This window comes from Cheilinus undulatus, linkage group 23, assembly GCF_018320785.1.
Source record: "Cheilinus undulatus linkage group 23, ASM1832078v1, whole genome shotgun sequence".
In the NCBI taxonomy this organism is placed as follows: domain Eukaryota; kingdom Metazoa; phylum Chordata; class Actinopteri; order Labriformes; family Labridae; genus Cheilinus; species Cheilinus undulatus.
Window position 1 is genome coordinate 7,896,637 of NC_054887.1, and position 55,880 is coordinate 7,952,516.

General features: G+C 40.1%; 2 protein-coding genes across 6 annotated transcripts; one reads left to right on the top strand and one right to left on the bottom strand.

Annotated features, from left to right (window-relative positions):
• Positions 1 to 15,858: 15,858 nt before the first annotated feature.
• pus7l (pseudouridine synthase 7 like) lies at positions 15,859 to 24,760 on the bottom strand. 2 transcript variants are annotated; one of them, XM_041780426.1, is made up of 10 exons: positions 24,606 to 24,760; positions 23,601 to 24,426; positions 20,664 to 20,823; positions 19,917 to 20,136; positions 18,345 to 18,443; positions 18,173 to 18,257; positions 17,683 to 17,848; positions 17,398 to 17,524; positions 16,497 to 16,550; positions 15,859 to 16,417 (listed from the first exon to the last, which is right to left on the bottom strand). In XM_041780426.1, the coding sequence occupies exons 2-10, from the start codon at positions 24,394 to 24,396 to the stop codon at positions 16,052 to 16,054; spliced, it is 2,073 nt and encodes a 690-aa protein (XP_041636360.1). In that variant the 5' UTR covers positions 24,397 to 24,426; positions 24,606 to 24,760; the 3' UTR covers positions 15,859 to 16,051. The 2 variants fall into 2 exon arrangements, with proteins under 2 accessions (XP_041636360.1, XP_041636359.1); XM_041780425.1 differs by having other exon boundaries at positions 24,588 to 24,760.
• Positions 24,761 to 28,877: 4,117 nt separating this feature from the next.
• On the top strand, positions 28,878 to 52,701 carry LOC121505232 (plexin-C1-like). Of its 4 annotated transcripts, XR_005991547.1 has the most exons (18): positions 28,878 to 29,988; positions 36,623 to 36,745; positions 38,408 to 38,542; positions 39,316 to 39,416; positions 39,495 to 39,612; positions 39,685 to 39,844; positions 40,008 to 40,110; positions 40,757 to 40,832; positions 41,187 to 41,228; positions 41,878 to 42,011; positions 43,639 to 43,815; positions 45,904 to 46,006; positions 46,298 to 46,477; positions 48,129 to 48,296; positions 48,633 to 48,726; positions 51,386 to 51,480; positions 51,984 to 52,064; positions 52,430 to 52,533. XR_005991547.1 is itself a non-coding variant. In XM_041780355.1 (17 exons), exons 1-17 carry the CDS (start codon positions 28,966 to 28,968, stop codon positions 52,571 to 52,573), a joined length of 2,976 nt encoding a protein of 991 aa, XP_041636289.1. In that variant the 5' UTR covers positions 28,878 to 28,965; the 3' UTR covers positions 52,574 to 52,701. The 4 variants fall into 4 exon arrangements, 3 of the variants coding, with proteins under 3 accessions (XP_041636289.1, XP_041636290.1, XP_041636291.1); XM_041780355.1 differs by lacking the exon at positions 51,984 to 52,064 and having other exon boundaries at positions 52,430 to 52,701; XM_041780356.1 differs by lacking the exon at positions 51,984 to 52,064 and having other exon boundaries at positions 39,495 to 39,600; positions 52,430 to 52,701.
• The last annotated feature ends 3,179 nt before the right edge of the window (positions 52,702 to 55,880 follow it).

The following is a 55,880-nucleotide window of genomic DNA, read 5'->3' on the forward strand; positions in this document are numbered from 1 at the left end:
AGCATTATTTGAGGAGAACAAGACTGTAGTTGTGTTTCATCAGGAAGCAATGGCTGCCGCCAATGTAGAGATTAGTTCGGATGTAGCAACAGCGGCAGTTTTATCAGAACATTTCTTCATTAACCCTCTAAGCTATTTTTAACCATTTTCTCTTGCCTGGACTTTCTGTCTTAGGAAATTTGTAAAACATCAACCCTGTGGTCTGCAGTCAAACTATAAACATCCTTTTTTCAGGAATACCTGGGCTTTAAGAATGTGTGTGTTGCTGTTGCGTAGCATGAATTTTAAAAACAGTATGAGTCCATAATATACACCATAATCAATAATGACTTATCCTTTTCTGCAGAAACTTGTTCTACCATTTCTTTGGCTCTATTTTTGCCCTTATTCAAAGCAGTTCCTGTCTGCAGAGACACAGAAGGACACATCACAGCCTCTCTGTGTCTTATTCTCTCCATTGTAAACTGTCCAGGCTCTCTCTTCCAGTTTCAAAGTGTTTCCACATGCCCTCTAGGGCAAAGACATGATGACGGAACAGCCTGCCTTTAGTTGTCACAGCTTGTCACAATTCATTGTGGGAAATCAATGTGGGGCATTTGCTAAAACTAGCGGCAGAGACGATCGACAAATGGATTGGAAAACAAATAAAAAGACGATCAGCGTCAGAGTTGCTGGTGTGTTTAATCCTTAAATGCCACAAAAGTCACCCAAGTTCCAGGCTTGCTGGAAAAGCCTCCATAAGGGCTATGTACAGTCAACTGAAAGTGATATTATTAGAAAGTGGAAGAGTTTAGGAACAACAGCAACTCAGCCACAAAGGGGAAGACCATGTAAATTATCAGAGAGAGGTCAAGGACTGCTAAGTGCACAAAAGTCACCAACGCTAAAGAGTTCTGGCACTACTGTCAGCACAAAACCTATGAGGTGGGAGCTTCATTGGGTGGGTTTCATGGCCAAGCATGCAAGCTTCACATCACTAAGTCTGATACCAAGCATCTGATGGAGTGGTGTAAAGAACACAGACACTGGACTGTGGAGTGGCGAATCATGCTTCTCTGTTTGATGGATGCTAGGGTAACATTATCTGCCTGACTGCATCATGCCAACTGAGGAGGGATAATGGAGAGGTTTTTCAAGGTTTGGGCTAGGCCCCTTATCTCCAGTGAAGCCCAGTTTTAATGCTTCAGCATACCAAGACATTTTGGACAATGCTATGCTTTCAACTGTGTGGCAACAATTTGGAGAAGGCCCGTTTCTATTTCTACATGGCTGTGCCCCCAGTGCACAAAGCAGAGACTATAAAGAAATGGCTTGATGAGCTTGGTGTAGAAGATCTTGACTGGCCTGCACAGAGCCCTGACCTCAACTCCATTGGGCACCTTTGGGATGAACTGGAACAGAGATCGTGAGCCAGGCCTTACGTCATAAATGCTCTACAGAATGAATGGGTGCAAGTTCCCAAGGAAACACTCCAAAATCTTGTGGAAAGTCTTCCAAGAAGAGTGAAGTCTTTTGAAGCTGCAAAGGGAGGGCTAACTCCATATTAAAGTACATGTATTTAAATGCAGTGGTGCAACATCTGTATACTTTTGTCCAAATAGTGCAGCTTGCTTGGCCCTATCTAAGGCTGAAACAAAGCCCTTAAGCTTGATGATTATCCTTTATGTTAAATGTTTAATTCATAACCCAGGGCAGCCTCCTACTCCCATAAAACCTTTCTTTTGACCTTTCTACCAATGCAGCTAACGATCCTCTGGCTCTAGATTTATATTAAACATGCAGGCACATGGTTTCAATCTCCTTACTAAGAGTGCTGATAAGTATTTTCCCAAATCTAAGTCAACCGCTTTAAGCTTTTGTGGCAGCCTAGATATGGAGCTGAAAGTAAAATAAAGTTGTTAAAAGAAGAAAAGAGAAGTAAAACAGATCTGAAAACTTGAGTGAAATGTAAGGGAGTGTGCATACACAGAGGAGATGTATGCTCCATAGGCCTGATGCCTGACTGTTTGTGTATACACAGAGGGAGAATAATGGTATTCAGTATGTGCCATGTCCACTTTTAGCCCACTATAATGCTTACATCTCTGATAAATGGTGCTTTTACTTTCCACTCCGTATTATCTAATGGTCTAAGCATGGCTGCATGTGAGATACTGTGTAGATAATCTGGTGTGTGGAGATATCAGCCGGCCGTATGTAAACAATATCTGCCATTCCTTAGTGGAACAAGAAGCAGAGTGGGAGTAGTGGTGGGCTTGGAGGGAAGAACTGGGAGAATATGAAGGGGGGCAGGGGGGTTCTTAGGTGGATTGGGGAAGGATATTTAAGAGCATCAGGAAATAACGATGGTCCCTCAGCGCTCCTCAATAACCTCTTCCAGGACAGGAAGCTGCTCCATCAATCACCATGAGGACAGCTCGCTCTCTCTCCTCCTCGGGCACTGAACCCAACAGACGCACCGGCGCAGCTGCTCCAAAGAGGACCGCCTCCCATTTACATTCCTATCTGTCTATGAACACACAGATATATTCTGCAAATATACACACACACAGCTGGGGTTTAGGCAACAAGGTAATTACAGGACGGTCCAAAGGAAAGAGACCTCCAATTGATGTAGAGAGAGATGGTTGATGGAAAAGAAAGGGGACGAGACGCTACACTTTCAGGAGGTTCTCTCAAAGTCTCATACTTTAATGAAAGCACCTTTATGAGCTAAAACCAGGCAGCAGCCATGTCAGCAATACCTGCATGTCTAGTCTTCAATGAAGCTAACTACAATCAGAATTCTGCTGTAAGAATAAATGTATCCAGACTTTAACTTGAGGTGATTTTTGTGAATATGCTGCTCTAAAACCTCTCTGCTCTACACATAGTGCATTTCCAGGTGTGTCAGCTGCCTACAGCATTAGATACTCATGTAACCCCATACCATCAGAGATGCAGGCTTAATAACTTTGTGCACTGATAACAAGCTGGGGTGGTCCGTCTCCTCTTTAGTCTGCATGACACAGCATCTGTGGTTTCCGAAAAGAATTTCAAGTTTTCATTAATCTGATCACAGAACAGTTGTCCGTTTTGACTCAGTCCATCTTAAATGAGCTTCAGCCCAGAGAGGACGGCTGCATTTCTGGATCCTCTTCACATATGGCTTCTTCTTTGAAGGATACAGCTTTAACTTGCATTTATGGATGGCATGGTGAACTGTGTTGAGAGGCACTGATTTCTGGACCTAAGCTCATGCAGTGACCCCCCAGTATAGAATCATGCCTGTTTTTAATGCAATGCTGCCGGAAGGCCTGAAAACCACCAGCATCCCCTGTTGATCTTCAGGTTTGTCCGCTGGGCACAGGGGTTTAAAAATGTGTGTCAAGTTATTTCTGGGTCTGATGTTGAAATTTTTATCTGTGCCACTTTTTAATCTCTTTTAATCTGACCATTTTTTGACACTTTCATTTGTCACTTTTCATCATTTTTGGCACTTTTTACCCATTTAGCCTCTTTTGACTTATTTTGCTACATTTTAACAGCTTTTCACCACATTTACCGACCAATTTGCAACTTTTTAACACCTTTACACTACTTTTTCTGCCTGTTATTTCTACCTTTGATCCATTTTGCATCTTTAAAACCCAATTTTTGCCTCTTTTTACCAATCTTTACACATTTTATCCCTGTTACTCCCCATACTGCCCTTTTTGGAATGTTTTAACCCCTTCGCACCACTTTTTCTGTCTGTTTTTGCTACTTTTGATTTTGCCTTTGTTAACCCATTTTCACCATTTAAACCCATTTTGCCTTTTTTAACCAATTTTTGCTCGTTTATCTTGTTTCACCACTTTTTCTACAAACTGCCTCTTTTAACCTACTTTGCAGCTTTCTGCCTATTGTTGCCTTTGACAACCCATTTTGCAACCATAAACCCCATTTTTCACCTCTACTGATGCCTGTGCGTTCCACTCTTTCTTTTTACACCAATTTTTGCCACTTTAAACCCAGTGTTGCCACTTTTCACCATTTTTTCTGCCTCTTATTTGGACAATTTTACAACTTTGTGACATATTTTTCCTCTTTTAATCCATTTGTGTCATTTTTAAACCCATTTTTTTCTGTTATAAGAAAATTGGTTCACATTATGAAGATAGCTATATACTGCAGCATTTGTTGCTTTGATAAGAGTGGTTGTTATGCAGGTAAAATAAAGGAAATATGGTTATCACATCTTAACTTTACAACAGATCATGATTATTAGCAACCTCATGCACTCAACATATCACAAGTAGTAGGGAGTGCTCAAATGTTGCCCATCTTTTTGGTTGTGATATGTTAAGCACTAATGAAGATACTAGCCAAATGTGCCAGTATTACAGAGTTGTATGTGGTTGAGATTGCACCATGGCTCCCTCTCTCTCTCCTTGTCTCAACGTGTGAAGAGAAGCCATTAAAAATAATGAGCTTTCCTCCACTTCCCTGTGCTCTGCGGCTACTCAAAGATTCCTCCACTCTGACATAAGAGTCTCACTGTACTCTGTCAGAGGTTTAACAGTTTGATTTTCTTCACTTTTACAGTGTGTGAAACATTCCCATTTGTGGTGAATTACCAATTACAGGCTCATGTGCAGGCAGTTTAACTGGTGGTGTGCCTGAGTGTGTTACAAGTCTGGTTGTTGGGTGGGGTTACAAACAGGGCAGGAAATGGAGCTTTGCCACTGACAGGGCACTTTTACTGTATTTTCTTATTCATTATATTTCACAATAAAAGCTGTGTTGGATCTCAGCTTTTTTATTTCAGAAATAGAATAGACATGCTTTTGGCTTAAAATCACAAGGGACATTTTAATTCCATGATTACAGAAATGAAAAATAATGATGTCCTGAAGTTTTATTGGCTCAAGAATATGACATAAACTTTTAATTTTGATTTTAACACATAAAATAATGCTTTTGGTATTTCCAGGGAAGACTGGCAAAGCCTGTTATTCACACAGTTAAAGTTGGTACTTTGAAGTGCAATTACAGCTTTCTGCACTGCTCCAAACACCTGCTGATTTTAAGTTTCAATGCAGGTCTAAAAAAGTTGGGACATTGTGAAAAATGTGAATGAAAATACAATCCAGTGATTTGTAGATCCCTTTCGACCTAAAATCAATCAAGTACATCACAAAAACACAATATTTGATGTTCAGACTTTATGAGATGTACACTCATTTTGAATTAGATGCCCTCTACAATTCCAAAAAAGTTGGGACAAGAGCATGTCTTCCACTATGTTACATCACCTTTTCCTGACTGACGACACTAAATGTTGAAGTATTATAAGTGGATTTGCTTGAGGTACATCTTGATTCGTATTTTGCACTTAATGATGCACCATACATTTTCAAATGGAGACAGGTCTGGCCTGTTTGCAGACCAGTCCAGCACCCTCACTTTTTCACTGTAAAGCTATGCCATTGTAACTCAAGATGTGGCTTGGCATCATCTCTGAAATAAGCAGGCATGTCCCTGATAAAGACGTTATCTGGATGGAAGCAGATGTTGCTCTGAAACCTGTACTTACTTATCAGTATTGATGTTGTCCTCACAGATGTGTAAGTCCCCCCCACACCATCACCATCAACAACTGTTGTCTGAGTTTTTCTCCAGTCAAAGCTTTATGGGAGAGTGGCAGAAAGAAAGCAACTGTTGAAGAAAACTCATTAAATCATAAATAGAGTTCTCCCAAAGGCATGTGAGAGTCTCCATGGTCAAGTGAAAGAAAGTTCTTTGGTCTGATGAGATCAAAATGGCGCTTTTTGACCATCAGACAAGACACCAAACGCTGAACATCACCACAAACACACCATCCCCACTGTGAAGCACGGTGGCAGCAGCATCATGCTGTGGGGATGCTTCTCAGCAGCTGGGCCTGAGGGTAGAATGCATTCAGCAAAATATAAACAATCCTGGAGGACAATGGTATTCATTTTGCAAGAGAACTACAGCTAGGGAGAAGGGCTTGAGCAGTTTTGCAAAGAAGAATGGAGTAAAATATCAGTGTCCAGATGTGCAAGCCTGGTTTGAGATTTATCCACACAGACTCAGTGTTGTGATTGCAGCCAAAGGCGCATCTACTAAATACTGACTTGAAGGAGGTGAATATTCATGAAGTCACTTATTTTACCTTGCATGTTTTTATTCAACTGACATTAACTACCGCCAGGCACAGTGGGGGTCCCTGATCTCTGTCATTGTTATTTATTTTGGGGGTTGTAGGCTGAAAAACGTGGAAATCCCTGGTATATAAAAGTCTCATTCAACTTTCAAACACTCACTTCATCCTCTAGATAACACTGCTCTACATATGTGGCTCCCATAGCACAGCAGCATTACTTTACCCATTAATCAATCTCATTTGACACAGTATTGTTTACTTTATTTTTCCGCTCGTCGATAGCTCAGCTGTAGTTATTAGGTCAGTGGATCTGCCACATGCATGCCTCTCACATGTGGGACATGCACTCGGACGCACTAACTGGGTGATAGAGCAGCCTCCAGGCAGCCCAGAGAGGACTGCTGGTTTTAGTTTTGAATGGCTCTGTTCAGGTCACCTGAATGAAAGGTGAAAGATCAAGTCCTGGAGAGGGATCACATGTCCATGTGTACTTTTCTGTTATAATTAGGTCAAACATGAGTTTCATTTCATGTAAGCTTTCTAAATCAGACATAAAAATGTTAAAAATGTTAAAAGCAGTATCCCTGGTTTACAAGCTAATATGTGATACAAGGAGACTGTGCATTTTATGGGGGTGCTGAACTTTGGCACCATGAATCCAAAAACCTTTGCAATGTATCTGCAAAATAAAAAGGGCAGGAGCTCTTCAGAAACACTAGAAACCCCAAATACTAAACCGGGATAATTGCACACTGCAAAAAGTCTCACCCATGTCCTGGATCGTTTCTGGTCAACAGTTTTGCCTCTCCTTCATCCACTATGTTGTGAGTACACACACCGTCCCGTCTGGACTGTACTCAGTCGTCGCTCCTGCAGAAACCCGGCTCACGGCTGCCCACAGAAAACAAGCTCCTTTTTGCTTTCCCTCTCACAGGCACAGACATGCCTCCAAATGCACACGTGCATGTACGTTTTCAAGAAATCCCCACATGCACAGTCCAGTATCAGAGTCTGCTTTAGGAAAAACACAGAGACAGCCAAGCTGTCAGTCAACTGTCTGGAGGACAGAGAGGTCAAAGGTGGCCGAAATGTTTATATGTCTAATCATGAAGCAGGATCAGCGTGTTGTTTGAACTGCTAACATTACCATACGCTCCAAAGAGGCTGAACAAACCAAGACGTATCAGTGTACGAGGGAGAAAAGCATGATTATTAGTTGATCAGTCTGAGGCAGGACCACACTCTGTGCTCCTCTTATTTCATTATTTTATATTTCCTGTCACTTATTCCTGCCTCCATCTTCCTCCTCAGCTGCTTTAAAGAGACTCAAACAGTAACTACAGACATGTAGTCCAAATATCCTTACTTCATCTAAGGCGAATAAAAGAATGTATTCAGCGTTGTTGGATGCCAGCTTACATACAGCTCGACAAATAATAAAGTGTATTTGGGCCAGGACCTTATACAGAGCAGACACAAAATTTACAACAATAAAAAGGATGATAATAAAGGATCAGAGACAAACTGTGACTTTACAGTAGTGCATATATCCCACAACATACAGTATTGTGCAAAAATTTTAGGCATGTTAAGGCCAAAAGTTGAGGCCGAAGTTAGGAGTAGGTGTGGCGAGTAAGCTGCAAAAGAGCACCACTAAGCAGGAAAGATGATTGGCATAATCTAGGCCATGCTCTGGATGTCTTTGCATATTACCAGGTGCATGGGAAAATAATCTGTTGGAATAATAACAAAGTCCACACCTTTGGGGCGGAGTCAGCGGTGGATGTGGCAAGTCACTGTGGCCTAGCGTACAGTCCGATTGCCAAACGGTAGTAGGGTTGCCACGAGCCCCCAGTTGTGCTGTAGATGTCCCAAGTGCCCAAAAACCTGCAGCTGTCTCCGGGCAAATTACCAGGAGTGAAAAGGCCCAGTCGAAAGAGATGCCGTTGAGCTTGACCTTGACTGTCCTCTGACGTATGCACATGACTGTTCATTTTTACCATGCATTAAACAAGACCAAACAAAAGATAACATTCTGGGGAGGTGTGAGAAGACCTCCAGAGAATATGATATGTTACTTACAATTAATACTTGTTGCCAAAATGTTAAAAGGAAACAGTCTGAGGAGGTGTTTTGAGATCAAGATTGAAGTCTGATCTACCAATCCCAGACACCAACAGCAATCATTGTCTATCATCATCTCATGGATGCTGTTTACTTCTAGGAATGAAGGTATTTACTTTTAGTTCTTTTGAAACCAGTGGTTAATGTAGACAACTTCCAGGCAAGATTTTCTTTTCTGTATGGCATCTTTGTCTACATTATAACAGTTAGATGGAAACTTCTCCTCAGTGCAAAGCCAAGCAGGCTTTCATGTGTTTTGCACTGAGGACATTCTTCTGTCTAGCCACTCTGCCACTAAACCCACATCAGTGGAGGGCTGCAGTGATGTTTGTCCTTCTGGAGCTATGTCCCATCTCTACACAGGATCTCTGGAGCTCAGTCAGACTGACCATCAGGTTCTTGGTAGGCTCTCCTCCTAGGGCCCTTCTCCCCTGGTGGCACAGTTTGGCCAGATGACCAGCTCTTGGAAGAGTCCTGGTTCTTTCTATATGAGAATTCTAGAGGCCACTGAGCTCTTGGGAATCTTCAGTGCAGCAGTATTTTTCAAGCTTTCCCTATATCTGTGCCTTGCAGCAATCCTGTCTCTGAGCTCTGCAGGCAGTTCCTCTGGCTTGGCTTTTGCTCTGATGTGCATTGTCAGCTGTGAGGCCTTCTATAAAGAGCCTTTCCATATCATGTCCAGTCGGTTTAATTTACCACAGAGACTCCAATCAATGTGTAGAAACATCTCAGAAGTCTCCTAGCAAACAGCTACGTGTTCACCTGTCAGTCAACTCAGCCATGTCCCCCAAATGTGCAAATCCCTGCCATTTGGTCAACTTTGATCAACACTTAAATATTATGTAAATCACCCCAAACTGCTGTGACTTTAGCAGAATCTACATGTTCATGTACATTCTTGTTGCCTGAGTAACAAGCTGATTGTAAAATTCTACTTTGCAACCTTAAAAGGAGAGAAAAAATGGCACCTGGCCAGAAAAAAACTCTGTACTGCTCTCCTGTTTCATGCTAAATGTCTTTCATAACCTCCGTTTTCTTCCTCCATCTCTCTGCATGGATGGTAAACATCTTTCATAACCTCTGACTCTCCTGTCCTTCTCCAGCCTCTTCTGTGCTTGCCTCAGCCCACTGAGATGTGTAAAAAAGTTGTCATCTGTGACGCTGAAGTGGGTCAACATTTATCTACTGACGATGAAACAGGATTGAGCCGATGATGGACAGGTCACTGCATATGTAGAGGAAGTCCTGTTCTGGTAGAACGAGAGTGATTATACTGGTCAGTGCTCTTTACACTGGGAGCTCCCTGACTCTTAGGCCTTTGAGCTCTGTGCAATAATGTGGAGTATACCAGTAAAGCATATTTAAGAGATTTTGTGCATTTGTAGGCAGGGAGACCCTGGACTCCTGCACTGCACTGCATGCACAAAAATCCTTTAGTGATTTACATTTTTGCATAAGGAGGTCGTTTATGGTCAGAGGAAATGTTGGTGTTCAGTTTAATTTGGTTGAAATGTTTGAGAGAAGTATTGATTTAATGTTTTTGGTCATTTTGAGGCTAAAGTTTGTGTTTCAGTAAAATTAAACCATCATACAGTCATGGTCTTTAGATTTACAACAAAATGATTAAATTATATCAAAACAGCATTTTTGCAGGACATTTGAGAGGGACCTGCATCGGAGGACCTCCACTTCACACTGGAAGTCGGACGAGCGCCACCATATCTCATCTTCTAATACTGGAAGTCACTTGAACTGAACGGTGTCTTTGTTGTTTTCTCCGTGAATCGCCGCCATATTAATATAGACAAGTTCATCATATAAGGAAATATAAGTAGATGAAAAATATGTGACTTTTCAGACTAACAAGCACAGCGATTAAACAACATTAATTTTACCAAATCGATTTATGATCCAAATTCAAGTATTGCTTTGCACAGACATAATAATCTATGGGAGTTTAGCTGGCTGGCGATGGCGTCGCCGCCATGTTGCCAGATGCAAGCCCACTACGTCATTCAAAACAGTAGACAAGGACTGTCCTCGTTTTCAGAATAAAAAAGCTAAAACGACGAGATTACATGTATTTTAATGATTCATTCAATAAATGATCCAAATAAAAATAATAACTGACAGTAAAGTATAAGTATAAATAAATAAGTCATAAATCTTTTTCGTGCAGACGGTCCATTTTGGCAGGAATGGTCCAGCACAATAAACGCTGAACTGGAAGTACTTTGTACACATGTGAAAAAGGCCTTGCTGTGCAAGTTATCTGAATAAAAAGGTCAAACGATCAGATTAATATATGAACATGTAGGTATAGATTCAAAATAAAAATATCTATACATATATGAAACTGTATTATATATGAAATTATTTTTGTTTTAAATCATGGAGTACATCTTTTCATTTAACTGAGAAAATACAAGAAAGCAGATTCTGCCTTTATGTTTCACTTTCAGTTATTATTTTAACATGGATCATTTATTATAAATGATTCATTGAAATCCATGCAATCTCGTCTTTTGGGCTTTTTATTCCGAAAACGTGCACAGTCCTTGTCTACTGTATTGCAATTATGGCAGAAAAGTTTCGCGTGGATGCTGCTAAAGTGTAAGTTTCATCAGAACTTGACAACAATTTTTTGTTAAAAGAAGAACTTGTACTCACTTGTACCACGATGGCCTATCAAGCATGGAGATCCTCTGGTGTTGTTTGCACAGAGCTTAACAAATGTATTAGACCACCAGTCATATTTGTCTCAGAGACCATCCAGCATCATGAAGTGCTTTAATGCGGACTCTTTCATTTTCAGTGAGCGCGCCACGTTTTACCATTTTGAACAGGAATGAGGAATTTCAAACTGAATTCACCCAAATTTGAGCCGGCTCACTGGGCTTCTCTGAGAAATCAGAAATTAATCAAGCATAACATTCAAGCACTAAAACTCATTTTTCTCTTCAGGAATGCAAGTAAATAACTATAATTTGACATATTAATCAAGAAATATTAATGTGCTTTACTATTTTTTCAGTTTTTTGTAAATCAGTACATTTGAAAATTCATGGATAATAATTATTATATTTTAGCATTAAAATTATCATTTGGGTTAAAGAGCTTCTACATATTGGTGTATTAACCATTGCAGAAACATAAAAAATGATTTTGGTAATTACCAATGCTGTTAATTTAGGGCAGCTGTGGCATAAACCTTACTTTGGTTAGGGTTAGGGTGGTCTAATAAACTTGTTAAGCACAGTACTTCACCATCAGATCTCCAAGGGATCAGTCTGGGGGGTTCATTCAACCAGAAAATGGAGGAGGAGGTCCTTGTGGAGCTGGTGAGTGGCTAGCCCGTTATTTGGCACAGCTGCCTGTTGTACTGTCACAGGGATAAAAAGGAGCTTGCTTGGAGGAGAGTGAGTGAGGAGTGGTAAGTTTGTCGGTCATTATGGCACCTTCCTCAGTTTTGGGCTGCCCACAGCAGATACAAAGCAGCAGTTCTCTCAGTGTAGTCAAACTCAGCCATGGTGGCAACTGACTGAAATGCCTGATGTGGGAGAAGGAAGCCCCTCCCCTCTCCTGTCTTGTAGGCACTCGGATACACATGATTTGGCGGGTGGGTGGTGCAAGTTATTCACATGAATTTTAAAAGAAATAAGAGAGTAAACAGTCATCTCTGAATCTGCAGAGTTTTCCCTGGCATTAAACACTTTTGCACCATGAGTGAAGTTACCCACTCAGTTAGGGACATACCTCCTGTGAGGAGGTACACTGATATGGCAGTGCTGGTGTACAGAACATGATGAAAAATTACTTTCTGATTCAGTGTGCACCTTTTATTCACTGCCACTTGAAGTCACAAAAGCTAGACTACACTGGGTGATACGAATGTTTGAAATTAAAATACACAAGTGATGCACAAGTAAAGTCAAGGTGCTATAGCTTGAAATGGCTAAGTACTACTACTGAACAAATATTGTTTTTAGTGAGTATAACTTTAGTATCTTAAACTCAAGTGCGAGTGCACAACACTAAGAAAGCTTTTGCAAATGCAACACACAATATCTAGTTTACTTTACTGAGGTCAAAAATAATTTTACTCATTTTTAAGGCGATCACTTTGCATGATTTCTTAAAGTAATGTTTACTAATTGGGTTTTACAGTGTACATTCAACTTTGTCCCCGCTTACTGGACTAGAACAAATCTGAACTGCACGGGTACTAGATGATGCTATCACTGCTATCAGTTCGTAATTGTTTACATCAGATTAAAGAGCATGGTGGCAGCCAGACAGTAGTCATGAAGAATAACAACAGCGCTATTTAGTCACCCACAGCTGCTCTACAGTTTAGACTGACAGTTTGTCCAGGTTTGTGGGTCTGAACTGAAAAAACACTTGTAATAATTTAACCAGCTAATCTGTAGTTTCCAGTGGATTGTTTCCATGTAAACAAGGCCTTGAGTATGCTGCCTTTCTGACACCTTTGGGTGCAGTAGTTCTCACCCTACGCATGACTCCTGTTCTGTTCTGTTCTGAGCGTAAAAAAAACATAAAGAAGAATTTCTCTGTCAGGATTAAGTTTGACGCCTGAGGCAGGAAGCATTAAAACTGTCAACACAGAGTACAGGATTAAATCTGAATGCTACTGTGAGGATCTCACTCTTCTTTTGGACTGATCGAGTGTCATTTAGTAACAAAGCTCTTAAAGTGGTGGAGAAATTCATTACTGCTAATGTGTGTGTTTGGCAGAGAGTTCAGCTCACAGGTAGGTACTTCATCACAAAGCGCTGTGACAGGCTGCGTGTCAGAACCAACCTCCAACCAAAACACGCTTATAGACAGACAATTTTTCTTATTTCTTATCAGTACAGGTATCAAAAACAGCCCAGAGCTGTACATGTCTTCACTTATTTATGATAGAGGTTCAATATGCTGCTGTAGTTTGATTTCTCATTTAAATGTATAGGAGCTGGCAGCCCAATTTAAGATTTTTATGCTTCATTGTGTTAAGACATTGGGTCCCTGCTGCTGGATGTCTGTTTTCCTAAATGGGTAGATGGCATGAAGTGGAAGGTGGATTAAAATCTAGATTAGCATTGTGATATATTCATGAGGTTTTTGTCCATGGGTTGCAGCTGCTGCATGAAGGTCAATACCGTGCTACTATGTGGGTATGTGCTGGAAGATGTAGATTTCTAGAGTTAGTGTCCAACAGGATAAAAAAAACTCCTCCTTTTTTATTTTCTAATTATTATCTTTGAGAACATCGGTTGTCAGCTGGTTTAACCTAGGGAACAACCTCAATGAGAAGCCATGACCCAAATGCCCGATTTCTGATTTATTTCATGAAAAATGTCGCAGGTTCTACCTAAGATTAAACAAAACTGAACAAACACAAGACAAACGAATCATGTTTAAAAAGCAATCATCATGTATGCATGCATGCATGCAGAGATCTTTAGGAATTATCACGTAACAAACAGCTTTTTATACCAGAAAAAAATTAGATAAATATGTTGTAATCTTGAGAAAACAGCATTTATAAAATGAATGAATATATGTCTGCTTAGGGCTTCCATACATCATTGATTTTTCCCACATATTATTCAGCCTGACTTCCATAACCCACTTAAACCAGTTCTTCAACCCACTTTCAGTTCCAGTGGTTGAGACCAACTGTTTTAGGACTTCAAACTTCTAAACTGTAGTTCAAATTGTGTAGCTGAAACATTTATATGCAACTGGCTATTTTTTAAATCATTTTGACTGCTTTAATGAATTCATGTATTTTAAGATATTTAGTACATGAGCATATGTGCTTAAATTTTCTCTCTGTTTGTTTTTACCTGGTTGCAAAATAATTTTTTCCTGCAGATGAATAAAGTTGAAGAAGTTAATCTTAGAGTAGTTGCTGCTATATTACAGTTGTACTTTGTCTCCATCTAGTGGTGATTAGTGCACAGTGCAATATTCAAAAATGAGTGGCTGGGCAAAAGTATTCAGATGCCTGATCATTATACAAACAGGGACTGTAAAGGCATTGTATTCAAATTCCTGTACTTTAGTATGGAGTTGCCCCTCTTTTGCAAGCTTTCCACAAGATTTTGGAGTGTTTCTGTGGGAATCTGTGCCCATTCTTTCTGCAGAGCATTTATGAGGTCTGGCACTGATGCTGGATAAGGCCTGGCAACAATCTCCATTCCAGGTCATCTCAAAAGTGCATAATGGGGTTGAAGTCAAGGAGGAAGTTCTTCACAACGAACTCATCGAACCATGTCTTTACTTTCTTGCGTTGTGCGCTGGAGCTAAGTCATGTTAGAACAGAAAAGGGCCTTCCCTAAACTGTTGCCACAAAGTTGGAAGCATAGCAGTGTCCAAAATGTCTTGATATGCTGAAGCATTAAGATTGGCCTTTAATGGAGATAAGGGGCCCAAACCCATGCCTCATGCCATACTCCCTCCTCCACCAAACTTCACAGTTGGCACAGTGCAGTCAGGCAGGTAACGTTCTCCTGGCATCAGACTCAGCCATCTGACTGCCAAACAGCACTATGTGACACATATGTGACAGTGAACATTCAGAACTCTTCAGCTGTGGCAACTTTTATGCACCTTAGCAGTCATTGACCCAGCTCTAAATGCTTCCACTTTTGAATAATATCACTTCCTGTGGAAATATCCGGCAGCGATGAAATTTCCCAAACCAACTTATTGCAAAGGTGCATCGATCACAGTACCACGCTTGAAGTCACTGAGCTCTTCAGAATGACCCATGAAGTATCACAAATGTTTGCAAATGAAGACTGCATGTCTAGGTGCTTGATTTTACACACCTGTGGGAACTGGTCTGATTGAAACACCTGAATTCAATAATTAACAGGTGTGGTCAAATACATTTGAAAATTGTATTTTTAATGTTATTATGCAGCAAATTCAGAATGTGAAGTGACAATTAAAGTCTGTTAAACCAGACACCTTGAACACTATAATGTGCTGACAGTTTATCCAGCTCAAACAGAAGCATTTTAGAGGTGTACATTCAAATGTAAGACTGGTTCTGCTATTAAACTACACATTACTGATTTAGGAGTGTTGACCTGACAGAATTTTGATGACAATCCACAAAACTGGAGCACTGTAATTCAGAGACACCCATCAACAGTAAAAAAAAGGGAAAGCTTTCTGTGGTCCAGCAGAATGGCACGGGGGCTTTTCAGTTAGTAAAGCATGGTTGATCCTAAATTTAAACAATGCTAACCAAATTTTATTGCAACACTTGAATATTCACAATTACCTATTAAAGCAAGAAATCGAACATTTTAGTTATCATTGTCTGTTTCAATGTGTAAAAGTCTTTACTTCTTCTTAATTGATATAAGAATTAATTTATTCACTTTCTAACTGAAGCCCATTTCAGACCAGGCGTGTTGGCAGTGTCTGGGCTTGGTTTCTATTCTGGTTCACAGGTCTCAAACTGGTTCAAAAAATCATTGCTTAGGGTAGTCTGACGTATCCTGCTAGCTTGTCCCCCTTTCCACTTTTATGTATCATGAAAAGCAGAATACTGTTGGATGGAATCATTTTAATCAATCATAACAAAAATGTTATTTAGACTGTTTTACAATCAGATTTTTTTCACATTTATTACTTGTAAATTATCCTTATTTATCATACTTAAAAAAAACAGACCTACTGGTAATACATCATGGACATAGATTACAAAAGGAGTCTTTTCCACACAAAATAATTCAGTGAAATGTCCGCTGACCTTTAGGGATCACACTTCATGATCTCTCTGAGGCAGATAGTTGCATAACATGACGAGTCCAGGTCAAATTTTAAGGTCAGTGTGAGTGATTCCTCATTTCTTTCAACTATGGCGCCATTCAGCTCCCCATCCCTCCTACTGCTGCCTGAAGCTTCTCCTTCCTCTTTGCAGTCTGGTCCATTTAACTGGTAGCGGAGGTTGCGTGGAGTCGCCAGCAGGGGGCGGTAGCATCCAGGCAGGTTTAGCTTGAGACCGCTGACTCTGAAGCGACAGTCAGTGAGTCCGTCTCTGGCCAGTCTCTCCTGGTACCAGGTCCCCATGGAGTTTTCTGGATACTTGATGGTGTTACCTGGCATTGGAAGGAGCACCTGGTGGGAAAAACACAATGAAAAATTATAAAACCAGCAGAGTTTAAAGTGTTTCAAAGCTTTTCCATATAAGACCTACTTGTCCTAGTGTGTACACTCCATCCTGCTCTTCTTGATGTGTCACAACATGGATCTGGAAAACAAAAATAACAGTTTGAAAATGTGCTTAGGAAAAGCAGACTGGGTTAACCCACATATTTTAGCTCTACTTTGTCATTTTTTATGGTGAATACTTCAATATTAAGGCTTTTAAATTCTAAACTCCATCCATTTCCCTCCCCTTATTAGGGGCCGGGTCACAGTTGCTGCAGGCTAAGCAAGTCAGCCCAGACATCCCTCTCCTTAGTGACATTTTCCAACTCTTCCAGGGGGATTCCGATGTGCTCCCAGGCCAGGTGAAATATATAATCCCTCCAGAGAATTCTGGGTCTGCCCCAAGGTCTCCTTCCTATTAAATGCTTTTGGGAGACCTCCACAGGGAGGCATCCTAATCAGATGCCCAAACACCTCAACTGGCTCCTTTCAAAGCAAAGCAGCAGCGGCTCTACTTCGAGCTCCATCCCGATGCCCGAGATCCTCACCCTATCTCTAAGGCTGAGCCCAGACACCCTCCTGAGGAATCTCATTTTGATCACTTGAACCGGAGATCTCATTCTTTTGATCATTACCCAAAGCTCATGAACACAGGTGAGGGTTGGAACGAAGATCAACTGGTAAACTGAGATCCAGTCCTTTGCAATGATGTATTACAACCCCAGAAACCATTTTACAAATGCAGCTAAGTTGCAAACTACTGTAAAATGTGTTTTGCATCAGACAATTTTTAAGGCATCCTTTTTTTTTTATACTTATAACAGCTTGCTCTTCCAGTAGGTTTCCCATGGTTCCTTATTCATCCTGGTAAAAGGAACCAATTAAAATAAACCAAAAATGAAAGTTTCAACAGTTGTCTTCCTTCTTTGTTTTCTGGCCTCACTCACCTGAGGTGAACTGGTTTCTCCTGTGTCCTCTGGCTTTTTTCGTTCTTCTTGCTCCCAGACCAGATCTCCTCTCCTGACTCTGTGACCCAGAGTGGTCAGTCTGTGTGCCACCGCCTCGTTCCACACTCTTCAAGACACAAAAAGATGGCAAAACATATCTTTAACAAACAAACTGAATCATTTGATATAATAGAGCAACCTTAGCCTTCATTTGCTTAATTGCCAGCAGTAAGAGGATGCTGAATCAGAATGTTTTGTTTTTTGTTTTTTTTTAATATAGCTGACCTGCTGCAGTACGCATGTGGGTAGAAGACTCTTGTGCTGTGTGGCAGACTGAGCCAGGCCTGGGCACAACCGTCTGGACCTGTACCGTAACGGTTTAAGGCGCGGAGCATGAGTCGCTCCCTGGCCTTCGACAAGGGCATCAAGGACAGACACTCCTTAGCGTTATCTGTTGTAGAGTAGAACAACAATCAATTTCACAGTTCAGGCTTTCACAATCAGTACCTGAACTGTTAAATTTGTCATGCAGATGCGAGATTCAGCCCTCCAAAGATAAAGTAACACATTAGAGCAATATAAATTTCTAGTCTAAAGGACACCAAGACAAAATAGATAATACAAAAGTGTTTCTGAGAGAATTTAAGATGTACAAGTTAAAAAAGAAAGACAATGACTTATAGTTCCTTCTAAATCTGTGGTATGAAGTTCCTTGAGTGCAGCTTAAATTTTCAATTTTCTGAAAAAAGAAGCAACAAAACAGTCAGTGCTGCACCTGTTTGTAGGAAGTGTCTCTTGGCGTGACTCTGAGGATCATCTCCCTCCTCCTCTGGAGTGAAGAAGAGACGCACAGCGCCGACCTGTGCAGCAAACAAAACACATTATAACATTAACTGTGTTAATAACACCATACTGTGTGGTCTAATCATGCACATAAAAACACTTACCATATCGTCTTTGAGTAAAGCCAGCCCGACCCGGTCAGACTGAACGCTCTGCACCGTCCCAAACCTCTGTGGACCATAGTAGTTGACAAAACCTCTAACCTGCAGGAACCAACAAAGGTAGAGGTTTGATGACTAATGTATTTCAAGTACATATATTTGTATTCCTTTGAAATATACAGATTCTGGGTTTGATGCCTACAATGCTTTCTAAAAATATTGGGACAGGGACATGCTTACCACTGTCTTACATCAGCTTTTCATTCTATAAGTGTCTGGGAACTGAAGATGCTAATTGCTGAAGTGCTGAAAGTAGAATTCTTTCCTATTCTGGCTTGATGTATATCTGAAGTTGCACAACAGTGCCAAGCATCCATTGGCATATTTTGTGTTTTATAATGCATGGTACATTTTCAGTGGGTGGCAGGTCTGGACTTCATGCAGGCCATCTCTGTTTAACTGTGAAGCCATGCTGTTGTAACTGGTGCAAAGTGTGGTTTGGCATTGTCTTGCTGCAGGGACGTCCCTGAAAAAGACATTATCTGGATGGGGGTATTTGTTGCTCCAAAACCAGGACTCAAAAACTTCACAGACTTGCAAGTGACCAGTGAAATGAGCAAACCCTCAAACAGATGTTAGCTTTTGAGCTTTGCAATGACAACAATCTAGGACTCAATGGCAATTATTTCCAAAAACAGTTGGAAGCATTTCCACTCTAGGTCATTCCATCTCAGATAAGCCGAGAGAGAAGTCGGCAGTGTCTCTGTATTTTGTTGATATATGGCTATTGCTTGGCCCACAGTGTAATATACATCACCCCTTATGTGCAGAAACTTCTCCAGAGTCTGAGCCTTTTGCTGATATTATGGACTGTAGATGGTGAAATCTCAAAATTCCTTACAGTTGCACATTGGGGAACGTTTATAAACTTTTGGACCACTTGCCCATGCAGTCTTACAATGTGTAGAGCTTCGCACCATAAACCTTCGGGAGTGTTCCTTTTATCATGGTACCATCACCTGTTACCAATAAACCTACTTACCTGTGGAATATTCTCAGTGTTTTTTTAACATACCCTCACTTTCTTGGTCTCTTCTTGCCCCTGTACTAACTTTTTGGAACATGTTGCAGACATCAAATTCAGTTTTCACAATGTCCCAACACTTTTTGTGAATTGTGTTTCACTTCTGAGCAGCAGGAGTGATGCAGAAACAAGAACCATCCATCATTTAATCTAATAATGTTCTTTCCTGAAACAAAATATCCATTTTCTTTAAAGTCTAAATTTAGCTTATATATCATGAAATTTTTGGCTTATCATATTTATGGCATTGCTTGCAGAAGTTAATATTTTGGTCATATACTTTAGGCCAATAGGCTGTAACAATGCTTAAATGTTAAATTAGTTTCAGTTACGTCAGTGAAACCTTTTAGAATATTTTTATGTAAGCATTAAAACATTGTCGCGCAAAAAACATACTTCTGTGTATCTAAATAGGGACAACTGTTTAATATTTAAGCAACGGAGAAAAGTGGTGCATTAGAAAATGAATGTAAACGACTGTTTACAGTTACCTTGACATTCTCCACTGCTTCTTTTACAAGCTCTGTCAGGCGAGTTTGAGTGTTTACACCAGAGGAGTGCATGTCACTGTGCTCATGTGGTTTGAGGTCTCGGACCACCAGGTCAAAATGATTCCCCTGCAGCCGCCCGAGTCTGAGAGGCTCGCTGACGGATGTGATCTGAGACAGGCGCATGCCTCTCCTCTCAAACTCTGCAGACCTCTCTTTCAACCTAGTGAGGAATACACCAAATAAATACACATTACAAGTTTGTCTCATGATTTTTGAATGAAAAAAGCGTTCACAGATGCAAGAGCAGGGGCGATTTTAGGATCAGAACTAAAAGGGTGTTCAGCTCCTTTAAAGCTCCATGGTAGTGTTCAATCTTCTCACTAAGCAACTCATCCCATGAAAACTATAAATATTTCCCTACTGTTGTATCATAAGCCTGCTCACCATTGCTAGGTCAAATTTCAGTGCTAACACCCATATACCACTACATCAGCAAAGCTTTGAATGCATGCCACTGTATCCCTACAATGCTTACTAGCACTTAGAATAGTCTATTCTAAAATAACCAAATAACCAAGTCCTCTTTCCAACATTTAAAAGGCCATATCTATTAAGGAAAAGGACCTAAAAATAAATGCTATCCCACCAAAAATCTACCTCTTGCACTATTAATGTATGGAGTTTTCTGCCATTTAACAAGGAAGGGATGAAATTCCCCTTCTCCTCACGAGAGAAACCTGGAAGTACCGTTGAGGCGAGACCTTCTTGACCACCATGGACTGGTACGTGACCGCTCTCTTGTCTTTAATTCCAGCATAGGTGAAATCTGACGGCAGGACGCCGAGAGCTGCAGCCATGTAGCTGATGGCCTCAAGAGTCTCCAAGTTCTCCTTACACAGAGTGAATGCTGGAGGAAAAGACAAACACCAACAAAACAAAGAAAATTGTGATTGAAACTGTAAATATGACTTAATAGATATCTGATATTTTCCTGTATACCTCGAATAAGAGAAATAAACAGACCGAGTCTCTGTCTGCCATGATTAGATATTCCCTTATACTAATTAAAATCATGATAAAACACTTATGAATAGTTCATGCAAAGGTCTCTGGGTAAGAAAACCTTATTGTGGGGCTATTTTACATCAGTTTGAACAATTATTAAACTATTAAATGATGATGATTTTTAAAATCCATGTATCAGCTTTTGTTTGTGAGTCTTGGGCTCCTCTATGATAAAAGTAAAGAGGGCTCATAGGAAATTATTAATTATTTTTAAGGCAAGAGGATGAAAAAGACTTCAGCTGACTTAGGTCTGTTGGTCCTGCCTAAAACTCAACAAACTTATCCAGTACATACGATCAATATTTACATCCAGTATACTGCCTGTAAATATCAGCAGAAATGTTACATCTGCCAAAACCAACAGTCAACTCTTTAAGCTGATATCTGCTTAAATCAAATTCATGCACTTTTTCAGATTGTTTTTATTTACCTACTGATGTGCATCCAATAAATGCTAATTAAAATCCTAAAGAGTTCAAACAAAGAGACCAGTGCTATTTTGTCAGCTGCTTTAGATGCAGTCTTAGTCTTAGTATGTTCTGCATGTTTAGTCATACATTGGTCATTTGTTTACCTTTATATTTTCAGTCTGGAACAGATTTAGTCAGCAAAATTTTGAAAGCATTCCAGTCCAGTTTTAGTCTGTAAAAAGTCTTTTAGTTCTAGCCTATATCTTTTTTCTTTTTTGATCTAATCAAATCAGCCAAACTGTAAAATAAGCATTGCGGTAAAACACTCTTTCAGTACTTGGATTCAAAAAATAAAGTGGAAAAATCTGATGTATTTTTTATACACTGGAGAAATGTCAAGAAATTGAATGTCCAACAGTCTGGCACTAATATTGCAGTCTAATTCTAATCTTCTTGGTGAAAAATAAACCTCCTTTTTGCCTGAGATTTTCGTTTCAAAGATCGTTTTTTTGCTGGTCTTGGTCAGTGTTAATTTTGTTGACTAATTATTTTCATTATAGTTTTCGTTAATAGCCTTTTTGCCCCCTGACAAAAACAAGACAGTAACTAATAAAAACAAGTGCACATGGACAAAAACTAAAATGAAATTAACTGACACTTTAGTCAACAAATAAAAACGAGACGAAAATGTTTGACAGAGACTTTATCCAATCAGACCTATTTTTGTCATGTAGAAAGTAGGGGCAAGTTGGGCATATATCCAATCACAGCTACTTTGGCTGTATGGAAAGGTGGGATGAAATACAGTGGAGATCCAATCACAACTGCTTTTGCTGCGTGGTGGCGGGGTAAGTCGGTGAGAGATCCAATCAGTCGACTAAATTTACTGTGAATTTTGTCAACTAAAATGTTGGTAAGTTTCGTCAGCTAAAACTAGACTAAAACTAAAACAATTTAGATGACTAAATTATGCCTAAAACTAAAAGATATTTTGGGCAAAAGACTAAAACTAAATTAAAAAGTGCTGTCAAAATTAACACTGGTCTTGGTTTAGTCCTCAAAACATTTCACTCATATTTTTAGTTGGTGAAATTAATACTGAAACAGACAGAGGAACGTTGGTGAAAAGGACAATTTTGTGACTTGTCACTTTCATAGACATGAATTTCATCTTTTCTTTAATTTTTAATAAAGTAACTATCAATCTATTTATGAAAGCTGAATAAATCAATAGACAATAGCTCTAAAAATGTATAGTTATTGTCATTTTCCTGAAAAACAATGAAAATATCGAGGTTGTGATCGCTGGAATACGAATATTTTATCATTATGTCAGTGTTACATGATGGTATTCTTGATATTTTAAACCAGTATAAGAACAACTTGGACTTTTTGGATTTTCTTTAGGCTATCCAGTTAAAGGAGTTTTTAGTCAGTATTATAAATGAGATATTAATACTGATGTCTGCTAATGAGCTACAAAAGCAAACTAGACCATCAGGAGAAAAATGTATAATTTCTGTATTGTTATTTTGAAGCTTTAAACAGCTGCCAGCAAACAACATGGCCAAAAGAATCTGTTTAAACCAGTGTTTCTAAACTCGTGAGGCAGGAGGACCCCTCACCACCTCTCTGTGGGAAACTGGGACTCACAATGTTCAACCTCTTAAATATGTTTGATTAAATTTTTTACAGTTGGAAGTCTACATGGATCAAAAGAGATGGGACAAAAAGAAGGGTTTTAAGAGCACATCATTATAGAAAGGCATGTGTGCATATAGTTAATTTGAGCTCATTTTTCCCCAAGACAGCATGGAAATTTGTCCATTTCTCAAGGAATTTCCTAATTACCTTGGGAAAACCAGCTTTGCAATCCAGGCGAGGACATAAACAACTGGAGATCTTTATTTTAAAAACAACTTTTTCTTAAATTAAAAAATATGGATGATCTGTAAGTCAGCTAAGGGTTTTTATACATCATAAACTTTTTCCTGACACATATTTGTAACCCTCTGTAAACAGCATTGCGACCCTCTTTTGTGTCCCAGTAAACCAGCTGAGATCCACTGATTTAAACCACTATTTATACATTTTCAGGACAAAATCAGCAAAGGGACAAAAGGTACCACTCTGTCCACAGGGGGGTGACAGAATCAACACAAACCAAAAACCTCACGGAAGCTTTAATAAACATATATCCACCCCTTACCAGTGTAAATCTCCTCTTCTTTTCGCTCCTCATTTGTCCTCTTCTTCGGCCTCCCCTGTTCTCTCAGCCTGACTGTGATCGCTGTCGTCCCGTGGTCGTTGAAGCTTTTCGTCTCCACCAGTTTCCCAAACCTTCTGCTCAGGAAGTGGTGTACGGCCGTCCTGTGCTCCTTATTGTCATCAGGTCCAAAGGTATATGACGAGCCCCTCACCTTGGCGTCTATGAACCTAAAGAAGTCCTCTGCTTCATCTTCAGTCACTAGCTGGGAGAGCTCCCTGTAGTCTGGGTCCTCCCTCACCCTGATCTCAGGCTGGATGGTGACGGTCATGAGGAAAGGGAAGCGGTGTCTGACGGCACGGTGGACGTTGGCTCTGTGGTGTTTGTCAGAGAAAGAGCCTAGGGAAAAATCCTGTTTGGCTGTATTTTCATTTTTGAGTGTCAGCACAAACTGCTCCAGTTCTTCACTTACCGCTTGACCCAAAATCACACTTAAATCAAAGCTGCATGGGCTGGGAATACTGGCATCTGCACTACAGTCAGCTGCATCACCACCGTCCTGTGAGAGTGACTGATGTTTGTAGTCACTGGTTTCTGGACTGGTTTCATTGTATTTATCAGAGCAGGCACAGGCTGCTCTCTCTGAAGGTGCTTCTGTGTTTACATACAGTCCGTTAATGTCGATCTCAGTCACCACAAAGTCTTTGATTAAGTTTTTGATGCTCCCCTGAAAACCTTCATGATCTGATATGAAGCATTTAGGGACGTCTGCAGCATCATTATCCTGCTTCATGGTCATCCACTGCACCGCTTTCACAAAACAGTGTTTCTGAAACAGACATAAGCGCATGTTAAAGGCAGTCAAAGCATGGTTTAAAACTAAAGTTCTGAGGGGTGGAATGATATTACCACTTTATTTTAACTTATCAAAACAATACAGTCTAAATAACCAGTCTGTTTACAATAATATTATACAAACATAAACCCTACCTCCACTTCGTACGTTACCTGCCGAAACAAAGACCGTAACTCGCCTTTAATTATTCAAATGGGATCAATATGGCTTTATTTTGCAGGAATTATAATCGCAAATGAAATATTTCCACCCATTAACTCGCTGCACTTGCACGCGGTACGCATACTAGGAGCACTTGTAAACACAACAACGCTGATGGACTGATGCACTTCCGTGTTACGTCACAGTCAAGCGACTGTTCTTAAAGGGACCGACACGGTTTTTTAAAAGTGAGGCAATTCTTGAAAAAACATAAACCCTAAGTCATAATTATGGGATAAAAAGTGCAAAATATGAGCTAAAAAGTCATAATTATAACATAAAAAGTCGAAATTATTTTTAAAAAAAAAGATGAAATTATGAGATAAAAAGTCAAAATTATCAGATAATAAAGTCAAAATTATGAGATGAAAAGCCTTAAGTATAAGATAAAAAAGCCATGAGATAAAAAGTCGAAACTATAAGTCATTATTATGACGTTTATCTCATAATTTCAATCTAATAATTTCGACTTTTTATCTAATGATTTTGACTTTTTATCTCCTAATTTTGACTCTATAGGGGAGAGTGGGGTGAGTTGTGCCAGTTTTTACTCAAAGTGACTTTAAAGTGAGGCCATAATGTCTCCAACTTAAGTACAGTGCTTAACAAATTTATTAGACCACCCTAACCCTAACCAAAGTAAGGTTTATGCTACAGCTGCCCTAAATTAACAGCACTGGTATTACCAAAATCATTTTTGATGTTTCTGCAATGGTTAATACACCAATATGTAGAAGCTCTTTAACCAAAATGATAATTTTAATGCTAAAATATAATTATTACTGTTATCAATGAATTTTCAAATGTACTGATTCACAAAAAAACGGAAAAATAGTAAAGCACATTATTATTTCTTGATTAATGTGTCAAATTACAGTTATTTACTTGCATTCCTGAACAGAAAAGTGAGTTTTAGTGCTTGAATGTTGTGCTTGATTAATTTCTGATTTCTCAGAGAAGCCCAGTGAGCCGGCTCAAATTTGGGTGAATTCAGTTTGAAATTCCTCATTCCTGTTCAAAATGGTAAAACGTGGAGAGCTCACTGAAAATGAAAGGGTCCGCATTAAAGCACTTCATGATGCTGGATGGTCTCTGAGACAAATATGACAGGTGGTCTAATAAATTTGTTAAGCAATGTACACATATTCCAGGATGTGGTGCATCCCTGGGAACAATAACTTTGGATCTGAAATAAACTGTTTAAGAAATATAGCTTTCGGAAAGAAAGTGGTCTCGTGGCACAACTTGCCCCCGGTGCGGGGTAAGCTGTGCCTTTGGGGGGAATACGTTGGGGTAAATTGTGCCAGTTATTACTGAGGATTATTGAAGTAAAACATAACATTTTAACCTCATAAACTGTAATGCTATATAAAAGCAAGACAAATTCAATACAAAATTACTCATTTAAGGTTTATTTAGATATTGTCACCCTATTAAACTAATGGCATCAATCATATTTTCTAGTTTTTGGGAAAAGAAAAAAAACCTAAATACACATTATATGATATTTGTGAATCATTTCAGGCAACAAGGCTTTGGCAATAGATGCCTGTTGACATACACAGAATGCTGTCTGTTAATTATGTAACATATACGAATAAAGTGTTAGGCCAGTTTCTGAACATCTCATTGTGGCTTAGGCCACTTAAAAACTGAATAAAACTGCTCTTAAACTCAAAACTGAAATCAGTGTTAGCTAAATTAAGCAAATGGCACATAAATCAAACACTGATGAGGCATGCCCATCTCCTCACTTCTCCAGCTTTTCTTGACCCTTCTTTGTTGGGCTCTGGGGCTTGGTGTGTGGTTGTGTCGATATGTTAGGGTGGGTGTGTCGGTGTGGGGCTGGATGTGTCGGTCTGGGTGAGAGGGTGTGTGGGTTAGGGTCTAGGTCTGTTGGTCTGGGATTTGTGTTTCTGGGTGTGAGGGTCTAATTGTTTGGGGGATCATAGAAATTTTACTTTGAAAGGCAAAAAACAGATTTATGAGCTAAAATGTGCTTTCCTCTCATGCCATGTGTCTTTCTTTTGTACAGGATGAGTAAAATGCATGGCTCTTCAAAAATATGTGGTCACATGACCAATTTCATCTATGGTTTTCTATAAACAAGGGGCGGCACTACTGCCCCATTGGCACAAATCACCCCACTCTCCCCTATCTCATTAATTGACAGGGACATGGATGCAGCCGAGGACCTCCACTACACATCGGAAGTCAGACGAGCGCTGCCATATCTCGTCTTCTAATACCGGAAGTCACTTGAACTGAATGTCTTCTTCGTTGTTTTCTTCGTGCACTGCCGCCATATTGATTTGGCAGGTCCGCCAAATAAGGAAAGACAAGTAGACAAAATAATCTGTGAGTTTTCAGACTAACAAGCACAGCGATTACTTAACACTGATTTTAATAAATCGATTTATGATCCAAATTCAAGTATCACTTTGCACAGACATAATATGTGACAGGAGATTGGCTGGCTGGCCGGACACCGATGTCGCCGCCATGTTGCCAGAAGCAAGTCACTACATCATTCAATACAGTAGACAAGGATTGTGCATGTTTTTGGAATAAAAGATCAAATGATCCAACTAGCATATACTGTATTTTTGTTAGAAAAGCCTGAAAAAGTGATTTTGTCATAATATGCCAGAGGTTATGATAAAATCAGCTCTTTTACTATTAATGTATAATAATCCTTTCTTTTAAAGGTACGTTTTTAAATGGGCCCTTGGGCACAGTCATGTTGAAACAGATAAGGCCCTTCCTCAAACTGTTGCCACAGAGTTGGAAGCATAGCATTGTCCAAAATGCCTTGGTACGCTAAAGCATTAAAACTTGCCTTCACTGGAGGTAAGGAGCCTAGCCCAAACCCTGGAAAACAGCCCCATACCATCATCCATCCTCCACCAAACTTCACAGCTGCACTCAGGCAGGCAATGTTGTCCTGGCATTCGTCCAAACCCAGACTCAACCATCTGACTGCCAAGAAGCGAACTGATTCATCACTCCACAAAACACGTTTCCACTGCTCCACAGTCCAGTGTTGGTCTGCTTCACACCGCTGCATATGTGGCTTGGCATTGGACTTAGTGATGCAGCTGCTTGGCATGGAAACGCACCATGCGCATTAGCAGTCATTAACCCCGATATGTGATTTTAAGTGGTATTCCACTTTGTGGCTGAGTTGCAGAACGACACATTTAGTATCACACATGTTTGAAAATGGAGACTGCACGGAGCTGGATTTTCAACACCTGTGGCAACAGGTCTGATTGAAACACCTGAATTCAATAATTAACAGGTTTGGCCAAATACTTTTGTTCATATAGTGTACACATACTACATACTTGGATCAGGTATGGCTGTTTTAGATTCTGATAGGCGAGTATTTTCTGAGGATAAGACATGACCAATGCAGTCAAATGTATCATCACTCCTGGTTTATGGTTAAGAACATGTCAGCATTATTTCCTGTAAGCATCACATTGCCCATAAAGATGAGAAGAGGAAGGAAGCTCTCTTCAGAGCAGCTTCCTCTGATTTTACTTCTTCTCTGTGTGAAAACTTGTTTAGCACAAAGACAAGACATATAATGTTCAAACTTATAAACTGGATAGTGTTTTTGTTCTAAATTTTCTGCCTGTAGCACGTTCCAAAAAAAACAGAACAGGTGCATGCTAACTGTAATATTGGTGGGTGAATCTCTGATTTTGATATTCTAAATAAAATAAATTGCTATTCAGAGCATAAATGCGAGTGATGAGTGTGGGGAACTAGCCACATTTTTCAGCTGTGTGTTGAATAACCAACTTAATCAGTAAACAGTTCATAGATGTGAGCTCAAAGGTATGGTGATAATGTCTATGTACTGGCTGTCTCCTGTTAGACAGAATGAAGCACAGATTACAAATATATACACTGTAATGGTGAGTGTTTCTCTTTGGAGTATCTAAAAAGTAGTGGTGACTTCTCTGAGCTGACACTAGATATCACCCACAGGTCAATAAACACCCTTGACCTGAGCAGGAGCTCAAATCACTGCAGACTAAAGTTGTAACATGGTAAAAAAAAATGCAAACGTGGTAAAATGGGACAGATAGTTGGAAAATAGTCATGAATCTAAACATCGTAGTGTAGAATTAAGTACCATGTCAGTTAGTAAACGCTGCGCGCGCCCTCCCACTCTCTGCACTTCTCTTTTTTATCAGAGGCTCTCTGCGCTTTTACGCACAACCTCAGTGCCTTCCTGTTGGACAGCAGAGTGCCATGAAGGCCGTCAGTGTTTGAGTGATTCTCTCTCATCCCGCCACGATGATGATCCTGCTGCTGCCTGCTCTGTTGGTAACTCTGTGGGCAGAAGCAGCTCGGTGCCTGGAGGAGGATGGAGGATTTCAACTTCAAGGAAACATCCGACACTTCGCCGTGCTCAATGACACGATTTACATCGCATCAGAGGAGATGCTGTACCAGCTGAGCCATGACCTGACTCTGGTTCAGAGTGTGACCCAGAGAGGGATCTTAACAGGTGCTCCTAACCCGACTGACGCGCAGTTTACGCGGGTTTCTGAGATGGATACTTGGAACGCCACCTTCAGTGTTAACGTGTTATTGCCGCATGTTGCAGATGGAAATCTGATAGTATGTGGTGTGACTGATAACGGGTGTGGTTACTGTGAACTGCTGGACTTGAGGAACATTTCCAATGTGGTCTACAGAGAGAACATCCAGGTGGGCTCTTTGTGGCGCAGCAGCGCGTCCGTGAGTTTCCTGGTGAGTGTGAAGACCCGGACCCGAGCAGAGACTTACATCCTCTCTGCTGTGCAGCAGTACAAGGTCTCTCCGACATTTAAAGGCTGCCCCTCTGTGTCAGATGCAGTTAACCTTCTTAACACCAACGACGATCAAAAAGGACAAATATTTTCTAAGAATAGTGAGGATATAGATCCTCTAATCAGAGGTGAAGGTGATCTAGACCTGGAGTTTGTGGATGGGTTTCAGATTGATTCCATCATTTATCTTTTTTCCAACGTTCCCTCTGAAGACAAGAGCAACAAAGTCCGACTCCTTTGGCTTGAAGGCAAAGGAGGCAAATTTAAGACTCTGAAGTCGCTGCGGGGAGCGACTCTCAGAGTCTCTGATGGAGAGAGAGGGCACAAACTGATCTCCTCCTCGGTGATCCGGGATGGTCCGCCGGGTCTCTGGAGCGGCGTGTTCGCTGTGGACGGAGGACAAACCAACACCGAGCTGCTGGTGTTTGACATCAGCCCTGATCTCACATCAAGGCCTGATGCGGATCCAGACTTCTGCAGTGACTGTGGAAAGCCAAAATCACCGGTGGGTCGCCTTAATATGAAGAAACATTTTGAAACATTGACATGTCCACAGCAGTTTCATAATAAGGTGTCTGCTGCATGGCAGTTTTTAAATAATAATAATAATAATAACTTTATTTGTATAGCACTTTTAAAAACATGGGTTTACAAAGTGCTTTGACAAGTGCAGAAGCAATTACAAAAACAAAGCAACAACCCAGACAAAAGACAGAAACAGAACGTGACATCTAGACAGATAATAATTCATCTACATCGATAAAGAGCGACAATATAGAACCAAACCTAGATGACCTGTGATGCCATGCAAACTAAGACATCACAGACGTCAATCAGAGTGCAGTCATGAACTGCACAGCTAAGACATCATGAACATCAGGATGCAGGCAAGACACGGACATCAGTACCATAAAATGATAGGAACCCAGGCAAAGCATAAAATGATAGGAACCCAGGCAAAGCAGGAACCCAGCTACACAGGCTGAGACCGAGAGGACCAAAATTAAAGACATAATAAATTAAAAGAGAAACAGTAAAATGTAGATGAGAGGACAAAACAGATATTAAAACATGGTGAAACAAGCTCTAAAACTGTAAAAGCAGTAAAATTGATAAGTATTATAACAGAGGTAAACATAAGGGGAAGCAGTAAAGGAGAGATTAAGAGGAAATTAAACTAGAATATGTAAGAATCTGTGAGAGGATAAAAATTATAAAAATTAAATAAGAAGATGAGATGAAGATGAGACGACATCACATAAAAGCCACTTTATAAAAATGAGTTTTAAGAAGTGATTTAAAAGATGTCAATGATTCTGCATGCCTTATCTCCTCGGGCAGGTCGTTCCAAAGTCGAGGCGCTCTGATGGAGAAGGCCCTGTCACCCTTAGATTTGAGTCTCGACTTTGGAACGACCAGGAGGTTCCCACCCGAGGATCTGAGGCTGCGGGCTGGGACATAGGGGAATAAAAGTTCTGTAATATATTCTGGAGCCAGACCCTTCAGTGCTTTAAAAGTGATAAGTAAAATCTTAAAATCAATTCTAAAAGTAATGGGTAGCGAGTGTAAAGATGCTAAAATCGGGGTGATGTGATGTCGTCTGTTAAAACCAGTGAGAAGCCTAGCTGCTGCATTTTGAACCAGTTGAAGGCGAGAGAGGGATTTTTGACCTGACAGGAGAGAGTTGCAATAGTCCAGACGGGAAAAAATGAGAGCGTGGATTACTTTTTCCAAATCTGTCTGGTGGAGAATTGGTTTTATTTTGGCAATTGTGCGTAAATGAAAAAAGCATGACTGTATAACTTTATTGATGTGTGTTGTGAAGGTAAGGTTGGAGTCAAATTCTACTCCTAGATTTCGAGCTGTTGATTTAATGTTTGTGGACAAAGGACCAAGGCTGTTTGTGATTGTATTGGGAGAGTTTGGAATATTGAAAAGAATGGTTTCGGATTTGGAATTATTGAGTTGTAGAAAGTTTTGTGCCATCCAGCAGTTAATATCATTTAGACAGTCAATGACAGCAGCTAGGCTTCTAGGATCCTCAGGTCTCAGGGGCAGGTATATCTGTGTGTCGTCTGCGTAGCAGTGAAAGGAGACTTTATAATTCTTAATGATTTGACCGAGGGGCAGCATATAAATAGAAAATAAAATGGGGCCTAAAACCGAACCTTGCGGTACACCACAGGTAAGGGTAGAGGTAGAGGAGGAGTGGTTACCTATGGTGACCGCATAGGTTCGCTCTAAAAGATAAGAATAAAACCAGCTAAGTGCAGTGTCCCTGATGCCCACCCAGTCTCTAAGACGTTCTATTAAAATAATGTGATCAATGGTATCAAAAGCTGCACTGAGATCTAAAAGAATTAAAATGGCTCCCTCCCTTCTATCTGCTGCTAAAAACAAATCATTGGTGACCTTGAGGAGGGCCGTCTCAGTGCTGTGACCTGCTCTAAAACCAGACTGGAATTTCTCAAAGAGGTTGTTGTGAGACATAAAAGATAAAAGCTGTGTAGAAACCACTTTCTCTAAAACTTTGGATAAAAATGGAAGTTTAGAAATAGGTCTAAAATTATTAAAATCAGAAGGGTCAAGGTTGGGTTTCTTTAAAAGAGGTTGGACCACAGCGTGTTTAAAAACAGAGGGAACTACACCTTCTGTCAAGGAACTATTAATTATTGATAAAATTCTGGGCCCAACCGTGCTAAAAACCTCTTTGAGAAATTTGGTGGGGATAAAATCAAGACTGCACGTAGCTGTTTTCATGTGGGATAAAATTTCACCTAAAAAGGACAGGGTTACGGGCTCAAAACTACTAAAATAATTAGAAATGTCCCTACTTGTAAGTAAAATCTGGGCTGGGGGTCTAATGTTGTCCCTGATGTCCTTGACTTTGTTGTTAAAAGACACTAAAAACTTCTCGCAAGTCTCGTTAGAAGCATCAGTAAAGTGGGAAGGGGAGGGGGTGGTAATGGACTCTAAAACCTTAAATAAAACTCGAGGGTTAGAATGATTTACTAAAATTAAATTAGAATAAAATGCTGCCCTTGCATCTTTAACTGCCTTTTGATATCTCTTCATTGCATTTTTCCAGATATCGTTGTTGACTTGCAAACGTGTTTTCTTCCATTTCCTTTCTTTTCTTCTACAGTCTCTTTTTAAATCATTTATGGACTCTGTTACCCATGGCTGTGGAGCACTATTTGATTTCTTAACTTTAAAAGGGGCAACAGAGTCCAGGGCAGATGTACAGGTCTGATTAAAAAGAGAGACAAGCTCTTCTGTGTTAAAATCTGTGTTAAAGGCAGTTAAAGACGCAGAATCAAAAATCTCCCTAAACTTGCTAGCAGACTCTGAATTAAAAACCCTTCTGCAAACAGGCACACTTTCAGTAATAAAAGGCTGAGATAAAAACATTTTAAATAAAACTAATTTGTGGTCTGACACACAGATATCCTTTATAATAAAATAGTCAGGACTAAGGCCACAGTAAATAACTAAATCAAGGGTGTGGCCCTTGGAGTGAGTGGGTTCCTGTATTGCCTGGGTAAGGTTAAAAGACTCTAAAAGGTCCATAAAATCAACAGTAAGAGACTGGCTGGGACAACAGACATGTATGTTAAAATCACCTAAAATAAGAATTTTATCATATTTAGAATTAAAATGTGATAAAAACTCTGAAAATTCATGAATAAAATCCTTGTTTGGTCGTGGAGGTCTATAGATGATTAAAATTAAAATAGGATGTTTTTGATTTACAATAAAACTAATATATTCAAAAGAGGTAAAATCACTGAATAAAACAGGAGAGCATTTAAAATCTTTTCTATAGATAACAGCAACCCCCCCTCCCCTGCCGGATAGGCGGGGCTTATGTAGGTGAGAGAAGTTAGGGGGGGTTGCTTCTATTAGTGACACACAGTCGCCAGGACCCAGCCAAGTCTCCATGATGATAAAAAAGTCCAAGTTATTGTGATTTATAAAATCATGACAGATAAAAGATTTATTATTCAAAGATCTAATGTTTAAGAGCCCAAAGTATGTTGGATTGAGGGTGGGAGCGGTTGGTGGGAGTGTTTGAAGGTGAATTTGGATAAGGTTGTCAGGGTTGAGGGGGTTGATGGGGTGAAGACGAGGAGGTTTAGACAGTCTGTGGTTGATGTGGACTGGAATAGGGAATACAGGGCTATGGCTGCTGTCAGCAGAGGGCAGCGGATTGTTAATTATTGGTATGGAAGAAAGGGAGGGAGAGAGGGTGATGGCAGGAATAGGTGGGTTTTTTAGCGAGTCAGATGGTCCGAGTCCAGTAGGGTGTATGTTACTGCTAAAAGTGGAACTAAAATCATAGGCACTAGGACCGGGGGGACATCAGTCACTGACGGACTGGCTAACAGCTGCGGGCTTGTAGCGGTGAGAGGGAGCTGACGAGCGGGCGGGGAGGACGCCGAACTCCAGGTTCGCGGAGAGCAGACGGCTACCGGCGCTGTTTGAGTGAAGCCCGTCAGCCCCGAATAGATGTCTCCTCTGCCACAGGGAGTCAAAGTGGTTAATAAAGCCCACGTTGTGGGAGCCACAGGCAGAGGAGAGCCAGGTGTTTAGGCTAAGCAAACGGCTGAAACGCCCCACACCTCGGTCACAGGTGGGGGCGGGGCCAGAAATAAAAACACTTAAGTGGGAGTGAGAGACTGCACGAAAGAGATGGAGGAAATCCTGTTTCAGAAGTTCAGACTGCTGTTTAGGAATGTCGTTGGTACCTACATGAATGATGAGACTGGTGACCTCCGGATAGGATTTTATGACGTCGGGGATTTTCTCTGTTATGTCCATGACGGTGGCTCCAGGGAAAGCCAGCGTAACCGCCCCCCTCATGCGCACGTTCCTCACGATTGAATCCCCGATGATGAGGGTAGAAGGAGGAGCTGGTTGATAGAGAGGAGGTGGGCGTGTGGTCGTTTCCCCGGTGAGGTTTCTGAATTTAATGGATCCTGACGGACTTTTCCGACTGCTCCTGTGGCGAACTGGGTGGGCCAAGTCGGAGTTTGGTAGGACTGGGAGCGGTGGAAACTGAAGTTTGTCCCGGATGTCGTAGTTGTCCTGGTGAGAGGAGGCGGTCTGGGCGGGTGGAGGCTGTGAAGAGGAAGATCCCTCCCGTGCAGGCCCAAGGTGAGGGAGCCCACCGGAGCGTCGGCTGACGGCCTCCGCGAGCAGCCTGCGACGGTGGGAGGAGGCGGACCTTTCCCGCTGTCTGCTCCGTCGTCCCTCGGAGGACCGGGCTGCCATCCGGCCATCAGCAATAGGATCGGTGTGTGCTGAGGGGACAGTAGCAGGGCTGCCAGATGACAACGAGGCCGCCGTGGATGGAGTAAAGGCGGCAGCAGCAGCGGGTGGCACAGGGGCAGTGGCAGCACTATCCGCATCCGAGGCATGTGTAGACCCTGAAGGGCAGCCCGCTGGGTCGCTGTTCAAGCCCGCCTCACCTTGATCACCCCTGGACTTCTCCTGCAGTGCAGTGAACTGGTTACTGAGGAGGAGCGGCGGGGGAGAACTCGACTGTTTCCTCTTGTTTTTCCCTCCTCGTACTACCACCTCCGTCCAGGAGTCCCGGGGATTAGGAGTCGAGCAGGAAGACGGTCGTGGGCGCACAGGGTCCCACAACATGGTATCCGAGATCTCCGTGTGGATGGCCAGTAGCCTTTTCGACTCGGAGGCTGCCATATCAATGTAACTTGACAGCATGGTGTCTTTCCTCTGCAGCTCCTCTGAAAGCCTCCTGATGTCTTCTCTCAGGTTAGTGACCTCCCTTTTAGTGCGTGATAGTGTCAGACAACCCTCGCAGTGAATATTCTCCATTATTCAGGTGAGGTAGAGACTTGTTGCTAGGGTAAACAACAGTGTTGCTGAGGGTGGTAAGCCGCTCAGAGTCAAAGGCGTAAAAGGCTACAATCAAGACACTGTAGAAACAGCACTTTTGGAGCTAGGACTTGATATGCATTCAGGGTCCCTAGCGACTTAATTAAGAAGACAGAAGTGCGCTTAAAATAGTACTAGTACTAGTAAATAGTAAAGAGATGTTCAGGTCGGTCGCTCACGTGAGCAAGCATATGCCCATTACAGAAAATACATAGATGGAGACCTAATTTACCAGTAACATTAACTGCAATCTTGATGATTTTGGAGCTAAATTAAACAAAAACGGCCAGGCGTTTTATTGAAAAAAAAAAACAAAACAAAAAAAAAACAAAAAGCTTAGACGAAAAGAAGAATACTTTGAAAATCAACAACTTGATAAAGTTTTTACCCAGTTTCTACATATCTGAAGTTTTATCCCAACAAATATACATAGACAGACAGATGGGCTTAACTAATAATGATATATTTTATTTATAAAGCACTTTTCAAAAACTCAGTAACACTGCACAATAGCTAAGGTACAAGACACAAGAAAAACAACATTACACACATGTAAAGCCAACACAACAAACATGCAAACAGACAAACAAAAAGTGACAAAATAACAACAGAACTGATGTTATTGATCCTGAACTGCAAAATTGTTCTTTTACAGCAGCCAGTTATCTCACTAGTATGGCAGTAGTAAACTAAATACACCATAAAATAACAAAAACTAAAAATATGGAGAATTAGACATATAACGGAGTATACAGCCAGTGATGTAGCTTAACATTACTAATATGGCTCTAAAATTACAAAGAAATAAATCTATCAACACTGGGTCTATTAAATCTAAGTGTAAGCTGGATTGTAAACACACTTTGCCTGGAGGTAGAGATGCAAATACACAAAAATGTGTTAAAACAATGATCACAGCTGTAGATGTTCAGTTACATTTAGTAGAAATGTTTGGACTCATGCAGTGATAAAGTATTCACAGTGCAAGTACGGTGTGTGGAGATTTTAAGGGCAAATACCACAACCCAAAAAAAAAAAAAAGTACTGTTACACTGATGAAGTAAAATCATTGTCAGATAGGCTGTATACACTCAATGTCTGTGGCTGATGATAAACAAAGGCTTATTTCTAACCACCATTTAGGTTTAAAAATATGTCGATCAGTGTATTTGTATTATCTAGACAGCATTGGAAATGAGGGAAACCTCAATAAAGGTTTGATTTGTGTTTCTCAGCCAAAGATACTGAAGCCAAAGAAGGTGATCTTCAAGCAGAAATACATGACCTCTGTGCTGGCAGTGAGAAAGAAGGACTGGATAGTTTTCTTTATTGGGACGGGAGACGGGCAGCTCATTAAGGTGAGTATAAATATTTAATACACAATTTTGAGAAGCTTCTTTGACCGCAGAGCCATGAAGCACCGATTACATTGAAAAAGCAGAAGCCTCCAGTGTTGTAAATGAAGTCGATGGATTCATTACAGTCAGACTCACCAAATTCCTTTTTTCCTGATTTTTTGTTTCTTTTTTGCACTAAAGTGTTTCAACTTTTTAAGCACATTTTGTTATTAGACAAAGATTACCCATGTAAATCACAATGCAGTTTTAAATGAGGATATTAGTTATGAGGGGGAAAAGCCATCTAGACCTTCCTGGCCCGATAAGTAATCGTCCCCCCAAAACCTGACAACTGGTTGTGCCACCCTTCACTGTAAGACCTAACAGTAGAAGGTTGTTGACACTGAGTTGTGTTATCTTGAAATTCCAAAACAGCTATTTCAACTTTATTTTCTGAGCTGACTGAACACGTTTTTAATTTATTTTTTGTCATTGTACTCAAATTATTTGACAACAATCCCTAAGCTGCACAGTTTTCCCAGAATGCCTTTGGGCATTAGTCATTGCACCATGAGTGAACTTATCCACTCAGAGAAGTCCTGACTGGGGGCCAATCCGTGATGTGACGAGGATAAGTAGCTGAACTCTGTGGAAGAGTGCTTTCTGGACAAAGTGCACCTTTCAGTCATTCACTGTAATGCTGAACAGCTGGAGGACATTAAAAATGAGTTGTGGTGGTAGTCAAATCCAAAACTTCTATTTTGGTTCTATTTTTCTGAATTGAGATGCACACTTTCGTTTTTAGTAAACAGTACTCAGTCATTCTAAGTAGTTTTTCTCATTGTACTTAACTTATTTTGGGCTTTTCTTGGGGGTTGTCAAGATGTTTTTAAGCAAATGTGAGACAAGCCTTTGTGTTGTTTTTGGTCAGCAGTGGTTTTAGCCCTGGAACTCTCCTGTGGAGACCATTTTTGTCCAGTCTCTTTTTTATTGCTGAATCACAAACACTCACTTAACTGAGTAAAGTGAGGCCTGCGGGTCTTGAGAAGTAGTTCTGGGTTCTTTTGTGACCTCCTGAAGTCATTTTGTCAGGGCGGCCACTCCAAGGAAGGTTCACCACCGTACTAAGTTTTCTGTATTTGTGGATTATGGCTCTCATCCTAAACCCTTAGAAATGAAATTGTTATGAAAAACTGCATTTTATATTTACTCTAGTCACTAAACATGTCTCTTGGAGCCGTGGATTACTGGTAGTAAGACTGAGTTTTTGCCAGTCTTGTGTTTACCTTAGACATGTTTCTTGTTTCTGCAGTTCCATGGACCACAAGTCTGCCCACAGTGTTCTCCCACTGTTCAAATTATTATTCTGACTTGAAGGAGCCCTTCATAAATTTAATGCATTTTGATTATTCATCATGTGAATGCATGGTGAAAAATGAGCTTTTAGTGGTGTCATAGATCAACAAAGCTTCCACATATGGTTTTCAATCAAAGCATTAGTTATTACTGTGCGGCTTGATGTCAGAAAGGCGCTCTGACCACAGACATAGACGGAAGCTCAACTGTACCGCTTAAGAATAACCACGACCATTTGCTGAGGCTGTAAATAACTTTCCATGTTTATCTGTCAGAACAGCAGCTCAGTCTCTCAGAAGCTTAACAAAATTATGCTTTCATTTTCAGCTTGCTGTTGACAAGAACTTCCAAACCACCTGTCCCAAAGTGCTCTTCAAAACCAAAGATGACCACAGAGTGTTTTCAAAATTACATCTGGATGAGGTGGATCTGAAACACGTATATGTTCCATTTCAGAACCAGGTAGGTGCAGTATAAATGTATCCCATCTAAGGCTGTGGTGATCAAGGAGTATGATTACATGTACACTAATAAAACTACCTGATTACTAAAGTAGTCTTTTAAAAAGCATATTCTGATGTGGTTTGTGGCATCAAGGCCATTATTGGATAAGGAAAAGTTTGGTAATGATTGATGATTAATAGCATGTATACCATTTAATCTGGTTTCCTTCATTTCATTACATATGGGCATGACTGAACTATGCAAGAAGAAGAAGATGAGAAAAGATTTGTTGCAGCTGGAAATCACTTAGACAAACATAGCACATCTACATTTCCAATAGTTTTTGGAAATATTGGCCATCAAGTTCTCTGAGCTAAAGAGAAAAATGATTATCCAGATTCTTATCAAGGCAAAGTCCAAAAGCCAGCATCTGTGATGGTGTGGGGTGTATTAGTGCCCATGGCATGGGTAACTTTCACATCTGTGAAGGCACCGTTAATACTGACATGTAGATAAAGGTTTTGGAGTGACATGTGCTTCCATCCGGATCTTTTCAGGGACATTCCTGCTTATTTCAACAAGACAATGCTAAGTCACATTCTGCATGAGTTACACCATCATGTCTTCACAGTAAATGTGTGCAGGTACTAGCCTGGCCTGCAAGTAGTCCACATCTGTCTCCCAGTTAAACTGCATGGTACATTATGAAGTGCTAGAAATAGTTCATAAAAAGATGCAGAAATGCTCAAACTAAACAACACCAAGACTGACTTTTTCCTTTTTCCTCATAGATAAATCGTGTCCCTGTGTCAGACTGCAACACTCACAAAACCGTGCAGGCCTGTTGGTCTGCACAGGATCCATACTGTGGTTGGTGCGGCTCTAAACAAAGGTCAGAGAAACAACAGCAGGAGTAGACATCTTTCTGCAATAATGCACTATAATAAAACTTGCCCTTTTTTCTTCCTAGCTGTACATTGGAGGATGACTGCAAAGATCCAGACTGGTTATCCATTCCTGATGATTCTCAAAAGAAGATGGTTTCCTACAAAGTTGCACAGGACAACAGTGGACAGGTTCAAAATGATGTACAAGCTTTAAACTATAATCAGTCGTGGCTCTCAGACTCTTTCATGCTCTCACATATGGACTTTTTTCAGATCACACTGAACATCCAGATGCATGTGACAGTGGGTGCGGGCATGCCTTCTAACTTCATCTGTCAGATCTCTGCAAGCTCCAGTGAACAGTTTATAATGGATAACCAACAGTTCCCACAGTGCACCTTCATCCTCCAAAATACCATACTTCCTGCTAAAGGTCAGTGATTTATGTTTAAAAACATGTTGATCTTGAATCTTACATAAAGGACCTCCAGATGACAACAGTGTATCATCTTGTTTTAAAAAAAATCCTACTAATAATTAATTTCTCATAAATATGAAAAAGACTAATAATTGATGTACATTTTTTAACTTTAAAGGACTGCCTGGTACACTCAGAGTTGGACTTGGATCGACAGAAGTGTTGGAAAAGCTGAACCTTTTCAACTGCATAAACATTAGAGGACCACCAACACCTGTCCTGTAAGTCCACCATTATTTTCCATAAATCTTAATAGACAAGGGATATGACAAAAGAGCAAAACTTGGAAAGCCTTTATTTTTGTAGACTAGACTGAAGAATAAAAAAAAATCTCTATTTTATTGCACCAATATACAACAAATGTAATCTAGGCCCGAAAGATACTTGCTGTTATCTATGAGTCAAAGGTGGAAAAAGTACCAGACTGTTGATGTCAAGTAAAAGTGAAGTTGATTTGCTTTAAAGTTATTAGAGTAGAAGCAGAATTGCCAGCCTATAAATCTTCTAAAATAAAAGTAAGAATAAAGTCATTGAGCCTTGGATGTATTTAGCATGTGGCTACAGACACAGAACTGTGACCCTCACATTGTGATGGCTCAGGACGAATGCAAACACTATTACACCACTACCTGTTCCTGTTGATCACAGATATCTTATATATCTACGGTATATCTTATTTGATTTGAGCTATGATTTGTTTTCATATTCACTGTTGCCATGTTTGTAGTTTACATCCCACACAGCAGGTAGTTGCATGTGTCTTGAGCTCTCTCTTGTGCCCCTAGAGGTTTCTGCCAGTAACACTTGTCATGTACAAGGAGGAAGATTTGCAAAAAAAAAAAGCTTGAATGTGTACTTTGTCTTCAGGTGTCAGCAGTGCATTGAGGCTGGATGCAGCTGGGCTACAGACAGATGTTCCTGGGCAAATCAAGGCTCAAGAAATGTAACTATTGATGTCGTTGTACTAAAATAAACACTAAATGGGTTTTACACAGGGTTCCTACAGGCCCTTGAAAAGTCTTAAATATTCTTATATTGCACATGTGAAATTTAAGGCCTTAAAGAGGCTGGTTTTAACCAATGATGGTTCTTAAATTATACAGGGAACTTTGAATTAGCAATGCTTTTACCCAGTCTTTATTTTCAAGCCAACCTCATACGATTTTAAAAATCTTCCTCCAAAAAGCTCTTTTTTCATTATTATTTTATTATTTCATTATTTCAGTAATGTCAATGAGCCCATTCAACAAAATTAATTGAAATCAGCTTAATTTATTACTCTCTCGCTCTCTTGCAGGACAGTGTTTGTCAAACGATGGCGTCACAAATGAACCTTTCTGTGAGTTTGAACTTAAATAACCACTGTTTCCCTCGTTTTTCACCTCATCTTTACTCTGTTGAGATGCACACGTTGGCTCAGTCCCATTCTTCGTTTTAACCCCAACCCCTTGATTTCAAATGTCCCTTTGCCCTTGAGAAAAAGTTTCAAAGAATAGTGGTGAAATCTCACATGGCAACGCGCTTTTAGTTCCTGATACCTCATCAGTGGTTGTTGGCAGCATTAAAATCAGGCATCACAACAGTACAGGACATTTGTACTTTAAAAAATGCGTGTTTAAATTCAAAAAGGGCCACAGTGAGTTGAAACAGCATACATTTTTGATATATAATTGATTTCAATATTTTCAAATTGTATTTATGAAGAAATTACTGAGATTTGTACACTTCCTAAGTAGCCATCTTGCTAATAATTCACAATTGTTTTTGAAGGGTCATGCTCCCCTAGAACTTTAACCCACAGTAACCCCCCCTTTCCAATGAGAATCTGAACACCCTACCCCAAGCTGTGAGATGCAGGGTAGTGTTAAGTTGTAGGAACAAGGGGGGCCTTGGGATTAAGCCTTAATCTCTTTCATTTTAGCTCATTCATGTAGAGAATGAAGGATCAGCTGAAAGTAAGACATAAATATATTCCTATCTCCTTTCAGAAACCAGAGATCTACTCCATCACTCCCAGTGTTGTGTCTTTCTACGGCAGAAACCACGCAGTGTTGAATGGGAGCAACCTCGGTACTGTGACTGGAGTGCGGATCCAGACAGGCATGTACTGCACACCAAAAGAGTGAGTTATTTCTAAGATTACCTTAATGCTTTATTTTAAGTTTCAGTGACCTTTTCCACACATGACCGACTGCTCCTGAAGTCTCCTTGAATTCCATGTTAACAGAGCATAGCTGGAGACTTTCAAGCTCTGATAAATGGGGACATATACTGCTTGTGTTTACATGCAGCTCACCCCCAGGTGTAAAAACCCCAAATGAAAACAGCTGTGACACAGAAATCCTTGGGATTTTAATTATTTAAATATTTATATTTTACAATTATCTAACTACTTTGTAGAGACCACAGAGTCATAAATTTAAAAGCACAACTGTATTATAGCCAAACACTACAATCCAAATTCCAGAAAGGCTGGGTGGCTGTGTTGTGATGGACATAGTATGCAGTTTAGCATTGTCTTGCTGAAATATACAAGGCCTACCCCAAAAGAGCCGTCGTCTTGATGGGAGCATATATTGATTTAAAATCTCTGTATGCTTTTCAGCATTGATAGCGTCTTTCCAGATGTGTAAGCTGCCCACACCATAGGCACTAATGTAACCACATATCATCAGAGATGTAGGCTTTTGGTCCCTCTCATCTTTAGTCCACAGGTAACATGATTTTTAAAAAAGAATTTAAAATGTTGATTCACCTGACCACAGAACAGTTTTCTGTTTTGTCTCAGTCCATTTAAATGAGCTTTGGCCCAGAAAAAAAGGTGTCATTTCTGGATGGTGTTCACATAAGGCTTATTCTTTACATGATAGAGCTTTTACTTTCATTTGTGGATGGCACAGCCAACTGTGTTAACTGACAGTGATTTCTGGATGTGTTTCTGAGCTTATGCAGTGATTTCCGGCACAGAATCAGGTTTGTTTTTAATGCTGTGCTGCCTGAGCGCCCCAGAATCAAATCCAATATTGATTTCATGCCTTGTCCCTTGTGCACAGAGATTTTTCCAGATTCTCTGAATCTTTTGATGATATTATGCACTGTGAATGATGGGATATTCAGAGTCTTTGCAGTTTTATATTTAGGAACATTTTTCACAAGTTTTTTGCAGATTGGTCCATCTTTGCTTCTAAGAGACTCTGCCTCTCTGAAATGTTCCTTTTACATCCAGCCATGTTACTGACCTGTTGCCAGTTAACCTTATTAGTTCCAAAATGCTCTTCCAGGTGTTTTTCATTAGTACCGCTTACTTTTCCAGCCCATTGTTGCTATTTTGAGGTGTGTTGCTACCATCAAATTCAAATGAGCTATTACTTTTTATGAAATCATAAAATGTCTCCCTTTCAACACCTGATATGTTGTTTTAGTTCTATTGTGAGTAAAATGTGGGTTTAGGAAATTTGTAAATTATTGCATTCTGTTTGATTAACATTTTACACAGCACCCCAACTATTTTGTATTTAAGGTTGTAGATTTTAACTTTCTTCTACAGACACCACAGTAACATCTGTTTTTTTGACATGTTAAGCTGTTAAACCTGCTTTTTCAATTGAAATCGAAGTCTATTATTTAATTCACCACTATGATTTTTTTCAGTCATGATATGTTTAAAAAGGTTTCTATGGAGGAAAAGTTAGTTTTATTTTGGAAAGGCTTACCAATGTTTTTTCTTTCATTTTTTATTCTCTGGTCAGGATTCCTATCGAGGCCATCAATCGAGAAAATCTGACCTTCCACATCCCCCGTGCAGAGAAAGGTTTAGTCCAAGTATGCGTTGTCCTCGCAGATGGAAGTTGCCATGGCAATGCTATTATCACCTATCAATCATCGCCATCCTGCACCAAACTGTCACCCACTAGCTCCTGGATCAGGTATGATTTAAGACCACAAAAGGCTGAACAATCTGAACACCCTGACTTGGACAATGAAGTAATTTCAGTTGGCTATCTTTGGCTCAGTAGCTAGGTCTTTGGCACTAAAGTCAAACTAGATTTTTTCTATGAAACACAGTCATAAACTGAGGAACACTTACAGGTTGTGGGTCATCTTATGGGGAAAGAGCCACTTCCCAGAACTGAAAGGCTTTTACCATGAGACCACTTTCCTTTTATGGTTTTAGCAACTGAAAGATTTACTTCTGCCTTTGCTTTTGTACCATGGTGCCAAAAGACAAGTCAAGTCAAGGGGTATTTGTAGTTTTTGAATTTTATGTAAAAGGGCTATGAGTGTTTTGTGTTTTTATAATATTGTATAAAAAGGAAATCAGCTATTGCTGATGTTGAACAGAATTTAATCTTAGCTTTTCAACTCTTTGGCTTTTTTGTTCATTGATGAAAGTAGCTTCCTGTTTATCACAGGAACTAAACTTTTTCCTGAGCAGTGACTCTTTTCCGTCTAAAATATTCATAGATGATGTGCATGATCTGCTCCCATGATTGGGCAAATTGTTGTGATGCAACTCCTTGAAGATAGGCGGACAGACCAGGAGTGGGACTTTTTTATTGGATAGCAAGGGCTAGCAATGGCTATAATCCCTCACATATAACAAACTATCTCAGCACTTCAGCTTGCTAATTTTTGCTAAAGCCTGACTAATTTTTCTAACTATATTTAGGATCAAACACACATACTACTGAATTTCAGTCTGTTTCTCCTGGAATGGAATTGAGTGAAACTTCTTAACATATGAGTCATCTTGGTGCATACGAGAAGAACAGGGCAAGATGAACGACTGTGTGTATAAGAGGGGAGGTAGAGGAGGTGTGTGTAGGTATGAAAACTCAGAACTGAGAACGGTAATATTGCAACTCAGCACTCCATGGCCATCCATGAAAATGTCCGAAATGTCAGCTGAAACACCCACATATAAGGACCTAACTAAGCTTTTTTATTAAATAAATATGTCTTGTGAATGTTTATTTTCAGTCAGATTTTTCCAGATTTGTGGTAGATGTTCTTGTTCAGAATTTGCCCACGCCATTTCATAACAGAATCTCCACTGTGTTTCACTGTGGGTGCAACACTTCTGGCATCGAAAAATCTCCAGTTTTTTTTACAAACATAAACGCGATGCTGAACGAGGAGTTTAAACTTGGACTCGTTCATCCAGAGTACCTTCTTTCAGTCATCAACAGTCCAGTGTTTGGGCTCCCTTGTAAATCTGAGGCATTCCAGGATGTTTGCAGGCCTCAGTAATGGCTTCCTTGCAGCTATTCTTCCCTTTAAGCCTTGTTCCATCAGGCTTCTGCTAATGGCCATTCTGGAGACTTTCTTAGACTCTGATCTAGAAGCATTCATCTCTGTCTATCTTCAGGTGTCTGACATCTGCTGCAGTTCACTTTTGTTTCCTGCCTCTTCCTTAAAGAGCTTCTACACATTGGTGCATTAACCATTACAGAAACATAAAAAAATGATTTTGGTAATTACCAGTGTTGTTAATTTAGGGCAGCTGTGGCATAAACCTTACATTGGATGGTGGTCTAATAAATTTGTTGAGCACTGTATGTCATAACTGTTGCCAGGCAGAGACTTTGTGAAATCATAGTTAAGACTCTTCAGATTATATCCCTTTTGTTTTGAGGACTGCACACTATTTTTTAAAAGTACTAGCATTGCCCTGATGTTTTTGAATGTTTTTTAATAATATCAAAGGATGTTGTGTTACATCAATTACCAATGGAAAAAATACTGATTGAAGGTATACTGATTACTAAAATTACATTTTTGACTAGAATGAAAAAGTCCTTTCAGGATTTTACAATCATTACCATTGTTCTGTCAGCCTCTTTTGTACTGATAACATTGGGCAGCTGTGGATTAGTGGTAGAGTCAACTGCTCCCAACCTGAAGGGTCTCGATCCTCAGCTCCTGTAGTATGTGTAATACCAGATCTATTTATGTTATCGGTGTGCACTAATGTTTATTTGTCCATTGTTTAATTTTTATTTTGTGTCTTGTAGTGGGAAAAGGAAAATCACATTATTTGGAACCTACCTGGAGTTTGTAGAAGCAATCAAACACAGCCAAGTCCTGCAGGAAGTTTCCACAAACACCAAGGATCAGGTTTGTGGACAGACAATATCCCATTGTGTTATGATTTACTCTAAGTATGCCATGTAGCATCATAATATGATGTGGAAGCGGCTGTGGAGCAGCAGTAGAGTCTCTAAATTGGAAAGTTTGGGGGTGTGTTCCTGTAGCTATGCCACTGGTGTTGAATATGTGAGTGGAATCGGTACTTCTGATGGGTACTTCACATAGCATGAATATGGTGTGACTGGCTAAATGTAAACTTAATGTAAATATTAAGCTTTGATTTAAAAGCACTTACCATACTCCATGTCTGCACTACAGAAAATTACTTATGACTCTCCTGCAGCTGAAAACGCTCATGGAACATTTTCAAGCACTTTGTCATTGAGAGTAGCCAACGAAACCTTGGCCTGTTCCACAACTCTAACCTACTATCCAGACCCTGAGTTTACAACCTTCTCTTCTACAACGTCAGGAGACGATAACCGCATCATCATACAGGTAGTGCAGATGTTTAACACACATTAAGGATTCACGTTCTTTAAATGTTTTACCCTTTTATTGATTTTATAAAGCAATCATTACCAATATTTGACTTTTTGACAAAAAAAGACTTTTAAAAAAACTCATTAATGTCAAAGCGAAACAGATTTCTTCTAAGTTATGTCACTTAGATAAAAATAAAGTAAAAATGAGTGACTTCGTAAATATTCACCTCATTCAAGTCAATATTTAGTAAATCTCACCTTTAGCTGCAATCACAGCACTGGGTCTGTGTGGATAGGTCTCACTCAGGCTTGCACATCTGGACTCACATTTTACTGCATTCTTCTTTGCAAAACTGTCTTCGCAAAACTCTAGCAGGTTGCATGTGGATCGTGTGCAGACAGCCCTTTTCAAGTCCAGCCACAAATTCTCTATTCTCTATTCTCTATTGGATTGAGGTTTGGGTTTTGATTGGCCACTCCAGAGCATTCACCTTGTTGTATTTGAACCATTTATATGTCTATCTTGTCGCTCTTTGCTTCAGTCATTGTGTTGCTGGAAAGCAAGTCTTCTCCCAAGTCGTAGTTCTCTTGCAGACTGAATAAGCTAATCCTTCAGGATTTTCCCATATTTTGCCGCATTCATTTGACCCTCTACCTCTACATGCCTTCCACAGCTGTGTGCTGAGAAGCATCCTCACATCATGATGCTGCCACAACCATGCTCCACAGTGGGAATGGTGTGTTTGTGGTGATGTGCAGTGTTTGATGTCTGCCAAACATAGTGTCTTGTCTGATGGCCAAAAAGCAGCATTTTGATCTCATCAGACCAAAGGACTTTCTTCCTCTTGACTATGGAGGCTCCCACATGCCTTTGGCAAAGTCTAGTCTAGATTTGATGTGAGTTTTCTTCAACAGTAGCTTTCTTTTTGCCATTCTCCCATAAAGCTTTGACAGGTGAAGAACGTGAGCAACAATTGTTGCTTGCAGAGTGTCTTCCATCTCAGCTGAAGCTTCTAACTACTTCAGAGTAGTAAAACTGGCCCCTTACTCGTCTCCTTCTGGCACAGTCATTTAGTTTGTGAGGATGGCCTGATCTAGGCATATTCACACATGTGCCATATTCCTCCCATGTTTTGTTGGAGTCATTAAACTCTGGGGGACGTTCAGTGCCTTGGAAATTTTTGTGTCCATTTCTTCTTAAATAACTTTTTCTCTGAGTTGCTTGGAGTGTTCTTTTATTTTCATGGTGTAATGGCAGCCACTACTACTGGTGAATATCAGTGTATGGACCTTCCAGACAGAGGTGTCTATCCTACAGTTGCTTCATTCAGGTGATCCCCATTTCACTTGTGAGACTAGCAGCACCAACTGGTTGGACCTCCGTTGAATTAGGTCAGTCGCTTTAAAGGGGGAGAATATTTATGCAGTCACTAAATTTACATAACGTATCTTTATTTAATTGACATTACTTTGTAAAAATCTGTTTTAACTTTGACAGTAATAAAGTTTTTTTCTTTTGTCAAAAAAATCCAAATTATGTTGACCATAATAGTTCTATAAAATCAATGAAAGGGTAAAACATCCAAGGGGGTGAATATTTCTTATAGGCTCTATAGGCGATCAACCCTGTAACAGCAGTACCTTTATCTTTTTTTTTTTTTCAGAAAAAAATGGACAAACTCAATATGACCCTCACAGAATTGTCTGTGTGGGGCATTCATGAAGATAAACAACACCCCTGCATCATGGAAGGCAAAGAACTCAATGAGGAGACTGAGTTTTTCACCTGTGAGATTAAAAACACACGCATCGGGAAGTTTCAGGAGATAAAGGTAAACGTCTAATCACACAACACCAAAGTTGTCAGTTCTGTTGATAAACAAAATGTAATTGTGGTGCCAAAGTCCTCAAAAGTACATTCAGTAAAATCTTGGCATGTAGCAAGCATTTTTTTAAAGATATTCTGTATATTTTTGGGCCTTTATGTCTTTATTTATAGTGCAGGACAGTGGATAGAGTTGGGTTGAGTGCTAGGAACTGCATAACTGCAAAAATTAAATGCAGATGTTTTGTAGTGAAAGTAAATGTTACTCCATTAGAGTATTTTTGAAGAATATGTTGTCTTTAAATACATGTCATATAGCAATGTGATTATTTCTTTAATACAGATCCAGTATGGAGACAAGACGGTTACCCTTAACTCAACACATTTGTACACTGTGATGCTGATCCGCCTCCTGCTGATACCTCACGTTATTATTGGTAAGTACTCTCATTGAAGTCGAGTGAGAGTGCTTTCACACCCGTAGCTCATTTGCTTTGTTCTGATTCAGAGGATATAAAAATACATTGCTTTGTTTCTCTCTTGGGTCATTTTGTGTTCATGCTGCAGTACTGAAGCTCTGAACGTCTGTCCTGACATTGTTGCACCTCATCCTTAGACTGTAGAAAGAATTGGACTAAGCCTGTGTGACGTCAGCCGTCTGCTTACAAAAGGCAGACTCGGCTCTCGAAGCCAATCCGTGGCGGACTCAATATTGAAATCATGGTCTCAACCAAACATTGGATCAACCTAACGGCCCACCCACTAAGCGAGACTTCCTGTCAGCTCACTAGCTAGCATTCTGGTTGACAGAAACGTAGCCTCTGCTTGTCGAGCTGTCTGTCAATCAAATGAGATGTGACAGTCAGTCTGCAATGAGGTTTTTCTTAGATATAATCTAAACCATTTTGGTACAACCCCCCCCCCCCCCCCCCCCCAGTCAGAGGAGGTCTGTAACCTGTATGTTTAACCCTAAAGAACTCCTGTAATATCTTGAGGCATTTTTCCCTAAGGAATAAAAATGTCTGCTTCCCAAAAACTGCTCTAAAAATACTATATCTTATTTTTTCATGAGTCAGTATTTTTAAACTACTTCAGCTTTAAATATACATGTCAAATACAGATTATATTTTTGGGATTGTAATCCTTTAAAGTTGAATATATTTACACAACTCAGTTTTTTATCAAAGAAAAAAAAGAATAATTTCCGTAAAATGTATTTCAAGAGGATTTGATTGTTATTATTACTAGGCCCTAAGATGGTTGACAGCAACATTGATTTTGATGTCTTGAAATTTTTTTTGTTTAATTTTTTAATTTTTTTTATTTTAGTTTTTACATTTACAGAAGGAAATTTGTATTCTATTGGGGTAAATGTATTATGTTAGTGGAATTAAAACATTAAAATCTGCAGATTTGTAGTGCATTTTCTGTTTGCTGTTGTTACAAACCACTGTATAAGATGAGTGGTGGTCTGACTTGGAGCAATAAGGAGGTTAAATGCATCATTGACATTAAGGCAGACAAACACTTTTATCAAAAGTTTGACACCACTCACAAAATTAACTTACTCAACACAAAAATGATAGGAACTCTGCTGGTGTTATGGCCTGATGTTACATGGAATTCTTTGTGAATGTTTCTTTAGTTTTTGTTTAAGACATAGCTGATGGTCTAGCTGAGACATATAATAAACAAATCATCAAAAAGTATCCACCCTACTCCTACCTCCCAGCTTACTCCTATCTCAGAGTGATTAAGAGATTAAAATGTGTGAACATCATCTGTTTCAGCTCTTATGTGATTATTCCTCTGCTTTCCTCTATCAAGGGATGATGGAAAATATGAAGAAGTTCATACTTTAAAGTAGCTGTAGAGCCCAATCAGTGTTAACATTTCTCTGAAATCAGCCGACCTGAGTCTCTCTTTCAGCATTAGTCACGCTATTTCCTGTGGCGAACATTTTATCACACCTTCATATAAATGCACAGCCTGCACAAAACCACAAACAGCTCGTGCCCCCATATTGAAACCATAAAGCTCAGCACAAATATGAGCATGATTGCTCAGAAAAGGGTCATTGAGACTTGGAAATTCCCATTTTACAAATCAGTTATTATTTTGAAATGCTTTTCTGATGTCCATAATTCAAAACGATGACCTTAAATCTTAAATTTCTGATTAATTTAAAATGAATGAAATCCCTGATGCATTCAGACAGAACAGCACGTTTCAAATACCACAGCTGCTGAAGCCACGAATTATACGGTCTGGTTTAGTACAATCATTAACAGAGCAATGTGCGTTATTTCAGGATAATATATCCAACAACTTAAGCTATTTAATTTAATATTAGACAGAAAAAGACAGAAATTTGGACAAGAAATAGCAACCAATGAGTTACTGCCATTGGCAATGTAACACTCATTGTGACACCTGTATAGATAAATGTAGTATCATACAGTAAGAGAGTATGGATGTTCACAGTCTAGATGTGATCTAAACCTAGCACAGAAAGTAAAGAAAATTTGTGTTTGGCAGATTATTTTGTGTTATAACAATGCTTCTTAATTTGGACAGTTTTTTCATGGGTACAACCCACACACTCAGCTCTGCTGCTCATCCCACAAATGCATGTTCTTTACAAATGTGGCACCATTTAAAAGGGAAATAAACAGGCTTTCCAGCGGTATACTTATTGCCAAGAAGCCCAGTTCCAACAAAGAATCAACCAAACACAACTTTCCTTACTTCTTGTGCAAAGTTTGGTTGTCCCTCAACAAAATTGTTGTCAGAGCTTGATATTCGTTCTTTGTCTCATAGTCACATCCACCAGCAAGAACTTCATCACTCTTGTTTTGGTTTGTTTACTTCTGTGACTGGTACGTGTGCAGAGCACACTGTACTCTTACTGGTCAACATCACTGACATCACAGAAAAAGATAGAAATCAAACATGCCAGACTTTTTATTAGGAGGTCATGTGGACATTTTAATGATTGTCATTCACTTTGACACAAGATGAAACAACAGATTTTCAGGAACAACCGCTGCTGAATCCCTGGGTCTGTGGAGTTAGACACTTTGGTTTGTCTTTCAGCTTTGATAGCGACCATCTGCTGGAGCACACAAAAGAAGTTCACCTCAAAAAAGAAAGAGGTTGAGGAAGGCCTGGAGCTTCAAGAAGATCAATGTGTAAGTGTACAGTGAATGCAAATTTAAGTTTACTGAGATAGGAGGGTTTAATTCTGACATCAGTGCTGAAGGTTTGTAGTTTAGCCAAAACTATGATGCTTCCCTTCATATTAAAAACAAAGTCTTTAACTTAAGTTTAACCAAAGAGTGGCTGTATTGTCATTTTCTAAAATGGTCAATACAGCCTGGCTGCAGACCGTTCATTTCAGACGGCCACTTTCATGGTTCATCATTCGGAAAGACACACTAGAACTTCCAAAAATAAAATCAGATTAAACTTCCAATGTAAATCCACTACTGTCAGGGCTGAAATGAACACAAACCTTTCAAAATAAAACAAAATCACACTTCTGTATTAAGGGTTAAATCCTTTAAACATGTTCCAATTCCTGGAGTAGAAATTTTTCATTTCAGAAAGGTTGCATTAATAGTTAAAAAATGATATTATCTGATTTAAAATGATGTAGCTGATTTACCCTATGTCTTATTACATTTATTTCTAGGCCAGGACTGTATACTTACTTTAAAATGAAGAGAAGAGGCTCCAACAGTGGAACGTGATGAAGAAAAAGCAAGACAAAAATGTTTAGTAAAACAGTCTATGAAGGATTGAACAAATGTTGTTTTATAGATGAATGATATTCAGAAGCTCTGTCTTAACTTTTTTGTCCTGTAAAGGTAAAAAAAGGTTAGTAATGCAGTCTTTAGGATATTGGATAAATTTTGCAATAATAATGAATAAAATGAAAATGATTCTTACCTTTTTTGGTCTGCTCAGATGAAAAAGTTAGTGAGGCTGTCTTTAAATTTGTGATAAATTAATATATATTAGTGAATAAGTTAAAAAGTTTACACCTACCTGTTTTAATAAAGGTAAGGAGGAAGAAGGAGGTGAAGAAAGAAAGCTAAAGGGGAGAAAGTTACATTGTCTAATAAGCTTTTCCTCCAGGTCCACACTGAAGGTTCTGTCCACAGTCATGAAGGAGACGACAGCCCTGCCAGACGCAAGAGCTACCTGAGGCATCATCAGTCCAGCCAGATGCAAAGACCGGCCCCCAGGATTAAAGAAAAGTCGATCCATCCTCCATGCTGACTTGAAGGTGCAGGTGCCAGACGCTACCTGGTGTATTAAAGCCCTGCCAGACACAAAGGCAGGGCCTCAGGGTTTTAAAAAGGGTCTCTCTCCCTGCACATTTAAAGAATACAATCATCCAGGTGCGAGTCGTGACCTGGAGTGTCATCAGCCCTGCCAGGGCTACAAGAAGAATTCCCTACCCTGCAAGATAAGGATGATCCCTGGTGATTCCAGGAGTATCAGTCCGACTACCCCTCATCAGACAGCTTCTTCCTCTTTGGAGCAGCCTCCTCCACCATCTCTTCCTCCTCATAGCTGTCTTCTCAGGGCAGTTTTCTGGAGCCGCTGGAGGCAGGAGATGAGGGAGCCATCTGGTCCTCTTCAGGATCATCCTCATCTTCAAATACGGACCAAATGCTGCTGGAGCCACTGGAGCCAGGAGATGAGGGAGCCACCTGGTCCTCTTCATCATCATCCTCATCTTCAGACTCCATCCAGCCGCTGTCTGAGCCACTGGAGCCAGAAGATGAGAGAGCCATCTGGTCCTCTTCATCATCATCCTCATCTTCTCTGTCAGAGTCCTCGTCTCCTTCAGGCCACAGGTGCCAGTGGTGGCAGAGGAGATGGCTGATTCAGTCGTAAACCCTGGTGTGAAGCCCAGAGTCGGTGCCTCCAGGCTCATCCTCCGACCACATGACCTGCTCTAGCAGGTCATGTGGTCGGAGGCAGATCGATGACTGCTTCGATCTCTGCACGAGTCTGGTCCACTCCAATAGAGTCTTCATCTCCGCAGGGCCAGAAGTGCCAGTGATGGCACTGCAGCTGGTCGATGCAACTGCAAACACGAGCGTGCAGTCTGAGGTCGGTGCTGCAAGGTTCAGCACAAGGGCCATCAGGCCACACGATCCACTCTAAGGAACACAGAAGATCGATGGCCTAATGGAGCTCTGTGTGGAGTCGAGAAATGCCAGGTATAACAGGTGGATTAGCATGAGGGAGAGCAGGTGGGAGGGCTTGATGAGAGGGACCAGGCTCCCTCTGAGCAACCAAGCTCGGCTCTTCTTCCTCCTGGTGAGCAACAGGGGCAGGGACTTCAGAAGATGCTCACCATCCTCTGGCTGAAAGTTTCCATCTGTGGAGGAAATCACAGAAAAAAGTCACATTTTGCTCATCAGTATCTTAAAAGAGGAGCTTTTATAGGTTGATTTAATAACTTTAAGCCAGTGGTCCTCAAGAGGTTGAGCTCCAGGACCCACATTCAGGAACCCCTAAAAGGACTCTGCAGCCCTACTTTTGGGTCTGACCACCAGTTACAACCATGCAACCTTCTGGAAAATTCTAACACTTCTACTAATAACATTGCAGCAGATCCATTACAGGTATTCAGGAGGAAAGCATCAAGATTCACCAATACACTGTTAATTCTGTCGCCTGCAACTATGACTACAAATCTTTGTCAACTACCTTTTCTCCATCACTAAGACTAAAACCAGCTACAAACAGATCTTTGATTTAAAACATCATCAAGGAGATTAAAACTACAGTAAAAATAGTTCAGGACTGTTTGACATTCAAAATGCATATTTCTCCACTGTGATCAAATTATGTGTGCCAGTATTTACACCAGAATATATTTTAAATCAATGAAAGTATTGATTGTTCATTAACATGAGTGTTTTGTATTTTATCTGCAGGGGTGGGGCAACTTAACTAAAATTAGTCAGAAGAAAATAAATACCTCACAGATTGTTGTGGCTGTCAGCACTGCAGTTCATTTCCCTCACAGACAGATAATTCTACTAGCTAACTTTCAGCTAGAGGCTCATTAAATGAAACATTTAATGAATATTTTCACTCAAACACTGCTTAATGTTAAAGAAATATTGATTTTATTACACATTATTGTAGTTGGCATGTGATGACCTTACTTGCAACATTTGGGATCCACTCACTGACGCTGGTCAGCGGCGTGTCCTCTTCAGGACGTCCAGCAGCAGGCATTTCTCTTCTTCGTTCTTCATCTTCTGTCATTTTCTCTTCAGGGGTTGTTTTCTTCTTCTTCTGCTTTCTAGTTAAAGTTCAGTCCAGTTCCTTAATATCCACTAGTCTGGGGTCAATTCTGAGATCAAAGGGTCAAAGGTTCAGAAGGGAATTCCAGTGGGACTTCAGTTTTAATAACCTCGGTTCTGTTGCCATGGTTATTACACACTGCAATGCATGTGTGTGCCTGAATGAACCACTGAGCAGTAAAAAATGTGCAGCATCACTTTTTTAAAAGCCTACTTCACTGTGTCAGACAGGTTCTATTTAAGGGATTTCATGAGTCAACAGGTCAGGCTTGGGTGTAGCTAGTGAAATTTTACACAGCTTTAGGAAATGATTATTAACAGTTAATTAACTGGAGGAAGGATTGCTTTTCCACATGGTGTCAGGTAAGTTTTGGTGGCTTTTTTCCCATCATTAATAAACTGAGTTTTGCATTCACTCAGGTTACCTTTGTCTAATAGTGAAATCTGTTTGATGATTGGAAACATTCCAGTGTGACAAATATGCAAAAACGAGAAATCAGGAAGAGGACAAATACTTAAGCAAATTATTTCTGGGGCTCTTTAATGTTTCATAATTTGTGTTTGTTTGTTGGACAGAGCATTATATAGCTGCTTCTGTAAAAGGTGTTTTGACCAGGGCTGAATGTTTTGCAAAGATAATCTAATTGCATTTCTTTTTCAATATTCGCAGTTTCATTTGCAATTATTTTTACTTTACACAGCTCTGAGTGAAGATGGCTCAAGCATCTACTGCAGTGTGCTTCTGAGCCCAGTTTCCAATGCTCTTTTGTTCACATGCTTGACACGATAAAGGAATACTGAAATGAAAACTTAAGTAGCAAGGTCCACACCATCAACAGGATGCAATTTGACATTTATTTATTAATGATATTGGAGCGTTTCTTATGAGTCAGTGATGTGAGATGTTTGCCACTGGCTTGGAGAAGCTGAGGGGATCTGTTGTAGCTCCTGGGCATATTGAACCCCGTAGGGTTGACGGATGGGGGAAAGAGAGAAGTAGATTAAAGGGGTGGGTGGATGGGATATGGAATACAAGACCGAAAGGAGAGGAGATAGTCAGGTTTGAATTAATGCAGACACGGGCATTGCAGACAACTCTGCTTGTAAGCACCATGACTATAACTTTGGTTTCAGTGCTTTAATTTCCATCTTTGATCTTAAAGGGCTCACATACAATAGGCACTCTGCATTGTGCTCAAGCATGTTTGACTCTGAAAGTCAGGTTTTTTTTAACTAGTTTGAATGCTTCTAACATT

What these genes read in the sequence shown, in the direction of transcription:
- LOC121505232 (XM_041780355.1), top strand. Translation starts at nt 28,966, where the DNA reads ATGATGATCCTGCTGCTGCCTGCTCTGTTGGTAACTCTGTGGGCAGAA. An exon ending in GTGGAAAGCCAAAATCACCG is followed by an intron (nt 29,989 to 36,622) that starts GTGGGTCGCCTT and finishes TGTGTTTCTCAG; the next exon opens with CCAAAGATACTGAAGCCAAA. An exon ending in TGGTGCGGCTCTAAACAAAG is followed by an intron (nt 39,417 to 39,494) that starts GTCAGAGAAACA and finishes TTTTCTTCCTAG; the next exon opens with CTGTACATTGGAGGATGACT.
- pus7l (XM_041780426.1), bottom strand. Translation starts at nt 24,396, where the DNA reads ATGACCATGAAGCAGGATAATGATGCTGCAGACGTCCCTAAATGCTTC. An exon ending in CTTTACTCAAAGACGATATG is followed by an intron (nt 18,258 to 18,344) that starts GTAAGTGTTTTT and finishes TTTGCTGCACAG; the next exon opens with GTCGGCGCTGTGCGTCTCTT. An exon ending in GAGTGTACACACTAGGACAA is followed by an intron (nt 16,418 to 16,496) that starts GTAGGTCTTATA and finishes TTTTCCCACCAG; the next exon opens with GTGCTCCTTCCAATGCCAGG.